The 72,089-nt window shown below is 45.3% G+C and overlaps 1 protein-coding gene across 2 annotated transcripts; it reads left to right on the top strand.

The window, feature by feature from the left end:
- Positions 1-21,402: 21,402 nt before the first annotated feature.
- kcng1 (potassium voltage-gated channel, subfamily G, member 1) lies at positions 21,403-54,003 on the top strand. 2 transcript variants are annotated; one of them, XM_086005306.1, is made up of 3 exons: positions 21,403-21,672; positions 23,785-24,566; positions 48,516-54,003. In XM_086005306.1, exons 2-3 carry the CDS (start codon positions 23,808-23,810, stop codon positions 49,275-49,277), a joined length of 1,521 nt encoding a protein of 506 aa, XP_085861432.1. In that variant the 5' UTR covers positions 21,403-21,672; positions 23,785-23,807; the 3' UTR covers positions 49,278-54,003. The 2 variants fall into 2 exon arrangements, with proteins under 2 accessions (XP_085861432.1, XP_085861433.1); XM_086005307.1 differs by having other exon boundaries at positions 21,403-21,556.
- Positions 54,004-72,089: the final 18,086 nt, after the last annotated feature.

Raw genomic sequence — 72,089 nt, forward strand, 5'->3', positions numbered from 1 at the left:
CCTACAGTAGACCCAATGGAGATGTTCCACTCTACCATAGTGGAATGTCTACCAGTAATAAATTCTGCCATTGAAAGGGAAACGAGAAATGACCCGACTCTTTCACGGGTCTACGATTTAACAGTGAAGGGATGGCCAGCACATGGCGAACCACTGTTGCCAGCATTCTCGCAAAGAAGAGAACAGCTGTCAGTGTGCCGAGGAACCTTGATGTGTGGATCCAGAGTGGTGATTCCACCCAAACTCCAGGATAAAGTGCTAAAGGAGCTTCACGAGGGGCATCTGGGTGGAGTGAAAATGAAGAACCTAGCCAGGGCGTTTGTATGGTGGCCAGGTATCGATGGAGACATCGAAGAAATGACCAAGAGCTGTCTAGGATGCCAGAAGGTCCAAAACGCTCCACCACAAGCCCCTCTACATCCATGGGAGTGGCCCTCATCTCCCTGGCAAAGGGTACACATCGACTTTGCTGGTCCATTTATGGACTCAATGTACTTAATCGCGGTTGATGCACACTCCAAGTGGCCGGAGGTAATAAAGATGTCCTCCACCACCACGGAAAAAACCATCACAGTATTAAGGACCATATTTGCCAGGAATGGGCTGCCGGAACAGATCTGTTCTGATAATGGACCGCAATTTGTGTCCGAAGAATTCAGAAAGTTCTTAAAAAACAATGGGGTTAAGCACTACACGTCCGCCCCATACCATCCCGCCACCAATGGATTGGCTGAAAGGTTTGTCCAGACCTTCAAGAAGGCCATAAAGGCCATGGGTAATGAACACATAAAACTTCAGCACAAGGTGGATAACTTCTTATTCGCATACAGGAATGCAACACATATGGTTACCAACCAAACTCCCGCCATGATGTTCTTCAATAGAAACCTAAGATGCCGGCTGGATTTGGTCAAGCCCAACATCAGAAGGGACGTGGAGAACCGGCAGTTTCAAGGCATGAATGAAAGGCCAACTAGAACCTTCCAGATAGGTCAACAAGTTTTGGCCCGGGACTACCGTACCGAGAAATGGCAGCCTGGAACTATCTGCACATGACTAGGACCACTGATGTATACCGTGGACATCGGAGAAAGCATAATAAGGCGCCATGCTGACCAAATCATTAAGTCATCCGAAAAGGGACAACCTACACCTCCACTCTATACATCTAACGATGAAGTAGAGATACCCATATCTACCTCCGATCCGGTGATACTGGAGCCCGATGAACCCGACACTGGCATTCAAGCCGAATCAGCCTTGCCAGAAGAACCTACTACACCACCAGAAACTACTACACCCCCGAGGCATTATCCGGACCGAGTCAGGAAGCCTCCAGAGAGACTGACTTATAATTAATTAACTACAGCAATGTATATTATTTTGCTTATAACATGTAATTAATAATTGCTTAAAATATGATGTACTGGTTAGCTAAAAGGGGAGGAATTGTAGTGTATGTGCCTTTAAGAGCCCCAGGTGTGCTGTGGTGCCGGTGATTGCCACTCGGGCTATATAAGCCTGTGTATTGTGTGTATCCGTTAGAACCACCCCCCCAGATTTTGCTTAGTAAATACCTATGAACCAACTCCTGTCTTCAGTGTCTTTATCAACACACGGACACTACACATGTCTCCCCCGAGGATTTACTTTTGGTTTATTAAAGAAGCCCTGGTTGGACTGAGTTTGGAATCCAGGGCTCAACAAGATGGCTGCGGTCAGCCTCATGGCCAAAGCCTGTAAGTTTCAGTTTGGACTGACAAGCTTGTATTCTGATGACTGTGAGAAGGAACTATCCAGAACTTGAATGCAGACAGATCTTCTGCATTTATGCATGAGAAACAAACCCAGTGGCATTCAGGCCTCTGATTAAAAGCCATCAAGGTTGTTTGCACAAACAATCAAGAGCAGACGAGGCCTATTCAATATGTAGTGGGACAAGCTCAGCTGCATTCAGGCTTTCGTTTAGAGGATGTCAACATTGTTTACCCAAGTGCTTCAAAACGATCAATGGGGCATTCAGACTGGAATGGCCCCATCACGAAACCAGTTGGACAAAGGGGAACACTGATGAGGCGTTTAAAACCGATTACCGGCCATCCAGGTCGATGGGCCCAGATCGGTACCTTTTGTATGAGTTTCAATACGTCCAGATTAGACAAAAGAAATGAGCTGATCTGACGGGAGATAAGGGCTACTGGGAAGGGTATAACTAGTCCCTCGGGAGGCCATTTCTCTTGCTCTCCTGCCTCGCCTCCAGTGCCCTGCCTTACCATCAACCCAGCAAAAAGGACCGTCGATGAAGAGCCCGTCCAGGGAAGTAGAATGCCTGCAGTTATGTTTAAATTACTGGGGTATCTCTGCTTTGGGGCGGTGAAAACCTAAGACATCGGCAGGCAACAGGGCACGGAGCAGGCGTTTCAACATCCTAGACTGGTGAGCATCAATTTTCTGGCCCATCACAAGATAACCTAGACAGGTGTAAAGGGTGGGAGTTAAGGGGAATTGCTAAAGTGTCATTCTAGTCATTTTCCCTCGATGTGTCTGTTTCTCCTCCCCCGTTAAGTGTAATTGTGCGGCATCCATAGTGATTTTCTCTGTATAGTAATTGTTCTCTATTTTAATAAACATTGGTTTTCTTTGCACCGAACCACTGGTCTCGATTTTCTATGTCGCTACTTGTAAATAAGTCCAGTGGTCAGAACCAAAGGGGAAGCGATTCGAACCGCACGGGGCTGGGGCAGCTCAGGCACATGACTGACTGACCAGACACAAACCCCAAACCAAAACCCCCTACATCTGTTCCAGAGTATAGAAGTGTTTTTGTGACACTAAAACGGCTTTCAGCAATTTGGTGAGGTGTTCTGGCAGAGGGGGAATCTGATAACCGAAATGCGCAACATATTAATCTGGGTCTGCAGCTCAATGTCATCTAAGCTGTTGACGACAGAAGACCCCGTGTTAAAACCAGTTAAAACATCGTTAAAAGCACCCCTTCTTTGTCTCCCAATCCCGTCCAAAAGCTTGTGGGTGTTGTAGTGTCCGCGCCTTAATAATACACGAACTGCAGGAGAACAATAAAACAGGCGTTTACTGAACAGAGAGGGTAACTTAAGACTGAAATACAGAAGCCTGCTATGGCTTTATATACAGGGGTGGTCACTGCCGGTACTGCAGTATAGAATCAGTTCTTCTCTTAAAGGTACATACACAACAATTCCTCCCCTTTTAGATAAACAGTACATAACATTCATTTAACAACTAAATAATAACTAATTACAATTACAATTTTCTCTGTACTCTATACATCAACTGAAATAATCATTTATAAGTTCAATCTTTGAGGAGGCTTCCTGATTCTGACTGGATAGCGCCTTTCTCGAGTATCCTGTTCTTGCGGCGCAGTTGATTCTGGCTCATTGTCATTGGTTGGTTCGTCAGCTTCCAATACCACTGCTTCTGAGGTAGATGCAATCTGTATTTTGGGTTGATTACCAGGTGCACCTGCTCGTGGTATGGGTTTGGCTTGTTCCTGTGACACTAGAATCTGGTCAGCATGGCGTCTCATGATGCTCTCTCCAACGTCCACTGTGTACATTAGTGGTCCCTGCTGTGTGCATATTGTTCCTGGCTGCCATTTTTCTGTTCGGTAGTCGCGGGCCAAGACTGGTTGCCCTATCTTGAAGCTCCTGGTTGGCTTCTCATTTATGTGCTGGAATTGCTTATCCTCAACATCTCGTCTTATGTTTGGTTGGAGCAAATCCAGGCGACATCTTAGCCTTTGGTTGAAGAACATTATGGCTGGAGCTTGGTTGGTGACTGCATGTGTCGCATTCCGGTAAGCAAACAAGAAATTGTCCACCTTGTGTTGTAGTGGTATGTCGTCATTATGCATTGCCTTTATGGCCTTTTTAAAGGTCTGAACAAACCTCTCAGCCAATCCATTTGTGGCTGGATGATATGGGGCAGATGTGTAATGCTTCACCCCATTATTCCTCAGAAACCTCCGGAAATCCTCGAACCCAAACTGTGGCCCATTGTCGGAGCAAATCTGTTCTGGCAAGCCATTCCTGGCGCAGATGGTCCGTAGGACTGCAATAGTTTTCTCCGTGGTAGTGGAGGACATTTTGATGACCTCCGGCCATTTCGAATGGGCGTCCACAGCGATTAGGAACATTGAGTCCATAAATGGACCAGCAAAATCAATGTGTACCCGTTGCCATGGAGATGAGGGCCACTCCCATGGATGTAGCGGGGCCTGTGGTGGAGCGTTTTGGACCTTCTGGCATCCTGTGCATCTCTTGGTCATATCCTCGATTTCTTTATCGATTCCCGGCCACCACACAAACGCCCTGGCTAGGCTCTTCATTTTTACCCCTCCCAGATGACCCTCATGAAGCTCATTGAGCACTCTGTCTCTCAACTTGGGTGGAATTACCACTCGGGATCCACACATCAAGGTCCCCTGGCACACTGACAGCTGTTCTCTCCTTGGTGAGAATGCTGGCAACAGTGAGTCGCCATGTGCTGGCCATCCCTTCACCGTCAAATCATAGACCCGAGAGAGTGTCGGGTCATTTCGGGTTTCCTTCTCTATACTTGAGTTTGTAACAGGTAGACATTCGACTATGGTCGCATGGAATATCTCAACAGGGTCCACTGCAGGTGCTTCCTCTACCGTAGGCAACGGTAGGCGCGACAGCCCATCAGCGTTTCCATGCTGTTTCGTACCCTTGTACTCTATGTCGTACTGATGTGCCCCTAGAAAAAGTGACCATCTTTGCAGCCGTTGCGCCGTCATCACCGGAACGCCCTTCTTTGGGTTAAAAATGGAGACCAGGGGCTGATGATCAGCCAGTAGGGTGAATTTCTGCCCGTGCAGATAGTGATTGAACTTCTTCACCCCCCACACCAGGCTGAGGGCCTCCCTGTCAATCTGGGCGTAGTTACGCTCGGCTGAGGTTAACGAGCGCGACGCAAAGGCTATTGGCCTCTCTGAACCGTCAAGGAATTTGTGTGACAGCACCGCTCCGATGCCGTAGGGAGACGCATCACATGCTAACCGAATCGGTAGTCTTGGATTGTAGTGGGCCAATACTTCTTTTGAAGTGGTTAGGCATTTACATTTCTGAAAGGCACTCTTACACTCAGCACTCCATTTCCATGTTACTCCAGTTTGCAGTAGGGCATTCAGTGGGTGCAGAATTGTAGATAAATTCGGCAAGAACTTATGGTAGTAGTTCACCAATCCAAGGAACGACCTCAGTTGCGACACATTTTCCGGTGCTGGAGCATTGACTACAGCCTCAATCTTGTCCAGCGACTTATGCAACCCTTCCTCATCAATCATGTGGCCACAATACGACATTTGTCTCCTGAAGAACTCGCATTTGGGGCGGTTGGCTCGTAGCCCATATTCCTGTAATCTAGTGAGCACTTGCTCCAGGTTGGCAAGGTGTTCACTGTCATTTTCGCCCGTAACCAGGATGTCGTCCAAATAACACTGGGTCCCCGGGATCCCTTGCAGGACTTGTTCCATCGCCCTCTGCCAAATAGCCAGGGCTGATGCTACCCCGAATACCAGTCGATTTTACTGGTAAAGGCCTTTGTGAGTGTTTATCGTGAGGTATTTCCTAGATACTTCTTCCACCTCCATTTGTAGATAAGCTTGGGCCAGATCAATCTTTGTAAAGCGTTTCCCTCCAGATAGTGAGGTGAAAATATCTTCTATCTGTGGAAGTGGATATTGTACTGTGTGCAGGACTGGGTTCACAGTCACCTTGAAGTCCCCACAGATGTGGACCTTCTTCGGTTCCCCAGGCGTGGTGCTCAATGCTTTCTTCATTACAGGAACGATGGGTGTGGCCCACGCGCTCCAGTCCACCTTGGACAGCACACCCGAATGCTCCAGACTCTCCAGCTCTGCTTCAACGGCTGGGTGGATCGCGTAAGGTACCGGTCTGGCCTTAAAAAATTTTGGGTTTGCGTTATCTTCGATTTTTATCATTGCCGTTACTCCTTTTAGAGTCCCAAGTTCTTGTTGGAACACCTCTTTCGCGTCAGTTAGAATTTTTGACAGTCATCCAGGTGTGACGTCATCATCCTTTTTATCAGTCACAGTTAGCGCCTGAATGGAATGCCAATCCAATTGTATTTTTCGGATCCATTCACATCCCAATAATGGTGGTCGTCCATCTGGTAGTATATATAGATACAGTTTCTGTGTTTCCTTGCCGTTGTATTCAACTGGCACCCTTATTTTTCCTCTGGGGTAGACTTTTTGCCCCATGTATGTCTTCAATACAATGGACGTGTCCTTCAAGGGTATGTGTGAGAATAGCCGCTCATAGTCTCGTCGATTCATGACAGTTAGGGCTGATCCTGTGTCCAATTCCATCTTTACTGGGGACCCTGCTATCATGAGGGTGACCCAAATGGTTCGGTGGTCCTCCTTTGCGATCACGTTGTGTAACTTTAAACAACTTAGTCTCCTGCTCCCGGAGTCCTTATCACTCTCCTGATCTTCCGAACTACTGTCTGTCAATTTCTTTACTTTCTTGTACTTTTCCTTAGTAGTTCTTGTAGTGTTGGTTTTCTTTCCCGACCTGCAGACTCTTGCTATGTGTCCCATTTTCCCACATTGCCTGCATACTTTGTCCTTAAACCAGCAGTCCTTCTGATCATGGGTTGTTCTGCTGCAGCGATAGCACTTTTCTGCTCCATACACCATTTCGTTAGCGTTGTATTCTTGTGGTTTCTGTTGTATTTCCGCAGCTCCCCGTGCTGCTGCTTCGTAGGATACTGCCACGCTGAAAGCCTGTTCTAGCATCAGGTCCTTTTCCGAAAGTAGTCATTTCTGGGTTCCTTCACTCTGGAGCCCGCAGACAAACTTATCCCATAAGGTGTCTGCCAGTCCTGCTCCGAACTGGCAGTGCTTTGAGAACTTGCATAGTTCCTTAAGATAGTCAGCATTGCTCTCATCTTTGTGTTGGTTTCTTTTATGGAAATTGAATCTTTCTGCTATCAGCAGCAGTGTAAGGTTTAGGTGTTCCTGTAAGATATTAACAATCTCTTCAAAATTTTTCTCCATTGGTTTAGCTGGGGTAATTAAATTCCGCAATAGGCCGTACGTTCTCGCACCCATCAAATTTAATAATACCAACGCCTTCTTTCCATCGGCCACCTCATTTGCCTTGCAGTACACTTCAATTCTTTCCACATACGTGGTCCAGTCTTCTACCTCGTTGTCGAAAGCAGTGATACTGCCACTTTTCGGCATCTTGGGTGATTTAAAATGGCGCCTCCCGCACTTTTTTCCTTCTTCCCCAATGGAATAAAATGGCGCCTCCCGCGCATTTCCTTCTTCCCCTTGCTGCCACGCTGCTCCTAGCGTTCTGCAGGGTAATGGCGGCGACCCGCGGCTTCGGCGCGTCTCACTTTTCCTTCCCCTTGTTTTATTTTCGCTACGCTGCCCGGTTCTTGAGCACCGACCGCACCCTGTACGATCCACCCTCTCTCTCTCTCTCTTTTCCTCCCGACTACGCTGCACGGCCCCTTTGCAGAGCCGCTCGATCGAGCCCGAACCCGCCGCAGTCTGGAAGGGTCAGCGCACTACCTGCTACCAGCACGACCCGCTGGAACACCTTGACTGGGGAGCCAAGCCCAGCTCTCCACAGCCTCTCCTGCAACTCTCCGAACTCCGAGGGATCCTTGGGCGGTTGCCCGCGGTCGACGCCCGTTGCTCTGACCTCGACCTCCAAGAAGCTTCTTCTCAGGGAAAGATCCCCGTGAGGTGATGCAGTAATGCAGGTGAGTTCGAACCTGTTCGTCGCCACTGTAGTGTCCGCGCCTTAATAATACACGGACTGCAAGAGAACAATAAAACAGGTATTTACTGAACAGAGAGGGTAACTTAAGACTGAAATACAGAAGCCTGCTATGGCTTTATATACAGGGGTGGTCACTGCCGGTACTGCAGTATAGAATCAGTTCTTCTCTTAAAGGTACATACACAACAGGTGTATAGTCTGGTTCTGTCACCGTCTGAAAAATCAAACGCATAAATTTACGGAACATATCTTTTAAGAGGGCTTGATACAACTGCACGGTCTCTGTGGGGCACCACGATGGTAGGTGTACCTCGGTGAGGTTTAAAATCACGGAGGCTACCGCATAGTGCACCCCTTGATACAGCACCTGGTCTGCAGGTACTAGCACCAAGCCGTTCCCTGGTCCCTTGGTGGTGGCGGGGCATTCCTCTACTCTCGTCCGTGACGTTGCGGTCGTGAGCAGGGGCTGTCGGGGGCGGGTCACTAGTTCAGTGGCATTAACTGAGATTGGGGAGTATGGGATCGCGCATGCGTCCAGGCGAGACTCCCAGTCCATCCCCCTCCCATTATCTTGCCACTGGCTGTGGAAAATGATGGAAATGCCTGTGGGGCAGGCCTTCCCTGATCCCCACATACAGACATAGATCCCCTGATCCGGTTCCCATCATTTATCCCAGCACACACTTAACCCCCCCGTGGGTCCCTGTGATAGACCGATGAGTGTTGTTCCCCAACCGTTCCCACTCAACTCTGGGGTTCCCCATGCCTTTACTTAGTTTCCTGAGCCACCACCACCTATCCAGAGGAACGTGTCCCTTGCATGTTAAACATATCCTTTTGCCCACGGTGACGCTAATCCTGGGAGTAACGATCCGTATCCTGGGGCACAGGAGGGAGGCCTCCCCGTAGGTGAACCCGGTCTGGCTGGAGTACTGGGACGAATTGGATCCCAGCCACCCCGGCCACATTCCCTCGTGGAAGTAAGCGGTGGTCTCCTCCGCCTCCCGTACGCTGCTACCGTCGACCGCCACCGGCGCCCTGTTCCCCGAGTACCCGAAGATGTGGTGGTCCTCAACATCCCCTCTCCTACCGATGCTCAGCCCGAGCAGGGCGAGCAGGATTACGCCTCCGTACATTCCGAAATTTCCCTGTAACAGATATAGAAGCATACAGCCAGGTTCCCTAGAGACTCGCTGGCTCGAGTGGCGTATGGTCGGGCCCCGCGACCTCGACTCACATGGACAATACTCTGAGACGGCTTACTCAAAACTAACCATCACCTTAATTAGAATTAAATTAAATACCCTAAACTTAACACTATATAAACTTAAAACTTAAACTACCTAAAACTATATACATCCGCCGCCCGTCTCCGGGCGGCCAGCCTAATCCCTGTTTGGGCTGTTGCAGGCTGCTCCCTGCGGCGCGGCTGCACTGACCTGCACTTCCGGTCCCTTGCAGTCTGTAGCTGCTAGCTGGGGACCTTTGTCTTTTGGCTTCTCCCTGGCTCGGGAGGCTGTCGTTTTAGGCTGGGGAGTCAGTGACCACACCTTTCTGGGCTGGGGTGTCCGAGGGGACCTTCTAGGGAGGGCTACTGGTGGGGCCACCTTGATGAGTGGACCTTTTGCTCGGACCCTTATCTTTGCGGGCACGGCCTGTGGGTTTCCCACGACCGCTGGCTGAGGGTCCGTTCCCTTGAGTCCCACCCCTCCCAAACCTAAGCTGGGGACAGGTAATCCCTCGCTGCCGGCTGCCGGTGGCTGAGGGTCTCCGCCTTCAGGTTCAAAACTTGTGTTGTAGGTGGGGTTATCTGGCTCGGGCTCCTCCTCCTCCCCACCTGAATCCCAGAAGATGGGGGGAGTGGTCTGAACAGGGGGCTGGGTGACTCCTCCCCTGACACACGCGACTGTGCCTGCTTGCACAGCCTGTGTACTTGAACTTGCTGTGGGTTGGGGATTTTTAACCTCAGACCTTGTCCCAACTGGCTGCTCTTTCTTTTCGGGTTTAAACAACTTACTTTGTTTAATATAACTAGCAGCCTGCCAGTGACCCTATTCTAAATTCTTTCTCCTTACCAGGGTGGCCTTAAAGGCGGGATCTTGGGCTTGGACCTGCTTCTGGTCCGGGGCCAAAGCTACCCTCTGTGTGCCTCCCTTGTCCCGGATTGCTGCTACCAGGCCTGCTCTACAGGGGTCCCAGAACTCTCCTTCTCTGTCCCCCTGCTTGGCCACCTCATCGGTCTTTTGGTTACCCTCCCACGTGGTACGGAGGGATCCTAAATCTATGGCCAAAAGGTTTTGACCTTTCCCCAGCCTGCTCGTTCCCTGTGGATCCCATTAAGCTAAATGGGACCTTGTTAGACCGGGGTGAATTGGTCAGGTCTTCCGAACGGACCGCCGTGCTGGAAGCTCCAGTGTCCACCGAATATCTCCCCTGCACCGTCTTCACCCCCATCTTAACATAGGGCCTGCTCCCCTCAGCATTTTCGCGGGGACACAGGTCGACAGGCTGTGCTGGTTCTAGTCATTGCTGGGAGTTGGATGGGGCAGACGGGGTCAAAGCACCAGTGGTGGCTGCTATTTTCCCCTGGCTGGCCAGGAGGAGAGATCGTAGGGACTGTATCAACTCCAGAAGTGGCTCGAGGGAGGGATACCTGGCCCTGCCTTTTGGGCTGGGGCTGGTGAATTCCTCCCCTTATTCTCCTTCCAGGGATTCTTACAATCCTTTCGCCAGTGGCGGTCCTTCCCGCACCCGTAACAGTTCAGCTTATTCTGGGAGGGACGGTTTCCCTCCTGGTGCCACTCTTCCTTATTCTGGCCCCCCAGCTTTAATCTCATGGACTTTCCCCTTGGGTTGGGGCGTCTCGATACCCCTTATATTTTTAAATGCTCTCGTGAGCTGGCGGATCACCGTTTCCTCGGTGGTCTGGGGGCTACGGGGGTCAAACCAGGCCGCAGCCTGGGCTCGGATTTGGGGCAGGCAGTTTGTCATTAGACAACGGAGCCAGTGGGCCAATTGGTCGTGGTCCATCAACGTTTGTGCCAGTGTTCCCGGGCACGCCCTCCGGTAGACTGGCCACAGCCTGTCTGCGAACGCCTGCGGGGACTCCCCTGGGAGCTGTACCGTTCTTTCTACACGGGCGAATGGGCTGCCGTCATTCATACCCATGGCCTCCAATATCTCATCCCTTAAGTCATCGTATCCCTTCTGCCCCTTCTTACATTCATCTGATAGGGTCTGGAGGAGCTTACCCTCCAGAGAAAACAGCAGCATCTTGGCTTGCTCTGCGTCAGCGCAGTCATTAATGCAAGCTGCCTGTTCTTTCTCTTTAAAATGCAGTGAGGGGTCTCCCTTTTCGGAGAGCTTGGGGATGTGACTAACCATGGCCCTGAGTTGCTGGGTGCCATGTGGTACCACAAACTGGTTTTGGACGGCTTCTTGTTCGTCGTCATCGCCGGGCGGGCCGTACCTCCGTTGTCGGAGGGAGTATACCGGTCCCGGCCCCGGCCTATCTAGCGGGGGCTGCTGTACCTCCCCTACCACTTCATCTTCCACCCCCCTATGCTGCCAGACCTCCTGAAAGCTCGGAGCTATGGGTGGTGGCCGTGAAACCTCTGGTTCCCTTGCTGGCTCATCTCTTTGCACTGCCTGTGGGATCGTTCTGCTTGGGTTGCCGGTAAAGTCCCACTGGCCTGCCTTTGGGCTGATAAGGCATATCATCCCCTTAGCCCTCGCTAAAGCCATACTCAAGGTTTTTATCTCTTCCCTACAGGGACCATGATCTGCTTCCTCAAAGCCTCGGTCGCAAGCCAACCTATATGCTGCCTTTACTTCTTTAACCTTCTCCTCCTGTTCTCTTATCTCTTGAGTTAGGCGGGCAATTGTGTCCTATAACCTTATCTCACTACCTCTTGCCTCTCTGACCTGGAACTCCAAACACTCCACCTTGTACCTTGCGCTACCTTTGACTTTGGCGGTCTGGCATTCCAGGCACTCTATTTTTGCTCTTGTATTATTCTTAACTTCAGCGACCCGGCTCTCCAGGCGCTCTATTTTTGCCTGGTGTTCTTTTGCCGTCTGCACTCTTTCTTGGTTTAGCGCCTGAAGCACCACTATCAATTTCTCCTCTGCTAAAACCTTATCCTGTATCTCTATCTCCTTGTCCTGGATTTCTAGGGCCGATTTCTTAAGCTTGGCAGCCTGTGCTGCTACAACCCCGTCCAACAGTAGGACCTGTTTCTTGTAGCACATAAGCCACACTGCTTTCTCTATTGACCCCTTATGTTGTTTACTGGCCATCCACTGGGCGGCTGCATCTATGGGACGCTCAGCCTGTAATAGGGTGAGTATCCACTTCTTGGTGATATTCACCTTTCTAAACACATAATCGGACAACCTCTCTTCCATTACGGCTACTTCGTCTGCACCACTGTCTGCTATATCGCACAATGCTGCCGGGGTCCCGCCGCGGTCGCCATTCTGTAAGGGTTTTTTTTGCTACTTGCTTTGGCTAGTCAGTTATGTCTCCGGCTGCCTTATATCTGAGCGGTTCGGATCGCTCACCCCTTAGTTCTGATCCCTGGACTTATTGGCAGATAGCGATATAGACAAACGAGCAGACCAGTGGTTTGGTACAAAGAAAACCAAAATTTATTAACAGAGAAAATAAGATAACAATACTATACAAAAGGATGATATGAATGCAGTACACTTACACTTAACAGGGGAGGAGAAATAAACGGCACATCGAGGGAAAATGACTAAAATGACAATTTTAGCAATCCCCTTAACTCCCACCCTCTAAACCTTGCTAGGCTATCTTATGAGGGGTCAGAATTCCATGCTCACCGGTCCGAGTCACTTAAACAGACGAGAATCTTGCTTCTTTGCCCTGCTGCCTTTCGATGCTTCTTTGCCCCTGCTGCCTTTCAATGCCACGTGGTTTCAATGCTGCACAGGGTACCGTCCAGGTGAAAATACCCCAGTAATAAAACAGTCTCTGGCAGGGTATCTCACCTCTCGGGACGGGCTCTTCTTCGTAGGTCCTCTTCCTGGGGTGGTGGCAAGCAGGGCGTGGGAGGCGAGGAGAGAGAAAGAGAGCATGGCTTCCTGAGGGGCTATATTTATACTCCTCTTGGTAGCCCTTATCAGCTCAGAAAATCAGTTCAGTCCTTTGTATGATTTGGGTGAGCTCATTTAAATGTTTAAAAACATTTATAAAAATGACCTGTAGAGTGATAGTCGTTATGTCTAAAGTAGCCTCGAAACCCTAGCTGTTGTTAAAGACAAGTTGTGAATTGCTCCCATTCAGGCTTAATGTCTCTGGTGAGCGGTTCCCGATTTAAAATGCAGAGAGCCTAATGGCTTGATGGAGCCCATTCCCACTTGAGGACTGGAATGTTACAGTCTTTTGTCCATTTCATCAGTCTTTACAAAATCCTTGATTAGTTTAAAACTTGAACTCCTTGACCTGCTTACTTTGCAAAACCTTTGTTTTAAAATCGCATTCGGCCTGGTCACGTGGTTTACCGCAGCCATTTTGGGTGCCCTGGTTTTAAAATCAGTCCAACCAGGGTCTCTTTTAATTAAATAATCTTCGGGGGGGGGGGGGGATCTGCCTGAATTTTGCGAAACTTACAGAACAGTGAGAGGAACAGTGAGAGGAACAGCGAGAGGAACAGTGTGAGGAACAGTGAGAGGAGCAGCGAGAGGAACGAGAGGAACAGCGAGAGGAACAGCGAGAGGAACGGCGAGAGGAACAGTGAGAGGAACGGCGAGAGGAACGGCGAGAGGAACAGTGAGAGGAACGGTGAGAGGAACAGCGAGTGGAACAGCGAGAGGAACAGCGAGAGGCACAGTGAGTTGAGCAAGAGGAACAGTGAGAGGAACGGCGAGAGGAACGGCGAGAGGAGCAGCGAGAGGAATGAGAGGAACAGTGAGAGGAACAGCGAGAGGAACAGTAAGAGGAACAGCGAGAGGCACAGTGAGTTGAACAAGAGGAACAGCAAGAGGAACAGCGAGAGGAACGGTGAGAGGAACAGTGAGAGGAACAGTGAGAGGAACAGTGAGAGGAACAGCGAGAGGAACGGCGAGAGGAGGTACGAGAGGAACAGCGAGAGGAGGTACGAGAGGAACAGCGAGAGGAACAGCGAGAGGAACGGCGAGAGGAACGGTGAGAGGAAGAGCGAAAGGAACAGTGAGAGGAACAGCGAGAGGAACAGCGAGAGGAACAGCAAGAGGAACAGTGAGAGGAACAGCAAGAGGAGGTGTGAGAGGAACAGTGAGAGGAACGGCGAGAGGAATGGCGAGAGGAACAGTGAGAGGAACAGTGAGAGGAACAGTGAGAGGAACAGTGAGAGGAACGGCGAGAGGAACAGTGAGAGGAACGGCGAGAGGAACAGCGAGAGGAACAGCGAGAGGAACAGTGAGAGGAACAGTGAGAGGAACAGGGAGAGGAACAACGAGAGGAACGGCGAGAGTAACAGCGAGAGGAACAGCGAGAGGAATGGCGAGAGGAGCGAGAGGAACGGCGAGAGGAATAGTGAGAGGAACGGCGACAGGAGTGAATTGAACGGCAAGAGGAGCGAGAGGAACAGCGAGAGGAACATCGAGAGGAACAGTGAGAGGAGCAGCGAGAGGAACAGAGAGAGGAACGGCGAGAGGAACGGTGGGAGGAGTGAGAGGATCGGCGAGAGGAACGGTGAGAAGAACAGCGAGAGTAACAGCGAGAGGAACGGTGAGAGGAACAGTGAGAGGAACAGCGAGAGGAACAACAAGAGGAACAGCGAGAGGAACAACGAGAGGAATGGCGAGAGGAACGGTGAGAGGAACAGTGAGAGGAACAGGGAGCGGAACAGCGAGAGGAGCGAGAGAAACAGCGAGAGGAACAGTGAGAGGAACAGCGAGAGGAACGGCAAGAGGAACGGCGAGAGGAGCGAGAGGAACGGCAAAAGGAACAGTGAGAGAAACAGTGAGAGGAACGGCGAGAGGACCGGCGAGAGGAGCGGGATCAGCGGCAAGAGGAGCGGGAGCAGCGGTGAGAAGAGCGGGAGCAGCGGCGAGAAGAGCGGGAACAGTGGCGAGAAGAGCGGGAGCAGCGGCAAGAAGAGCGGGAACAGCGGCGAGAAGATCAGCGGCGAGAGGAGCGGGATCAGCGGTGAGAAGAGCGGGATCAGCGGCGAGAGGATCAGCGGCGAGAGGAGCGGGATCAGCAGTGAGAGGATCAGCGAAGAGAGGAGCGGGATCAGCGGCGACAGGATCAGCAGCGGAGAGAGGAGCGGGATCAGCGGAGAGAGGAGTGGGATCAGCGGCGAGAGGATCAGCGGAGAGAGGAGCGGGATCAACGGAGAGAGGAGCGGGATCAGCGGAGAGGGAAGTGGGATCAGTGGCGAGAGGATCAGCGACACTATAAAGAGCCTTCAAACAGAAACATCAAGGTGTGAGAGCACAGGGCAGCAGGTAGGTGATTGGTTGGTGAGTATTACAGGGTTTTTTTTAGTCTCTAAGCTAGCTAAGAAACTGTACATTGCTATAACTTTACTTTCTTAAATTAGTAACTAAAACTAGATAAACTAGAACACAGGGTCACAGTCTCAGAATAAGGAGTTGGCCATTTAGGACTGAGATGAGGAGAAATTTCTTCATTCAAAGGGTTCTGGATCTTTGGAATTCAATTTCAACAGCTTACTGGCCTCTGTGACTGCCATGGTCGCTCTGACCAGTGAAAGCTGACGGACATCCAGTGGAGGCTTCAAAAGGTAGGTAAAAAACGTTATTTTGTGGGGACTGGAGAAGCGAGGAGTGCTTCTCCAGGCTCCAAATGCAAAGTCTGGGCCTCTGCCGCACCAGGCTCCTCCCCCCACCCCCCCTTCCAACCACGGCACGTTGCTGAAACCCCCACGACTTACCCGAGTGCCGGTGGGCAGTCTCTGGGTCACCTGGTCTTTGTTGCATTGGCTTTGTACTGATGCTAACATTGTGGGGCTGGATTCTCATTTTTGAAGAGCACGGAATACTCAGAACAGCAAGAACAGGGAAGATGTTGGTTAGCACTTACAACTGGCTTTACATCACCTTCTGTGTTTTGTTAAAGTTATCAAAAAAAGAAGAAAATATGGCCCAATATGTCAGCTGTGCTTCTGTAATATATAAAGGAACCATAAGAAAAATGTAAAAGGCTTTCCTAATGGCTCAGCAGGTTTAGACATGTAGACCAGCCAGGCCCCAGGTTCAGTCTCTGTTCCGTGCTGTTATCTGGTCTCAACTGTGGCAACAGTAAGGGTATCACTGGTTTCAGTGCTTCTGCTTTAAGGAGTAGAAAAGTGGGTTCTTATTCCTGATTACTATTCAGTAGCCCATTTTTGGTCAAAAGTGCATGTCTGGGCATCAGCCTCAGTTGTCTGCCAACAGTCACTGTCAAGACTCACTCAAGAGTAATGGTCACTTGGGCAAAGTACCAAAGGATGACTGTGCCCATTGAACCATACTCCAACAAGGAGTCAACTCCTTCGGGAGAGGGCGGGAGGGGAGCACATTAGAAGATAATAGGAGGAGGAAGAAAAAATGTAAAAGAAAAATGTAAAAAAAGTAAATATAAAACAAGACCATTTGGCCAATTGAATCCATACCTTGCAAAAGAACATGTTTAACTTACATTCTTATGGACTATCCTCAACTTTTAAAATCCCTTGAAAGAGGTAAATAACTTCCAAGAAGAGAAAATTTGTGAAATTTCTCCCTGGTTCCTGAAAGTAATTGAGAGGAAACTCCAAGATATTGATCTTGTATAACAGCTGACATCGCTGCTAGCATTCCGCAGGTAAAATTCCCTTGGTCCCAATGCTTAATCCACAAAATGTTCCACAGAATATTTCACCATTTATATCTACACATATCCTTACAAATTTAAATCCTGTTTGTAATCAGATATTTGTGCAGGTTTTTTTTAGATTTTAATCACTACATCATTAATTCTTTTATATGGGCGTGAGTTCCATAAATACTCTGCAAGAAGAAAAATAAATCTTGGAATTTCTAGCCTTGGTTGCAATTTACCAATTTTGTATTCAAATCATGAATTACCCACTGTTTTTCAGTCAAAGCTTTAATACATAGCAGTAAAATTTGTGATTTGAGAGTAGCTTATTTTATTGGTCACTAAAACATTCACTGGTAATGCAGTATTCCTTGAGTAGGGCTTTGGGTCCTCAGTCCTGAGTGGGGGAACTGAGGAAATGAGGTAATCAAGAATTTTTGGATCCAGATACTTTAGACAACAAAATATCTCACAGCAACTGAGGTGAATATTGGGAATATTAAATATTGGGAGGACCAAAGCCATTGTCTTCGGTCCCTGCCACAAACTCTGTTCCGTAGGAACCTACTCCACCCCTCTCCCTGGCCACTGTCTAAAGCTGAACCTGATTGTTCGCAACATGGGAAAATATTTGATGGGGAGCTGAGCTTCCAACCCCATATTCTCTCCATCACCAAGACCGCCTAGTTTCACTTCCATAACATCGTTGTCTCCACCCCTGCCTCAGCTCATCTGCTGCTGAAACCCTTAGCCATGCCTTTGTTACCTCTAGACTCGATTATTCCAATGCTCTTCTAACCAGTCTCCCACTTTGCACCCTCCGTAAACTTGAGCTCATCCAAAGCTCTGCTGTCCGTGTCCTAACTTGCACCAAGTCCCGTTCACCCATCTCCCCTGTGCTCGCTGACCTACATTGGCTCCCAGTCTGGCAACGCTTTGATTTTAAAATTCTCATCCTTGTTTTCAAATCCTTTCATGGCCTCGCCCCTCCCTACCTCTGTAACCTGCTCCAGCCCCACAACTTGCACTCCTCCAATTCTAGCCTCTTGCGCATCCCCAATTTTCATCGCTCCACCATTGGTGGCTGTGCCTTCTGTTGCCGAGGCCCTAAGCTCTGGGATTCCCTCCCTAAGCCTCTCCTCCTCTCTAACTCTCTCTCCTCCTTTAAGACACTCCTTAAAACCTATCTTTTTGACAAAGCTTTTGGTCACCTGTCCTAATATGTGGCTCGGTGTCAAATTTTGTTTGATAATGCTTCTGTTAAACACCATGGGACATTTTACTATGTTAAAGGTGCTTGTTAAATATAAGTTGTTGCTGTAAACACAGCAACCAACTTGCACACATCAAGGTCCCGCAAACAGCAAATGAATGAATGATCAATTAATCTTTTTTTGATGGTGTTGATTGTGGAAGAAATGTTGGCCATGACACAATGAGAAATCCCTGCTCTTTTTCAAATAGTGCCATAAAACTTCTATGTCCACCTGAAGTGGCAGATAGGGTCTGAGTTTAACATCTGCAAAGGGTAGCGCCTCTGACAATGCAGCCTCTGACACTTGACTAAGTGCCAGCATAGATTATGTGCTCAAGTTTTGGAGCAAGATTTAAGACCAGAACCTTCTAACTCAGAGACAAAAGTGCTACCAACTGAGTAAAGCTGACACGAGCCTCAGTGGAAATGAAAAGAAAAACCTGAAAATGGTGGAAATTGAATCGAAAATGCTGGAAATACACAGCAGGTCCCTCAGCATTTCCAAACAGAATTCACAGAATCACAGAATCACAGAAACCCCACAGTGCAGATAGAGGCCATTTCGGCCCATCGAGCCTGCACCGACACATATCCCACCCGATCCCCGTAACCCCTACACCAACACATATCCCACCCTATCCCCGTAACCCCACGTATTTAATCCCCCTAACACTAAGGCCTAGAAATTCAGTGCCCTTAGCACCGATTTTGCGGCGCTAGAGGGCCTAGCGCTGCAATTGGCGCCGGTTCCTAAATTGCCTGGGGCCCTTCCGCGGCGGTAGACCGGTAGCGCTGCGCCGGCACCGATGACGTCATCGGTGTGCGCAGCATCCCGGTTGCCGTGGTAACCCGGCCCCAAGCCGAAATTCAGTTGCGGCCGCCTCGCCAGTGGCAGCCGCAACTAAGACTCCGGCAAACGAGTGTTGCCGGAGTCTGCGCCGGTGCTTTAAGGAGGCGCGGCGGCCGGCCGCTTTCCCGCCGGCCGCCTGCCCGCAGCTCCCTCCCTGGACTTCTCCCCCCCACACCCGGAACAGATGCAAGCCCGGCACTTGTCCGAGGTGCCGGGCTCATTTTTGAAGAGATTTGCGCGGGCCGCGGCCGGGTGCAGGCAGCTCCTCCTTAACGGAAGGAGGAGGCCTGCACTTCCCGAGCCTGCCGCACCGCAGCGGGCGCCGCAGCGCCGGAATAGCGCCGCAATGCGGCGTGTTGCACCAGTTTTCAGGCGCTAAAACCCTTCAGTAGCGCCGGCAGCCGTTTGGGCACGGCGCTACTGAATTTTTGGCGCGCGCAAAGGGACTTAGCGCCGGCGCTAACTTCCAGCGCTAAAGCCCTGGCGCAGCGCAAACTCAATTTCTAGGCCTAAGGGTCCATTTATCATAGCCAATCAACCTAACCCGCACATCTTTGGACTGCAGGCTGCAGGCACTTTCTCAGACTGGACATGTGAGATATTCTGATAAAGGATTGACACCCAAAGCATTAACCCATCCCATCTTTTCTCTTTACAGATATTAATGGGCCTGCTGTGCATTTTCCAACATTTTGGCCTAGAAATTGAGTTTGCGCTGCGCCAGGGCTTTAGCACCGGAAGTTAGCGCCGGCGCTAAGTCCCTTTGCGCGCGCCAAAAATTCAGTAGCGCCGCGCCCAAACGGCTGCCGGTGCTACTGAAGGGTTTTAGCGCCTGAAAACTGGCGCAACGCTCCGCATTGCGGCGCTATTCCGGCGCTGCGGCGCCCGCTGCGGTGCGGCAGGCTCGGGAAGTGCAGGCCTCCTCCTTCCGTTAAGGAGGAGCTTCCTGCACCCGGCCGCGGCCCGCGCAAATCTCTTCAAAAATGAGCCCGGCACCTCGGACAAGTGCCGGGCTTGCATCTGTTCCGGGGAGGGGGGGGGAGAAGTCCGGGGAGGGAGCTGCGAGCAGGCAGCCGGCGGGAAAGCGGCCGGCCGCCGCGCCTCCTTAAAGCACCGGCGCAGACTCCGGCAACACTCGTTTGCCGGAGTCTTAGTTGCGGCTGCCACTGGCGAGGAGGCCGCAACTGAATTTCGGCTTGGGGCCGGGTTACCACGGCAACCGGGACGCTGCGCACACCGATGACGTCATCGGTGCCGGCGCAGCGCTACCGGTCTACCGCCGCGGAAGGGCCCCAGGCAATTTAGGAACCGGCGCCAATTGCAGCGCTAGGCCCTCTAGCGCCGCAAAATCGGTGCTAAGGGCACTGAATTTCTAGGCCTTTCTGTTTTACTGAAGGCTCTTGGTGATAGATTTACCGCATTGTTTTATTGATAGCCATAAGCTTTCTGTGGATGACTGTTACAAATTATTGTTAAAAATGAATTCCGACATCAGCCATTTATATAGGGAAATAACAAAAAAAGGGATTTTCTAAAATGAATAAAAAGATCAATTGTCATTACTGGCTATTCTTGCTCATAATTATGTAAATCTTAATGTTATTGCATGTTCAATCAGAGATTGATACTCCAGCCTGCTAACCATAGGTTGCTAAGACTTTCCAGTTCTGCTCCAGATGGTTAGATCAAATAAACATATGCAAAGAACAAATAGCAGGTTTTCTGTCCCAGGCTCTCACCTCACTGATGGGTCTTTGCTGCTGGCTGATCCAGAGCCTAAGGGCTACATCCAAGTGCAGTAAATTGCAAGAAGAGTAACTAAAAATACAACAGTGTTTTGAGGGAAATCATCTATATACAATATTGGATGCACTTAGTGCGACTCTGCTACAAATAAACAGTAATTTGATGCAATAAGTTCATGTTTACTTGCAAATCAATCTGTTGTAAACATCATTTAGGGTAATTTTAGATTTAACCAAACAAGCAATGAACAAAAATAAGGAAATGCCAAAAGCTTGACAGATATAAATAAAACTGAACTAAAATTAATAAAGATATAAAACTAAATACATTAAAAATACAGACTTAAAAAAGAGCAGCAAGATCAAATGTTTTATTAGTAATGATGAGTGTATGACTAGGGTAAATTTGTGATTTATTTTTTTATATTCCATTATTTGAAATTCCTTTGTAATTCTCTGCTTATCATTGCCCACCAAGCCATTGGCAATCCTGTGTTTTAGTTTGACATAAAAAATATTTTAAAATAAAAGGAATGAAAAGGGATGTACCTGGATGAAAAGTAGTTCTTTCAGGGTAACACAGCTTCAGACTGTGGAGGCTGTAGCTCAGATAATGAACTGTTATGCAGATGTTTTTTGCAACACATCTCATGACGATTCTGACATAAATCATATACAGTACAGTTAAACAACGCTCACGTTTCACATCTTTTGAGACCCAAAGAGCCCTATATATATATATAATTTGCCATATACTGGGATTATTCTATCTTTAGAAGATGCGGGAGAGCTGCCTCTTTTATTAGAGTGTATGTGCGGTGTGAATTATCGTTTCCCCTCAGCTTGATCATTTCCATTTTAAGGGGGGAAATCCTCCATTCTGAAAGCGCCGGTTGCCATGGATTTCACTCAAACCTTCTCAACGAGCGAGCACGTCCTCCTGGTGGCGTCAGAACAGCCTGCTGGAGACGATTAGCCGGCAGCCTGTTGGCTCTGATCCTCTTATACTTTACATACCATTTCCACTCTTTATACTTTATATGGACAGGCGCTGGGCGCAAGGTGTGAGTTGCTGCGAGTTGTCGAGTCACAAAAACCGCGGTGTAAAGTAACTTTAATCCAAACCAAACAGAAACCCGAGGAACTTTCTCCGCGTGAAATTATTTTCGTGGTACCGCGTAAGTGTTAAATATTAATAGTGAGTTACAATTTGTATCCACGCTGTGGCTACAAGTGTTTCAGGATGAATTAAAACCTTTTTTTAAATTTTCCTGGATGATGGGACGTTAAGGAGGAAATTAGAAAGTAAACGATGTTATTATCCCGGGTTTAGAGGAGAACGCAGAACCTTTTTGAAACTTTAAATCGGTCTCAACATTAGGGCAAGAGAAGCACCTCCACATTCAGAGTAATCATTGCGTACAGCCATTTATTTCCAGCTAAATAAGTCTTTCTTTAAATGTCTAGCATGCGATTCTCTAGTATGGTTCAGACTTGATTAATTAGCAATTCTTTCGTTCAGTTTCTAGTAAGTAACAAACGCTCCACATCAGGAAGTTAACTGAACATCTGTCTTGTTATCTGATTTTTTATATATTATAGTTGTGATTTGGAGTATGCGGTTCGTTTTATCCTGTTTCTCTAAGATGTTAAAGCTTGTTATCCTAATCACAGAATCAGCAGAACCACGGCTAGTTCATGATAGGGTGGCGATGCTTGTTTTGAATGTTACTGCGTAGCAGCTTGTGGTGACAGATGATAATGAATAGTGTTTAACGAGTCCAGTGTTTATAAAAACACAAATGTCTGCAGCAATCTGCAAGTGCAACAGGTGGATATGCGTTTTGGCAAATAAAAACAAATCGCTCGAAATAAAAACACAAGCATTAAAAAACTGATGTGATTTCAAATTTAATTCAAGAGTCAACAAACGAGGATCTGTCTGGGTTGGATTTTAAATTAATTATTTTTCTTTTCATTGATACACCGTGAATTCACTGAGTTCAGTCAGCAATTTGACAAGATGATGCTTTTGAAAAGCTCAATGGTACACAATGCTGTCTTCTGGATATACTGTAATGTGACAGTAATCATCTGGATATACTGTAATGTTTGTTTAAAGGAGGCTCTATACTTCGGGATCTACAAGCTGCCATTTGTATTCATTTAGAACTAGAAATCAACAGCTAGAAACTAACTCGGGGTTTTTCATTTGAGCAGTTTACAACACTTTGTGATTTATTAATTTCTCAGAAGTTGTTTCAAACTGAAGGTCCACACCAGCTGGATATTGCATCCAGATAGCAGTGTCAGTGATATTCTGCTATATTACATATAGCTCCAAAATGGAAAGGGTTTCAGAGTACAGTGTAATACCACCAAAAGGTTCAGTGAGAGGCAATTGCTGTAGTTTATAAAACCTACTGCTGACAGAGACAAATTTTAAATGAAACAGACTTGGATTTTTTTGTACTCTGGTTTCCTCAAGATTGTACAAAACCTCTTGGAAAGTGTCTGTACAGATTTCAGAGTAGTTCGCTGCTACCTGCTCTATCATCTGGACAAATTATTGCAATTGATGCCAGGTACAGTGAAAAAAACCACTAATCTTTTGGACCTAACGTCATGCAGATTATTGTAACGTGCAAAAGTAAAACTACAGAAGCCTCTGAATGGAACACTTCTGCAAATGTTTCCTTTCTCTAAGTTTTTATTATACACATAAATGTACATGGAATGGGGCCATAGAAATATACTACCTTCATTAATGTAGTGTTCATTAATATGCATTAATAACAGTGCCCCCATTTTTTATATTAATAGTTCCACAAATCAATGCAAAAAAGAATTCCCTAAACATATACAAGACTTCTATTTATGTAATCATTTGGAATGAAAATGTCATAATCTGATGGAACCCACAAGGATTTAGCTGACATGATAGTTCATATTGGGTTTGCATTAAAATAGTTAAAGTTTAAACTGCAATTTTTAAATTGGAACTAAGTTGTGTGGATGGTGGAGACACATGATAAGGACCATTGGAATATGATTTATATTCTCCACTGGTGATGACTGTAATTTGTGAGTTATCAGATAAGCCCATTTGTGTTATAAATCATATTCAACGGCTCTTTAAGACACAATAAGGACAGCTTTTAGTTAGTAATGTATACTGTATAGTGGCCTCACATGCTAAATATTAATGTTCCTGAGTGATTAGCTGGCATTTTCGGATTCTATCTAATTTCTTATAGTTTGCTGTGCTTTCTACATGTGTCTGGCTACAGTGATGTGAGGAGCTGCATTCAGGATGACTCTGCTGGCAGGAGACAGTTCGGACTATGATTACAGCGCCCTCAGCTGTGCCTCTGACAACTCCTTTAATCAAACCATCTATAATGAAACGCAGACTCTGAAAGGTGTGTTTTACAATCGAGCCCACCTCCTTCACCCTCAAGAAGACTTGTTTGGCAGTGCATTCCCAGAGGATCGCAAACACCATGTTATAATAAATGTTGGGGGGATAAAATACTTATTGCCATGGACTATGCTGGATGACTTTCCTTTAACACGTCTGGGGCAGCTCCGATTTTGCCACAACTTTGACGAAATAATGAAAATTTGTGATGATTATGACGTGACATGCAATGAGTTTTTCTTTGATCGGAACCCAGGTGCCTTTAGGACGATTTTGACTTTCCTGAGGGCTGGGAAGTTGAGACTTTTGAGGGAAATGTGTGCCCTTTCCTTCCAAGAGGAATTGCTGTACTGGGGCATTGAAGATGACAATCTGGAACGTTGCTGTCGTCGCCGATACCTGCAGAAAATCGAAGAATTTGCAGAAATGAATGCTATTGAGGAAGATCTGGCAGAGGGCGAAAAGCTGAGCGATTTTGTCGAGCCATCGAGATGTAATCGCTTCATGACAAAACTCAGGGATATGGTGGAAAACCCTCAGTCAGGACTCCCAGGGAAAATCTTTGCCTGCCTCTCCGTTATATTTGTGACCATTACTGTAGTTAATCTATCCATCAGTACCATGCCTGACCTCAGAGCAGAAGAGGATAAAGTAAGTTTTTACACTTCACAATTAGTTAAACTTGCCATAAAGGTTTACAGTTATGCTATGGTACATCTTCAAATGTCACCTTCAAAATGTAAGATGCATTTTAGTTTCAACACTCAATAGTACTATTCTATCCAGTAATTTAGGAATTTACAAATGAAAACTTAACTCAGCTAAATATTTGATAACATTTATAATTATTGCATACTGCTAAAGTCAAATACTTAGTTATAGCTTATTTTTCATAAAATATTCTGCATTTATATAGTAATAGGTTTATCTACATATAAGGGAAAGAAACAGTGCAGGAACAGGTTGTAGTGTGACTAACATGCTCCCTCATCATTCTAACAGTCATATGATCATACGAACAATGACTGGCAGGAATAGCCCCACTGATCCAGCCTGTCCGACAATGATCTTTGTACTGCCATCTTGGTTAGAACTGCAGATTGTTTTGGGCTTGTTTTATATTTTTGGAAGGATGCAATTGTCACTAACTCACCAGGGATCAAATCTGTATGCTCCACAAGACACCTGGGAACGTGCATGCCTCCCCCTCACTAAATTGCCAACAATATGAGGGATAGCAGGGACAACACTGACCCACAGAGACTCGGATGGGTACACACAAGGGATTGGAAACTAGACACCAGGTATTAGGCATAAACTGCCATCATTTGATGATCTGGGACTGGGCATTACCCAATCCACACACGTACGCACACTCTCACTGAATATTTTGTGCTCGTGCACATGCACGCTGCCTTCTTAAATAAGTGTGCATCAGAAGCCAAACTGCTGCAAATTTGAATATTTGCATTGGAATATATAGTAATCCAATTCAGGTCATTTGAGATTGCAAATTTGATTTATTTCATATGCTTGGTTAGAATTCAATATATCCTTTGCTCACACTTCAGTTAAGAATAATTTTGTAAAATGTTTATTTTTTTGTTTTCTAATGAAAATAACAACAATCTCCCTTAAAGAAAAAAGGTAGTCTGAAGGAAATCCTTCTCAATTAAAGATCTCCCCCATCTTACATTAAGAAAACTCTCCAAAATTTTATTTGTTGATTTTAAGTATCAATTTTATTACCCAGGTGGAGAACCTTGATTTGGATATCCCTACCTGCTAGGCTGCTCCAGTGACGTCACCAATAAGGAGTGTACGTGAGCAGACCTGTAGGAAATGGCAGACCTGCAACTTCAAACCACCTTCAGAGACAATCTGGAGCCATGTGATCCTGGGAAACTACACTGTAAGGTGGGGATACATAGTCTGGAGCAACTCTCAGGTTTTTCTGAAGTTGTGGCCCCCGCGGTTTCTTTCTGCACCACACTGACACATTTTTTGTAAGTGACATCCTAGAGTGGGCTAACATGGATGGAGACCCAAGACTTGAATGTCTCTATGTGGATAGGAAAGTGGACACTTTTACACAAGCATCACAGAAAAGCCTGGCGGGTGTATTTTTAATTTATAAAATGGGGGGAGTATTTTAAACATAGGAATACAGGAATACATTCAACCACTCAAACCTGTTCCGCCATTCTATTAGATTATGGCTGATCTGTACCTCAACTCCTTTTACTAGCCTTTGCTCCATATTCCTTGATACCCTTAGCCAACAAAAATATATCTATCTCGGTCTTGAAAATTTTAATTAACCCAGCATCTTTTGGGGAGAGAGTTCCAGATTCCCACTATCCTTTGTGTGGAAAAAGTGCTTCCTGATTTCACTCCTAGATGGCCAAGCTCTAATTTTAAGGTTATTCCCCCTTGTTCTACATGCCTCCACTAGATGAAATACTTTCTCTATATTTACCCTATCAAATCCATTTATAATTTTAAACACCTTGATTAGATCACTCCCAAACCTTCTAAACTCAAGGGAATACAAGCCAACTTTCTGCAACCTGTCCTCGTAATTTAACCCTTTAAGTATCATTTTGGTGATTTTATGCTGTATCCCCCTCCAAGGCCAATATACCTTTCCTGAAGTGCGGTGTGCAAAGCTGAACACTATACTCCAGATGGGTTCTGACAACTGAAGCATAACTTCCTAATTTTTGTATTTTGTATTTAAGTTGGTGTGAGTAAGGATGTGCAGGGGTAGGGTAGGGAAGGCAGAGTGATGAGGATGTGATGAGAGGCACAGCAAGATGAAGGTGAGTGTGGCTTTGTACTAACGTTTCGTGATCTACTGAGATCATTGAAAGGTTTGCGCCACTGCACCCAGGTCCTCCTGATGACATCCCTGCTTGTGCCTTCCTGTACAATGTGGAACCAGGCTATCTTGGTCTCCTGGGGAGGTCTCTTCCACCCATCGGAAGGGAAGAAGACCTCCCTGCGTGCTCTGAATTCCTCCATAAGCATATGGAGGGAGTCATGGGAGAACCTGGGTGCAGCCCAGGCTATGTTAATAAAGGAAGGAATCACTATAATACAGAGAAATGATATTGGGTCAAAGGAGCAGGATAGTGAAACAGTTTGGGTGGAGATAAGGAATAATAAGGGGAAAAAAAACACTAGTGGGTGTAGTCTATAGGCCTCCGAACAGTTGCAACTCTGTTGGACGGAGTATTAATCAGGAAATAGTTGAGGCCTGTAATAAGGGAACAGCTATAATTATGGGGGATTTTAATTATCATATTAACTGGACAAATCAAATTGGGCAGAGCAGCCTTGAGGATGAGTTCATTGAGTGTATTAAGGATGGGTTTCTTGAGCAGTATGTAACTGAACCAACCAGGGGGCAAGCAACCTTAGATTTGGTCCTGTGTAATGAGACAGGATTAATTAAAAATGTCCTAGTAAAGGATCCCCTTGGAATGAGTGACCATAACATGGTTGAGTTCCATATTCAATTAGAGGGTGAGAAGGTTGGATCTCAAACAAGCGTGCTGAGCTTGAATAAAGGAGACTATGATGGTATGAGAGCAGAATTAATTAGAGTGGACTGGGAAAATAGATTAAAGGGTAAGACGGTACATGATCAGTGGTGTACATTTAAGGAGTTATTTTACAACTTCCAAAAAATATATATTCCACTGAGGAAAAAAGGGTGTAAAAGAAAAGATAGCCATCCGTGGCTAAGTAAAGTAATTAAGGATAGTATCCGACTAAAAACAAGGGCATATAAGGTAGCCAAATCTAGTGGGAGGATGGAAGATTGGGAAGTCTTTAAAAGACAGGAAAACATAAGTAAAAGATTGATTAAGAAAGGGAAGATAGATTATGAAAGTAAATTAGCAAAAAATATAAAAACAGACAGTAAAAGTTTCTATAGTTATATAAAAAGAAAAAGGGTGGCTAAAGTAAATGTTGGTCCCTTAGAGGATGAGACCGGGAAATTAATGGTGGGAAACATGGAGATGGCAAAAACACTGAACAATTATTTTGTATCAGTCTTTACAGTAGAGGACACTAAGAATATCCCAACACTGGACAAACAGGGGGCTCTAGTGGGGGAGGAACTAAATACGATTAAAATCACTAAGGAAGTGGTACTTGGTAAAATAATGGGACTCAAGGCGGATAAATCCCCTGGACCTGATGGCTTGCATCCTAGGGTCTTGAGGGAAGTAGCGGTAGGGATTGTGGATGCATTGGTAATAATTTTCCAAAACTCACTGGACTCAACAAAGGTCCCGGCAGATTGGAAAACTGCTAATGTAACACCCTTATTTAAAAAGGGTAGTAGGCAGAAGGCTGGAAACTATAGACCTGTTAGCCTAACATCTGTGGTTGGTAAAATGTTAGAGTCCATTATTAAGGAGACAGTAACAGGACATTTGGATAAACATAATTTAATAGGACAAACTCAGCATGGTTTCATGAAGGGGAAGTCATGTTTGACAAATTTACTTGAGTTTTTTGAGGAAGTAACATACAGGGTGGATAAAGGGGAACCAGTGGATGTAGTGTATTTAGACTTCCAAAAGGCATTTGACAAGGTGCCACACAAAAGATTATTGCTCAAGATAAAAAATCACGGGATTGGGGGTAATATTCTGGCGTGGGTGGAGGATTGGCTCTCTAACAGAAAGCAGAGAGTTGGGATAAATGGTTCGTTCTCAGATTGGCAACCAGTAACTAGTGGTGTTCCGCAGGGGTCAGTGCTGGGTCCCCAACTCTTTACAATCTATATTAACGATTTGGAGGAGGGGACCGAGTGTAACATATCAAAGTTTGCAGATGATACAAAGATGGGACGGAAAGTAGTGAGTGAGGGGGACATAAAAAACCTGCAAAGGGACATAGACAGGCTAAGTAAGTGGGCAGAGATTTGGCAGATGGAATACAATACTGGAAAGTGTGAGGTTATGCACTTTGGCAGGAAAAATCATAGAGCAAGTTATTATCTTAATGGCAAGAAACTGGAAGGTACTGTAGTACAAAGGGATCTGGGGGTCCTGGTGCACGAAACTCAAAAAGTTAGTATGCAGGTGCAGCAAGTGATTAAGAAGGCCAATGGAATGTTAGCTTTTATTGCTAGGGGGATGGAATATAAAAACAGGGAGGTATTGCTGCAGTTGTACAAGGTATTGGTGAGACCGCACCTGGAATACTGCATACAGTTTTGGTGTCCATACTTAAGAAAAGACATACTTGCTCTTGAGTCAGTACAAAGAAGGTTCACTCGGTTAATCCCGGGGATGAGGGGGTGGTCATATGAGGAGAGGTTGAGTAGATTGGGACTCTACTCATTGGAGTTCAGAAGAATGAGAGGCGATCTTATTGAAACATATAAGATTGTGAAGGGGCTTGATCGGGTGGATGCGGTGAGGATGTTCCCAATGATGGGTGAAACTAGAACTAGGGGGCATAATCTTAAAATAAGGGGCTGCTCATTCAAAACTGAGATGAGGAGAAACTTCTTCACTCGGAGGGTGGTAGGTTTGTGGAATTTGCTGCCCCAGAAAGCTGTGGAAGTTACATCATTAAATAAATTTAAACCAGAAATAGATAGTTTCCTAGAAGTAAAGCGAATTAAGGGTTACGGGGAGCGGGCAGGAAATTGGACATGAGTCTAGGTTCGGAATGGTCATGGCCCTGTGGGTAATGGAGTGGGCCCAGGGGCCGTGTAGCCTGGTTCTGCTCCTACTGTGTTCTAATTCTGTGTTAGATTTCAGGAGATGGTTTTATTCCTGTTCCTGGCTGGGGTGGAGATCGCCTTTACAGAAGGTAAGTACTGTAGAAAATATAGGGACAGAGTGATCTCCTGGAAGAATTTCGATCGCCTAGATGGGTCGGAGAGGAATTTCCCAGATTCTTTTCTCCCAAATTGGCCATTGGGTCTTTATCTGGTTTTTCACCTCTCCCGGGAGATCACATGGGTTCGGGTGGATGCAGAGTGATAGAAGATTTGAGGTTAGGATCAGATCAGCCATGATCTTATTGAATGGTGGAGCAGGCTCGAGGGGCCGATTGGCCTACTCCTGCTCCTATTTCTTATGTTCTTATGTTCTGTGCAGTGATTGTCAGTGTTTGCTGCACTTCAGTGCTGTAGAACACTGACAGCACAAATGCCAAAATCAATTTGGACATGGTCCCTTTAAGGAAACCAGCTGATGATGCGTCATGAAATGACATCACCAGACCCGCTTCCTCTAATTGGCCCAGAAAACGCGTTGGGTGGGCTTAACAAGCCCTATCAAGGGAAAATCATTTCATAGAGTGGGATGGAGCCAGCAGAGGGGTCAGGACCCGCCACCGACATTGCCTGCCACGGACACGCTGAGGTAAGTAAAATCGTGGCCTAGGTTTCTCCCTCTCTCCCTTCTTAAATAATGGATTGACATTTGCAATTAGCCAATCCAAAGACATAATTCCTGAATCTAGACAACTTTGAAATATTAGGACTAACACTCCTACAATTTCCTCACCTATTTCTTTGAATACCCTGGGTTGAAAACCACTAGATCCTGGAGTTTTGTCTCTCTTAAGTCCCATTATTTTATCCATTACCATTTGCTAACTCATTTTAGTCCCAATATCACCCTGTATTTAGGTGCAAATGGGGCAGTATATGTAAATTTGTAATTATTATTATTATTAATAAATAAAAAATGTGATGTGTGAATTTTATCCAGGGTTTGTGCCACAATATACAGTGAATTCACAATAATCCCCACATGCCATCAGGGAAGTACCAAGTGCAGGTTAGGTGCCACCCCATAAAATGTGGTGAAAATCAGAGATCAAGTTACCTTGGGCCACTTTTGCTTCCCTCCTATTCATCAGTTTAAGTGTTGCATTGGCAGAGGCCAGGAATCGGATCACTAGTTGGAATTAAAATTGGGAGAAAAAGTATTATATGGGCATCATGCATTTTTCGAAAAACTCTTTCATTACTTTGATTCTGCTGTGTGTGTTATTAAGTAAGCTATAACTGAATAAGCTGCAGTCCTCAGTGACTATTTTATACCAATATTTACATACTGTTAGCTACAGGCATTTAAGTCCATTGATACATTCCCATTTGCCAGCACCAAAGCCCCATCAGAATTATTTTTCAGATGCCTAGCTCTATTCTGGTTTCTGCTCCTTTTCTCAAGATTGCAGCTCTACTTCAGTCTTTCTTCAGTTTATTGTCAACTGTATAAAGTAGAGCAATAATTCATTTTGAAATTACAGGACAAAATTTTACTGATCCAGATCTTTTATGAGATAGATTTAAACATGAACAGAATTCCCAATATTCAATTCATGCTCACAGACAGCGGTTAAAGTAGAAAAGCCAGACGATCATAAGATGATTTGAAGGCAGCTGATGAAAGCATTAGTTTCAGTAAAAGTGACTGTGGAACATGGGGAAAGTTGTAAGGATGAATTGAATCCTATTTAAATTTCCATAATTCATTCACACACTCAATCCTTTAGCAAGTAATCTGCACTACCAGTGATGTCTGTAGTTTATGCCAGGACAGCTACAAAATAAATCTGAGAGACTGATGGAAGCTGGTTTAATACTCACTGGGTCCAAGAGCCCCTGCAGCAATGACTGCAGCTTCGAGTCCTGTCCTCGCTGTGTGGCAGGACTCCAGATGTGCACAGAGAAAACATTGCTGACAAACAAGCTTTAAACTGGATCTGCTTACAGAACATCTTGGCTGCCTATTGCTTACTGCCAACTATTGGCCTAGGGCATAAAATATGATCGGCAGATATGAGAATATTGCCAAATGTCCTCAAGCAGAATTTTTCTCCTCTCCTGATATAGCTATCAATAAGTTCATGACCACCTATCATGACCACCTAATTCCTCCCAATTGCTGCTGTGTTCAGCGGTAAGTTAGACATTAATTGTTTTGGCTCCCAGTGCAGCATTAATGAATTTATTGGAGAAAATGCAAGCACATTGGATATATACTTTAAAAGAAATAATTTGTAGGGCTATGGGGAAAGAGCTGGGGAGTGGGATTAATTGGTAGGTCTTTCAGAGAGCCTACACAGGCTTGATGGGCCAGGTGGCCTCCTTCTGGGCTGTATGATTCTATGAAATCCAAGGGAAGAGAATTGTGAGGTGGCACAAAAAAGGGGAAAGCAATCAAGGGCCCCAAAGGGGCAAAATCTGCAGGACAAAGCTTAACCTTTAACAGATAAAAATGTTTCATGACGTATCATCAGTTATTTTATTTTCTCTGCTCTCTTTAGGATGTCTGGTGAGGATTATGTATCATTTTGATTTGCTAAGATCAGAGCTTTCTTGTCGATATTTCTCCTCACCAGGTTGCTAGAAGATGTACAAGAGTTGCTGCAGATGTCTTTCTCTCCAAAACCACTCACTCTTCATTCAACCCCCACGATCCCATTCCCCCCAACGAAGCAGCTGGCCTGCGTCCTTGGCACAGGAACTTGACACATGAGGCCTGGACCTTTTGTCTTACCATTCTATAGCACAAGTTAGAGTACATAGGAACATAGGAACAGTAGGCCATTCAGCCCCTGGAGTAGGCCATTCAATGAGATCATGGCTGACCTGTATCCTAACTCCATCCACCTGCCTTAGCTATAAATCCCTTAATACTAGTACCATTGCAACATCCATGCATTTGGAACTTCAATGAAAATTGTGCCTGATATTTTATATAATTTGCTTTATTCAAAATACAGTAGCCCTACAGTTGTGAGACTCAGCACCTTTCTCAATGAGAGTGTAGATTGGAGGATCAGGTACGCCGTCCTCAACACTTAATTCTTCAATCTGCGCTCTCGCCAAGCAAGCCACGTCCTGGAAGAGAAATCTTATCATTTCAGGCCTAATTTTCCTTGCTAGAATTTAACATGAACTCATTGGGGGCGATTTTCCCAGCCCCGAGGAGGCGGATTTGAAGGTAGGCGCAGGCAGGTAGTGCAGGGGTGCCCTGAGGCCATCCCCCTCTCAAACAGATATACCGCTTTGGATACTGATGGGGGGCATGGCTTACCAGGGGAAGGCAGCAGCTGCCAACTTCCTGGCACCAGGGGTGGTTCTGCTGCACAGAACGGGAGGAAAAGGACTGGGAGAGCTATAGTGATAGGGGACTCTATTGTAAGGGGAATAGATAGGCGTTTCTGCGGCCGCAAACAAGACTCCAGGATGGTGTGTTGCCTCCCTGGTGCAAGGGTCAAGGATGTCTCGGAGAAGCTGCAGAAAATTTTGGAAAGGGAGGGTGAACACCCAGTTGTCGTGGTGCATATAGGCACCAACGATATAGGTAAAGAAAGGGATGAGGTCCGAAAAGCTGAATATAGGGAGTTAGGAGGTAAATTAAAAAATAGGACCTCAAAGATAGTAATCTAAGGTTTGCTACCAGTGCCACATGTTAGAGTAGAAATAGAAGGATACTTCAAATGAATATGTGGCTAGAGGAATGGTGCAAGGGGGAGGGATTCAAATTCCTGGGACATTTGGAACCGGTTCTGGGGGAGGTGGGACCAGTACAAACCGGACGGTCTGCACCTGGGCAGGACCGGAACAGATGTACTTGGGGGAGTGTTTGCTAGTGCTGTGGGGGAGGGTTTAAACTAAAATGGCAGGGGGTTGGGAACCTGAGCAGGAAGACAAAGGAAAGGGAAACAAGGATAGAAGCAAAAGACAGGAAGGAGAATAACAAAGGTGGCAATCTGAGAAATCAAGGGTTTAAAACAAACATGGTCACAGTAAATAATAATTCTAAAAGGTCTAAGAGCGTTAAAAAACAAGCCTGAAGGCTTTGTGTCTTAATGGAAGGAGCATTTGCAATAAGGTGGATGAATTAGCAGCGCAAATAGAGGTAAATGAATATGATATGATTGGAATTACGGAAACATGGCTCCAGGGGGACCAAGGCTGGGAACTCAACATAAGAACATAAGAAATAGGAGCAGGAGTAGGCCAATCGGCCCCTCGAGCCTGCTCTGCCATTCAATAAGATCATGGCTGATCTGATCCTAACCGCCAATCCACTATCACAGAACCATCTCCTGAATCTAACAGAATTAGACACACGAAATAGGAGCAGGATCAGGCTACACGGCCCCTGGGCCCGCTCCGCTACCCACAGGGCCATGACCGATCCGAACCTAGACTCATGTCCAAATTCCTGCCCGCTCCCCGTAACCCTTAATTCCCCTTACTTCTAGGAAACTGTCTATTTCTGTTTTAAATTTATGTAATGATGTAGCTTCTACAGCTTTTTGGGGCAGCATATTCCATGGACCTACCACCCTCTGAGTGAAGTAATTCCTCCTCATCTCAGTTTTGAAAGAGCAGCCCCTTATTCTAAGACTATGCCCCCTAGTTCTAGTTTCACCCATCATCGGGAACATCTTCCCCGCATCCACCCGATCCAACCCCTTCACAATCTTATATGTTTCAATAAGATCGCCTCTCATTCTTCTGAACTCCAATGAGTAGAGTCCCAATCTACTCAACCTCTCCTCATATGTCCATCCCCTCATCCCCGGGATTAACCGAGTGAACCTTCTTTGTACTGACTCAAGAGCAAGTATGTCCTTTCTTAAGTATGGACACCAAAACTGTACGCAGTATTCCTGGTACGGTCTCACCTTGTACAACTGAAGCAATACCTCCCTATTTTTATATTCTATCCCCCTAGCAATGAAAGCCAACATTCCATTGGCCTTCTTAATCACTTGCTGCACCTGCATACTAACCTTTTGAGTTTCGTGCACCAGGACCCCCAGATCCCTTTGTACTTCAGTACTTTCCAGTTTCTTGCCATTAAGATAATAACTTGCTCTACGATTATTCCTGCCAAAGTGCATAACCTCATACTTTCCAGTGTTGTATTCCATCTGCCAAATCTCTGCCCACTTACTTAGCCTGTCGATGTCCCCTTGCAGGTTTTTTATGTCCTCCTCACTCACTACGTTCCCTCCCATCTTAGTATCATCTGCAAACTTTGATATGTTACACTCGGTCCCCTCCTCCAAATCGTTAATATAGATTGTAAAGAGTTGGGGACCCAGCACTGACCCCTGCGGAACACCACTAGTTACTGATTGCCAGTCTGAGAATGAACCATTTATCCCAACTCTCTGCCTTCTGTTAGATAGCCAATCCTCTATCCATGCCAGAATATTACCCCAATCCCGTGATTTTTTATCTTAAGCAATAATGTTTTGTGTGGCACCTTGTCAAATGCCTTTTGGAAGTCTAAATACACTACGTCCACTGGTTCCCCTTTATCCACCCTATACGTTACTTCCTCAAAGAACTCCAGCAAATTTGTCAAACATGACTTCCCCTTCATAAAACCATGCTGACTTTGTCCTATTAAATTATGATTATCCAAATGTCCTGTTACTGTCTCCTTAATAATGGACTCCAAAATTTTACCTACCACAGATGTTAAGCTAACCGGTCTATAGTTTCCAGCCTTCTGTCTACTGCCCTTTTTAAAGAAGGGTGTTACATTAGCAGTTTTCCAGTCTGCCGGGACGTTTGCCGAGTCCAGGGAGTTTTGGAAAATTATTACCAATGCATCCACAATCCCTACCGCCACTTCCCTCAAGACCCTAGGATGTATGCCATCAGGTCCAGGTGATTTATCCGCCTTGAGTCCCATTATTTTACCGAGTACCACTTCCTTAGTGATTTTGATCGTGTTTAGCTCCTCCCCCCCTTTAGCCCCCTGTTTGTCCAGTGTTGGGATATTCTTAGTGTCTTCTACTGTAAAGACTGATACAAAATATTCATTCAGTGTTTTTGCCATCTCCATATTTCCCACCATTAATTTCCTGGTCTCATCCTCTAAGGGACCAACATTTACTTTAGCCACCCTTTTTCTTTTTATATAACTATAAAAACTCTTACTATCTGTTTTTATATTTTTTGCTAATTTACTTTCATAATCTATCTTCCCTTTCTTAATCAATCTTTTTGTTATTTTTTGCTGTCTTTTAAAGTTTTCCCAATCCTCTATCCTCCCACTAGATTTGGCTACCTTATATGCCCTTGTTTTTAGTCGAATACTATCCTTAATTTCTTTACTTAGCCACGGATGGCTGTCTTTTCTTTTACACCCTTTTCTTCTCAGTGGAATATATTTTTTTTGGAAGTTGTAAAATAACTCCTTAAATGTACACCACTGATCATGTATTGTCTTACCCTTTAATCTATTTTCCCAATCCACTCTACTCAATTACGCTCTCATACCTTCATAGTCTCCTTTATTCAAGCTTAGCACGCTTGTTTGAGATCCAACCTTCTCACCCTCTAATTGAATATGGAATTCAACCATGTTATGGTCACTCATTCCAAGGGGATCCTTTACTAGGACATTTTTAATTAATCCCATCTCGTTACACAGGACCAGATCTAAGGTTGCTTGCCCCCTGGTCGGTTCAGTTACATACTGCTCAAGAAACCCATCCCTAATACACTCAATGAACTCATCCTCAAGGCAGCCCTGCCCAATTTGATCAACATCCAGGGGTATTCAATATTCAGGAAAGATAGGCAAAAAGGAAAAGGAGGTGGGGTAGCATTGCTGATTAAAGAGGGGATTAACACAATTGTAAGAAAAGATATTAGCTCTGATGATGTGGAATCTGTATGGGTAGAACTGAGAAATACCAAAGGGCAGAAAACATTAGTGGGAGTGGTGTATAGACCCCCAAACAGTAATGCAGAGGTTGGGGATGGCATTAAAAGGGAAATTAGAGAAGCGTGCAATAAGGGCACAGCAGTCATCATGGGTGACTTTACTAATCTACATATAGATTGGGCTAACCAAATTAGTAATAATACTGTGGAGGAGGAATTCCTGGAGTGTATACGGGATGGTTTCCTGGACCAATATGTCGAGGAACCAACTAGGGATCAGGCCATCTTAGACTGGGTATTATGCAATGAGAAAGGATTAATTAGCAATCTTGTTGTGCGAGGCCCCTTGGGTCAGAGCGATCATAATATGATCGAATTCTTCATTAAGATGGAGAGGGAAGCAGTTGACTCAGAGACTAAGGTCCTGAATTTAAATAAAGGGAACTATGATGGTATGAGACGCGAGTTGGGTAGGATTGATTGGGTAATGTCACTCAAAGGGTTGACGGTGGATAGGCAATGGCAAACATTCAAAGATCACATGGATGAACTACAGAATTTGTTTATCCCAGTTTGGCATAAAAATAAATCAGTAAAGGTGACTCAACTGTGGCTAACGAGGGAAATTAGGGATAACATAAGATCCAAAGAGAGGGCATATAAATTGGCCAAAAAAAGCAGCAAACCTGAGGATTGGGAGCAGTTTAGGATTCAGCAAAGGAGGACAAAGGGATTAATTAAGAGGGGGAAAATAGATTATGAAAGTAAGCTTTCAGGGAACATAAAAACTGACTGTAAAAGCTTTTATAGATATGTGAAGAGAAAAAGATTGATGAAGTCAAGCGTAGGTCCCTTGCAGTCAGAATCAGGGGAATTTATAATGGGGAACAAAGAAATGGCAGACCAATTAAATACATACTTTGGTTCTGTCTTCACAAAGGAGGACACAAATAACCTCCCAGAGATGTCGGGGAACATAGAGACTAATGAGGGGAGGAACTGAAAGAAATCAGTATTTGTAGGGAAATGGTGTTGGGGAAGTTGACGGGATTGAAGGCCAATAAATCCCCAGGGCCTGATAATCTACATCCTAGGGTACTTAAGGAAGTGGCCCTGGAGATAGTAGATGCATTGCTGGTCATCTTCCAGAATTCGATAGACTCTGGAACAGTACCCATGGATTGGAGGGTAGCTAATGTTACCCCACTATTCAAAAAAGGTGGTAGAAAGAAAGCGGGGAATTATAGACCGGTAAGCCTGACATTGGTAGTGGGGAAAATGCTAGAGTCCATTATAAAAGATGTAATAGCAGAGCACTTGGAAAGCAGTGACAGGATCGGACAAAGTCAACATGGATTTACAAAAGGTAAATCGTGCTTGACTAATCTACTGGAATTTTTTGAGGATGTAACTGGTAAAATAGATAAGGGAGAACCAGTGGATGTGGTGTATTTGGACTTTCAGAAGGCTTTCGATAAGGTCCCGCATAAGAGATTAGCTTGTAAAATTAAGGCACATGGGATTGGGGGCAAGGTATTGACTTGGATAGAGAACTGGTTGGCAGATAGAAAGCAAAGAGTTGGAATAAACGGGTCGCTTTCCGAGTGGCAGGCAGTGACTAATGGGGTACCGCAAGGATCGGTCCTAGGACCCCAGCTGTTCACAATATATATTAATGATCTGGATGAGGGAATTGGATTTAGTATCTCCAAATTTGCAGATGACACAAAGCTGGGTGGGAGGGTATGCTGTGAGGAGGATGTTGTGAAACTCCAGTACGATTTGGACAGGTTGGGTGATTGGGCAGAAACATGGCAAATGTACTATAATGTGGATAAATGTGAGGTTATCCACTTTGGTGGCAAAAACAGGAAGGCAGATTATTATTTGAATGGCAATAGATTGGGAGAAGGGGAAGTGCAAAGAGACCTGGGTGTTCTTGTGCACCAGTCGCTGAAGGTAAGCATGCAGGTGCAGCAGGTGGTTAAGAAGGCAAATGGTATGTTGGCCTTCGTAGCAAGAGGGTTCGAGTACAGGAACAAGGATGTCTTGCTGCAGTTGTACAGGGCCTTGGTGAGACCGCACCTTGAGTATTGTGTGCAGTTTTGGTCGCCCTATCTGAGGAAGGATGTTCTTGCCATGGAAGGAGTGCAGCGAAGATTCACCAGGCTAATACCTGGGATGGCAGGAATGACGTATGAGGAGAGATTGGGTCGATTGGGCTTGTACTCACTGGAGTTTAGAAGATTGAGAGGGGATCTCATCGAAACCTATAAAATTCTGTCAGGCCTGGACAGACTAGATGCAGGAAGGATGTTCCCGATGGCCAGGGAGTCCAGAACTAGGGGTCATAGTCTAAGGATAATGGGTAAGCCATTTAGGACTGAGATGAGGAGGAATTTCTTCACCCAGAGAGTGGTGAACCTGTGGAATTCTCTACCACAGAAGGCAGTGGAGGCCAATTCATTAAATATATTCAAGAAGGAGTTGGATATATTTCTTAAGGCTAAAGGGATCAAGGGATATGGGGAAAAGGCAGGAACAGGGTACTGAATTTGGATGATCAGCCATGATCTCATTGAATGGCGGAGGAGGCTCGAGGGGCCGAATGGCCTACTCCTGCTCCTATCTTCTATGTTTCTATGTTTCTATGGGACAGTTGGTAAAATAGCAAAAATTTTGCCGGAGGCAGGTTTGATGAGTGCAATTCGGTCCCGCCTCCATCAGTCGGGAGAGGTAGTTAAGGCCCTTAAATAGTAGTTAAGGGCCTCTATAATCCTATTTTGACAGGCCTTTGTTATTTTACCACATTTTCAGCGTGTTGCACAACCCTCCTAAACCACACCAGCTAATCCTGGTGGGTTGACAAGTGGGTGGCCTCCTCACAACTGCAGCTCCACCATTAAAATGGAGCTTTCAGCAGTTGCAGGTGGCAGAACTTTTGTTCCAAAGGCCCTTCAGCACTTTTAGCAGGCCTACCGAAGTCAGAGGTGATGCAACTTCTATCTCTCAACTGTGGGACCTCCTTGGAAGACCCTCTCCCCGCTTGGACTGAGCGCTTCCCCAATGGAGGTATCTGCCAGCAGCATGGGGACCATTTACTTCCTTTCACCATGGACCTTAGATTCGGATGAGCAGCAGCCACGGCAGCAGCAGAACCAGGCAGCTCAGCAGCAATAGCAGAAGGAGCGTCAACCTCCTGCTCACCCACCTGATGCTGCACAGGGCAGAAGGCGCCAGCACATGAAAGCATGTCGTGCAAGGAATGCACTCATCCTGGCCAGATTTGCATAGGTTGCCCATTGTGGCACATGTGCTTGGTTCCTTCTTAACACATGATAGACAATGGACATGATTTTCTGGCCTCCTTTCACTCTGACCACCAACCTGACCACATAAGTGTCGCGGAGCCCGCAATGTGGAGCTGCCTAAGCCGAAATAACAGATGCCATCACACCAACAGTTTGCCATCACCTAATTTTAATACATTCCCACAGGAATGGCATTTCATCAATAAACAGAAACAATCACCCAATCTGCACACAGATCTGGAGGTTATATCCCTTGCCAGCTGGACCCACATAGCCTTGGTTTCTTTGGGAGGCCTCTTCCTCCCAGATGAGGGGAACAGCACCTCCCTGCTAGCTCTCGCCCCCTCAACCAGCATACCCAGTGCCTTATCTGAGAACCTCGGGGAGGCCCTTGCCTTGGAGCTGGCCATTCTTCAAGGAGATAACAGCTTGGAGGTGGTGCAGCATCGACCAAAAACCAGTGGAATGAGCCAAGGCAGCAAGCAGCCGTTAAATGAAGCTGGATAAGTGACATCAGCAGAGGCGAGTTTCAGTCCCAAAACACTAATTGGCCCAGGGGAACCCGCACCTCTGAAATCAACTGGCCAATTAGGGGAAAATCACAAATTTTTCCCACCTCTCAATGGAGGTGTGTTTGGAATGCACCCAAACCGAAACCCGCCTCCATTGGGAAAATCACACCCATTGTGCTCAACTACTACCCACAGGGCACTGAGGCGGAAGTGCACTGCCCGCCAAATTGGTGCAGGCATCATAAGAGACGTCCACGGCCCAAGCCTGAAACTAGCGTAAGGTCTATTGCAAATGCAAATAAGGAGCCTAACACCTGCTTGATGCCCTTTTACCTAATTGGTTTGTCCTGAATGCAGCCGGGATGGGAGTGGGGGGGGGTCACCACTTCACTCCTGATGGACGGGAGTATCCCACTGGATGTCAACCCAGTATTAAGAGACCAGAGCTCTGATCTCCTGCTTGCCCTCTGGAGTGGGGCTTGAACCCATAACCTGGGGCAGCCAACTGGCTCCAATCCTCTGCAATATTGGGTAGCCTGGCCAGTCTTCAGTATGTGGGAGGGGGGCGGGGGGGTGCGGCGCGATGGCCCAATCTCAGGAGGGGGAACCTGGAGTGGCAGCAATCAGGAGAGAGAAGCAGAGGGGTAGCGATTGGGAGGGGGGCAAGCGGTGACCAGCATTGGCCATTGGTTTTAATGCGGAACCAGGAGAAGCATTCCATATTTTTTTTAAAGCTTACTTTTATGGTGGCTTTAAGGACTGCCGGTTAGGCCTCATGTACACTTGGTTTTCTGTCTGCAGCCCATGGCAAAATGGACCGGACCTTCTGCTGGGATTATCGGGCAGCCAATTGGCTGGCTGCCTGAAATCTGCACTGGTGGAACCTCTAATGTGGATAAATGTGAGGTTATCCACTTTGGTGGCAAAAAACAGGAAGACAGATTATTATCTGAACGGCAATAGATTTGGAAAAGGGGAAGTGCAACGAGACCTAGGTGTCCTTGTGCACCAGTCGCTGAAGGTAAGCATGCAGGTGCAGCAGGCGGTTAAGAAGGCAAATGGTATGCTGGCCTTCATAGCGCGAGGATTCGAGTACAGGAGCAAGGATGTCTTGCTGCAGTTGTACAGGGCCTTGGTGAGACCACACCTTGAGTATTGTGTGCAGTTTTGGTCGCCTTATCTGAGGAAGGATGTTCTTGCCATGGAGAGAGTGCAGCAAAGATTCACCAGACTGATACCTGGGATGGCAGGAATGACGTATGAAGAGCGATTGGGCTTGCATTCGCTAGAGTTTAGAAGAATGAGAGGGAATCTCATTGAAACATAAAATTCTAACAGGACTAGACAGACTAGATGCAGGAAGGATGTTCCCGATGGCAGGGGAATCCAAAACTAGGGGTCACAGTCTAAGGATAAGGGGTAAGCCATTTAGGACTGAGATGAGGAGGAATTTCTTCACCCAGAGAGTGGTGAACCTGTGGAATTCTCTACCACAGAAGGCAGTTGAGGCCAATTCGTTAAATATATTGAAGAAGGAGTTAGATATATTTCTTAAGGCTAAAGGGATCAAGGGATATGGGGAGAAAGCAGGAACAGGGTACTGAATTTAGATGATCAGCCATGATCTCATTAAATGGCGGAACAGGCATGAGGGGCCGAATGGCCTACTCCTGCTCCTATCTTCTATGTTTCTATGTTTCCACAGGCATTGATCCGCAGATAATAAGTACTTTTTTCATTAGCAGCCTTTAAATTAGAGTTGGTTCACTGAAATCAATAGATGTTGCTGGCAGTGTATGTGCCTATGTTAGCACTATATTATAATAAAAGTGTCAAATGTAAGAAGTCACACAACACCAGGTTATAGTCCAACAGCTTTATTTGAAATAAAAGTGTCGTTTATATTAAAATGCAATCATAAATAGGTTCCAGCACTTTTGAAGTTTTCTCTCTTTTTGGCTCCTGCAGTGATGCAGTGATGCAGTTTCTTCTTTGGTTAAAACAAACTTTTTGAATCTGAGCTTCAGATGCAAAGCTTTGTGGGAAAGTGCAGATGTATCTGCAGCTCTCTGCTGCTGCCGGCACGTTACCAGGGGGCCCGGAGGCTGACTTGACTGGCAGGCAGGCAGGATCGGTGGTGGTGGTGGTGGCGGGGGGTGGGGGGTGGTCAGAGGGGGCTATCAGGGGGGCGGGCGATCATGGTGTTGGGGGGGTGCCAATTGCGGAGCGGGGGGGACCCCAGAGCAGATGAGGCCCATATTATTCTTGTGAAGCCTGGAAGAACACTCCTGCTCCTCCTGACCCCATACAAATAATTATTTACTTACGTTTTTGGGTATCTTTCTCTTCACCACTTGCATCCAGTTATGAGGCTCCTGGCTGGTCCGCCCAGCGGAATACCCCAGTAACTATGGCGGCGGAGCGGTAAGTGGTGCACAGTGAATTTAACTCTGTTACCGCCCGCTTGCATCAGACAGGCCTTTTATTTCTGAGGGGATTTTCTTCTTAAAATACAAACAATTAAATTCTGAAAACTTTTCAATTAAGATGAGCAACCTTATTATGTCAACTGAGTTTATATTTAGCCTTGGACTTTGAAAAGTTAATTACTTCACCTGTCTTGTCTGATTTGTAGACAACTCCTACCAGAGTCTTGCATCCGTTGCTGTTCCTTAACTTAGTGTTTCTACTGCCCGTTCACCCTTACTGAAATCCCTTATTTCTACTGCGATAATTGTGTCTTTTATCAATACCACTCCCCTTGCATTCCAAATTTCCCTGTCCTTTCTAAAGATCCTATAGCCTGGAATATTTAGCTCCCAATCATGCCAGGTCTACTACATCGTACCCTTTAAGCTGAATTTGTGCTTCTACCTTACTTGTTTTATTTTGTATGCTATGTGGATTCGTGTACAGAATTCTTAGCTGGGTCACTGTCCCCGCCCAGCCCATATATATCCTGCTGGTCTTTTTCTCATACATTTTGACTTGTAATGTGGATTTTCCTCTCCCGTCTATGCTTAGGAGTTAATAATTTGGCTCGCTGAACTGTCATGCATCAACCAGTTTGAATTATAGTAGCATTTACATTACCGTGCTCCCATCAGGATCCTTAAAAGTTGCTGAGTGAATTAATTAACCCTTTCTTGCCAATTATCAAAGAAGTCAAACAACAAAGTCATAAACTAAGAATCGATTATTAAATTAGAATCAAAGTTAGCAGCACTTAAACTGAGTTGGCAAATAATTAGTAGATAGGGTTAATTGATGAAATAAATAAGAGGTTACAAAGGCAGTTCAGTTATGTCACAGTAACGTAGCATTAACTGCTTGCTGACTATAAATTTACAGTTAAGATCATTGTCCGAGATTGATATAAATTGGTAAGATTAAAGCATATTGCAAGAAGTAGAGGGGCTTAAATTCCTTGGTGCCCCAAACGTGGCACAATTCAAGCGGCGCTCAGCGATAGTGCACCAGAATGGAGACGCCCTGAGGACTGAAGTAAATTCCTCCTCGGGTCTCATCAGAATAAATCAGGCGCCAATGAGCTAAGTCCAGAGCGGAGGAAGGTGATTGGGATGGGGGCAAAGGTGGGCCTTGAGTTATCTTCCCAAGTCCTCTAATCCTGCCTGATATGAAAAATGCCCTTAATCTTGACTTCCCACATGCAACGCCACAAGAGATTGCCGAGAATTTTTATATATTCGCATGAGTGATATTTTTATATTTTTGTTATTGGTTCTTTAAATATGATGGGGATGTAACATTTTTCTACTTGTTGTTGGCTCGTTACATCTTGCATACCATCTCCCTTTATTGTGGTGCTTGACCTCGTGACCTCTCCCTCACTCCCTATTGCTGGAAACTGTGCTTGGTCTTGGTCATGTCCAACACCACGCAAGATCAGTTTGTATATTAAAAATTCTTGAGACTTCCCATTGGAACACCTATTTCCTGTTGTCACGATTTAATAATGTTTCTGTGACATTAATAACACTTGACTCCTGCTTCAATCAATAACATAACACATTGCATGGCACCACTGTAACAGCTAAGGCCTGCAACACATATTTTGTCCATAAGTGTCACAGGCGCAGCACTCCTGTTTTCATTACAATACTCAACCTGTCTCAGCCCTTCTACAGAAAGGTGAAACTTAATGGTATTACTGCCCAGATAGCAAAGGTGAAAGTTTACCCCATAAGCTTTATGCGTGGGGAAGCCTAGAACATAAGAACATAAGAAATAGGAGCAGGAATAGGCCATTCAAACCCTCGAGCCTGCCCTGCCATTCAATAAGATCATGGCTGATCTGATCTTGGCCTCAACGCCACTTTCCCACCCGCTCCCCATAACCCTTGACTCCCCTGTAGCTCAAATATATGTCTATCTCCGCCTTAAATATATTCAATGACTCCACCTCCACAGCTCTCTGGGGAAGAGAATTCCAAAGATTCATGACCCTCTGAGAGAAGAAATTCCTTCTCACCTCTGTTTTAAATGGGCGACCCCTTATCCTGAAACTAAGCCCCTTAGTTCTAGATTCCCCCACGAGGGGAAACATCCTCCCTGCATCTACCCTGTCAAGCCCCCTCAGAATCTTGTATGTTTCCTAGAACTACAGTTCAAATTTCTGGACAGTTTCAGGTCAGTTTCAAATCATGTGTTGACATTTTGCTGTACCTGCACTGAGTTACACAGATTAATATACTTAAAGACTGCTAAGAAGTTTTAACTTTTTCTGAATTTATTCAGCTTAGAATTTTGAATGATAGCAATGATCATAAGTTTCACTATATCCAAAAATTTAGCAGCATTTCAGTTAAAATGCTACGTTTATTATTTGTGAAAGTCTGGCAGAAATTATTTGGTGATATATTTGAAACAATTTGTTTAGTTTTCTCAATTATCAGTAGCATTTTAAAAGTTGTGTGAAGTACCTCTATGATTAATATTGTACCAACCAATACAGCTTTAAAACAATTTCTAAATATTGTACAGGACAAGTAGAAAACTTACTGAATGAACAGCAGATTGCACAGAGGGTATACAATGCTTACTGTACAAGTTAAGCACCAGGATTTAAATGGAGAAGTCGCCTAAACAGAATCCCATTGGATTGAATTGAGAAATAGCAAGGGATCAGTCACATTATCAGGAGCATATTATAGACTGCCGTACTACGGTGGAAAGGAAATTGAGGATAGCATTTGTAGACCATTTAGAGAACCATTTATTAGCCTAGAGTTATAATTGAAGGAGATTTTAATTATTGAAAAATAGATAAGGATAATGTGGTAAAAAAGGGGATTTTTTTTTGTAGTGTGTTCAAGACTTTCTTAATCAATGTGTTGCTATTAACTCAAGGAAGAAAATTGAAAGCATACAATTCAAATATATTCTAGTAAGGCCTAAAGTATATGAAAAGCTGGGGTTCAATGGGTGAATAGGGTGATTAGATAAATTTGAAACTAAAAATGAAGTATTTAATGCTTACAAGGCAGATAATAAAAATGAAAGCTAGGGCATATCTAAAGAACATATAGAAAAACTATAAAAAGTGAAATTAGCAAGACTAAGAGGGAGTATGAGAAGAAATGAACAAAAACATATAAAGAGCAATATAGAGGCTTTCTATAGGCTCATTCACGTCCATCAATGAGTCTAGAATAGATACTTAGCCCTGCCCCTTCCTCATCTGCAAGCAACCCCTCAGTGACATCATCCACAGACACTGGGTCAACTTTCACATCTCACCCTACATTTCCACCACTTCTCTTGACCCCCCATCCAACTCTGTGCTGCCAGCGTATCCATCTGACATCAAGTCACGGGTGAGCTAAAACTTCCTCCAACTTACTATTGGAAAGACTGAAGCCATCATTTTCAGCCCCCACCATAAACTCCCTTCTCTTGCCAGTGACTCCATTCCCCCCCACCCAACTGTTCAAGATGAACCAAATTGTGTGAAAACTTGCCATCCCATTCAATCCAGAGCTAAGCTGCAAACCCCACATCCTATCCATTAACAAGAACACTTACTTCCCCCACCTCACCCCCACTGCAACTGAAATTCTTATTCACGATTTTGTCACTTTTATATTCGACTATTCTAACGCTCTCCTTCCAACTTGTTCAAGACTCACCTGCAGGTCTTCAAATCCCTCTATGGCCTCACCCCCACACTATCTCAGCAATCTCCTCCAGCCTTACATCCCCTGACTCTGGCCTTTTGTGTGGCCCCCCTATCCTTTAATCCTGCCGTTGGTGGCAGAACCTTCAGCTACCATAGGCCCACTTTCTGGAATTCCCTGCACAAACCTTTTAAAAATCTTCTCAAAACATATCTATTTAACCAAGCTTCCGGTCACCTCTCCTAACTCTCGTGTCCATTCCTTTATGCCGTTTATCTACTTTTTCTCCTCCCCCTTTCATAAATGGCATTAAGACATTCTCTATATTAATATGCATTCAAATGGCACTGTTGGATTATAGGAGCAGTAAGAGTCCAGGTAATGAATGGGCCACCAAGACAGCAAAGAGTCCATCCCTCTCCCTAACATTTGTCTGAGGCTGAACCACACTGTTCGCAGCCTTGATGTCATATTTGATCCTGAAATGAACTTCCGACCACATATCCGTGGCATAACTAAGACTGCCTATTTCCACCTCCATAACATCGTCTGTCTCCGCCCCTGGCTCAGCTCATCTGCTGCTAAAACCTTCATCCATGCCTTTGCTACCTCTATATTTGACTATTCCAACACACTCCTGGCTGGCCTCCCACATTCTACCCTATGTAAACTTGAGGTCATCCAAAACTCAGCTGCCCATGTCCTAACTCGCACCAAGTCACATTCACCCAGCACCCCTGTGCTCGCTGATCTACATTGGCTCCCGGTTAAGCAATGCCTCGATTTCAAAATTCTCATCCTTGTTTTCAAATCCCTCCATGGCCTCGCTCCTCCCTATCTCTGTAATCTCCTCCAGCCCCACAACCCACCAAGATATCTGTGCTCCTCTAATTCTACCCTCTTGAGCATCCCTGATTATAATCGCTCAACCATTGGTGGCCGTGCCTTCTGTTGCCTAGGCCCTAAGCTCTGGAATTCCCTGCCTAAACCTCTCTGCCTCTCTTTCCTCCTTTAAGACGCTCCTTTAAACCTACCTCTTTGACCAAGCTTTTGGTCACCTGCCCTAATTTCTCCTTATGTGGCTCGATGTCAAATTTTTTTGTCTTATAATACTCCTGTGAAGCGCCTTGGGACATTTTGCTACATTAAAGGTGCTATATAAACACAAGTTGTTGTTGTTGTTGAGTCAAGAAAATGGCTTAGTTACTAGTTAAGTATTTTGCCTCGGTATTCACAGAGGAGATGGATATTGGAATTGTAGAACTACTATCATGGAAGATATTATCCAAAGAGAAATTTACTAAAGAAGAGAGAGAGAAAGAATATGTAGTTTTTCCACCTCTATTTTGATGGATACTGTTGCACTTGATGTTCACAGTTTCACCAATGCTAAGGAGCTTGGGGAAGAATTGCTTCCATTTTGATTTAACATGCTTGATTTTGGAGTACAGTGGTTACATTTTACCACCTCTCACACACACACACACACCTACCTTGTCAATCTGAATGGGATAAAAATTGAAATAATTTATTTGGGAAGTGTACCTGTGTAGATATTAAGTGAGGACAGGACTGGGTTTAGCTGTGATGCCCCCTCTTACCACAACCAAATAGTCTGTTAACATTCACACTTGAAAAACAGCCAATATGACAAAGAGCGACCAGTGCCTGTAGGCAGTATATCCCAGGAGGAGTCAGCACTTTCAGAAAAGGAGGAGAGGACAAAAGATTAGAAAATGAGCACCAGAAAGAAATAGTATATTATTTCAACCAATAGTGGAATAAAAAAGTATATTTATATTTATCCAGTGAAAAAACACCCATGGTTCCTTAAGTATTTAGCCAAAAAAAAGCTTAAGATTGTGCAGTTATACATCTAAAAAGTGTTAAAATACTTTTGAAAACAGTAGTCATTTATTTATTGTTCTTCAATATTTTTCTGTCTGCAGGGTGAATGCTCACAGAAGTGTTACAACATTTTCATCGTGGAAACTGTCTGTGTAGGTTGGTTTTCTCTAGAGTTTGCGTTGCGTTTCATACAGGCTCGCAGCAAATTTGTTTTCCTGAGGACCCCGCTAAATATCATTGACATCATCGCCATCTTGCCCTATTACATTACCCTGCTGGTGGACACCACCTCAGTGGAAAATGGAAAACCTGGAGGAAGCAGTTACCTCGACAAGGTGGGCCTGGTTCTGCGAGTCCTCCGTGCCTTGAGGATTTTGTATGTCATGCGCCTTGCCAGGCACTCCTTGGGACTACAGACGCTGGGGCTAACGGCTCGCAGATGCACACGGGAATTTGGTCTCCTTCTTTTATTCTTGTGTGTGGCCATTGCACTCTTCGCCCCGTTGCTCTATCTTACCGAGAACGAAATGACTAGCTCGCATGAGTTCACAAGCATACCAGCATGTTACTGGTGGGCAGTTATCACCATGACAACAGTGGGCTACGGAGACATGGTGCCACGAAGTATCCCAGGCCAAATGGTAGCACTAAGCAGCATTTTAAGTGGCATTCTTCTCATGGCCTTTCCTGTAACCTCCATCTTTCACACTTTCTCCCGCTCATATGTGGAGTTAAAGCAAGAACAGCAAAGAGAACAGAGAAGATTACAGTTCATGGCTAAATCTAAATCACAGATGAACAATGTATCACAAGATAGTAAGAACTTATTTCCAAGTCTCTCTTCAGAACCCAGAGAGAACTGAACTATATTGTTTTGAGTTGTACAGCAGATATGTGAGACAATTTTCATTTGTAAAGCATTGTGGATTTTTTTTTGCAGAAGGAGGGATTTCAGTAGCAATCTGATATTTAAAACTAATGGCCCTGAAATTGCAGTGTCTGCAATGGCATACTCTCAGAGTATGCTGTCGTATTCCCTTTGAAAGGCCCCACAAGTTCCGTCTTTCCGCTTGCGCATGTGTGAAATCTGGAACTTGCGATCTGGCAAGGTACGCCTTGGCAGATCAGCCGAACTGCCTGAAAACTGAGTATTTGTCCAACAACAGCCCAGCAATTGCCCACGCAACTCTTACGATTGGTAAAAGCAGGCGTGGGGCCTGCTTGCTTCAGCGTAAGGGTATATATAAGGCTTAAATAAAACATTTAAAAATCCAAAATTATGCACATACTCTTTAAATGAGTTTATGCAAATATTGGCCTGGATTACAGTCTTAATGATGTTTAAAATTACTTATAAAAAATTAAATTTTTATTGAGGTTGGTGCAATGAAGGAACTTATGAAAAAAATTGTAATTCTGTAATTATTAGAATTCTGTACATTGTATAATTATTTGGGGAGTCCATTGCATATCATTAGGGGATTCCCTTCGTAAATGATTGCAATGGAATCCTCCTTGATTATTGGAGGACCGGGCCCAGGTGATCTCAGGGATGCTTCCGAACTGCCTGTGTCCCTGGGATCCATGGGCCTTTACGCTGCCGTATGCCTGGAGGTCCAAGACAGCAACTCTTCGCAGCCTGGACGCCAGAAGGTAAATTTGTAAATGTTTTGCGGGTCGGAGGCGTACTCCAGCGGTACGCCTCCAACCGCAATTTCTAGGCCATTACTTCTGAATGTGAAATGTTTTTTTTGTAGCAACTAACAACCGTCTGGAGAATACACCAAGTATTCCAAGTATTTAAGTGTGATTTCTAAGTATATTTTAATCTACCCAATAAGGGACTAGTCGGAGAAATTTACAAATAGTGTTGATCGTATACAAGTCAGGAATTTGAAAGAATTCAGGCAAGTTTTAGAGTGAAGAAGCTGAACAGTTGTTTCAGTATTGGCTGTCCCACTGAGCAACCCAGAAATCATTATGGATAATTATACAATAACTAATGTGTGTAATAACCTACAATGTATCACACCAAGTGCTGTCAAAGGTAACAAGTAACCACCTACCACCATTGTACCATAAATGTGACATTAATGAGGATTGCCTGAAATATCTAAGGAAGCAGTAGCCATTTGACAGGCCTTTTTAAGAGGTTTATTCCAGATTTGAAGTCCTTTAACTTCCCAAGCATATTTAATTTATCTGACCTGCAACCTAATTGATAGGGGAAAAAAATTGGATGTAGTCCAAAGACTAAAATAAAATGAAACTCAGTGCTTCAAAAATTCTGCATGGAATATGTATTATCAGCAGGCAGGGAATGTACAATGAGTGCCTGTGCTATAAACAGTTTATATAAGATCAAGCTTTAAAAACGAGATCTGAAGGATATTTAAATCCTGAACGCATATATACAATCAATTTTTCAAAAGTCGTGCGATATGGCTGGCAAACTGTGGCTAAATAGTTTAAATGACAAATACCTTTCTTTTGACCATGGGAACATTTTATGTTGACACATTTGGCTAGTTGTAAGGCATTTTGCGATTCCTAAGGAATCTCTTCAGGGCGGGCCATGTACTTAACTCTTCACTAGGATGATTCCTTTTGCTGAACCACATAAAAATAAAAAATGAAGTTGGAGAATTGTAAACTTGCAATTTGTTGTCCTGACATGATGTCAGCCTTAAGATGGCGGTGGGGAGGGATAATCCTGTAAAGGTCACCTTCTTGTGATTCTTGCTTCATTGTTACCTGTGTTAAATTTGAATATACTTTTGCCATTTTAGGCAGAAGTTACAAGTGTTGTAAAAATAGCACTTGGGATTCAACTTTTGTGAGGAGTGAGCAATTTACATAGAATTACATAGAATGTATAGGACAGAAACAGGCCAATTGGCCCAACTGATCTATGCTGGTGTTTATGCTCCACACAAGCCTTCTCCCACCCCTCTTCATCTAACCCTACCAGCATAACCTTCTATTCCTTTCTCCATCATATGTATATCTAGCTTCCCCTTAAATGCATCTATGATATTCGCCCCAACTACTCCTTGTGTTGGCGAGTTCCACATTCTAACCACTCTCTAGGTAAAGAATCTTTTCTTGAATTCCCTATTGGCTTTATTAGTGACTATCTTATATTTATGGCCCCTAGTTTTGGTCTCTCCCAGAAGTGGAAATATCTTCTCTATGTCTACCCCATAAAACCTTTTCATAATCTTATAGACCTCTATCAGGTCACCCCTCAGCCTTCTCTTTTTTAGAGAAAAGAGCCCCAGCCTGTTCAATCTATCCTGATAGGCATTACCTCTCAGTTCTGGTATCATCCTTATAAATGAATTTGAAACCCATTTAATCCAATCTGCTGTAAAGTTGGTGTGAACCCCACCCAGACTACACATGAAACTGGTATAAAACAATGCCTGGTGAGCCAAAGCTTCATACAGGGCTACACAAAACTGGCATTGCTTTTCCAAATTGTATTTGAACTCATGTGCTGTACATTGCAACTATATAATCTGCCCTAGTGTGCACTCATTACAGAAGAAGGATTCCACAGTGACACAGTAAGCAAACAGAACAAGCTCTGGTGATCACTTTAGTGCATAGTGTAAAGAATCAATAGTAAACCAGACAGTATAAACATGGCTTATGATGCATGTATAATACAATAGTGATTCTCGCATACATGTGTTACATTCTGTGCTCCAAATTCTAGTTTAAGTTAAATGATGTCTTAGCTTAGTAAAAGGATTTGCTTTATTTTGCTCCCTTGAGAGGTCAATGTCAATAGGCTTCCTAGGTTATATTTAGAACCATATAAGTTTACAGCACTGAAGGAAGCCATTTGGCCCATCGTGTCTTTGCTGGCTCTTTGGTAGGGCAATCCAAAACTAATCCCAGTGTCCCACTTTCCTCATACTCCTGTATCTGCCTCTGCTTCAAATATTTATCCAGTTTTCCTTTAAAAGATGCAATGGTCTCTGCAGCTAGTACCCTCTATGACAAAACAGTCCATGCTCCAATAACCCTCTGTATAAAGACGCTTCTCCTAACATTTCTCCTCACTCTCTTAATGACAATTTTAAGTTGATGACACCTTGTCACCAGGTCCCCAGCCAGAGCAAATAGTCTTTCCCTATTCACTCAATCAAAACCTTCATTAAATCTCCTCTTAGCCTTCTCTGTTCCACTGGAAATAATCGCAGTATCTCAAGACTTTCCTCCTAACTATAATTTCCTATCCCTGTCATGAACCTGACATTTATGCACTCTATGGATTTAATGTCTTTCTATAATGGGATGTTCAAAAGTGCATACAGTACTATATTTACATAAGTCTTGATCCTGGTTCAGTATGTGGACTGAGTTAGTGGAGATGCCCTGTTTAAACAATCTGAGGAGCAACTCTAATGATGCCGGTTTGTCTGGCACGCTATGTACATGCACTGACAATTTTTTTTATTTACCTAGTGAATGACAGGCATTATTGGATGGGTGGAGTAAATGCTACAATGGGAATATGTAAAGTGGTCGAGGAGAATGAAGCCATGAATCAATTAAGCATTCAGACTATTCTGCCTCTGAACTGATCTCAGCATGACATGCACCCTGGAGGTTGCGTGAAACTAGAATTTGGAGCACAGAATGTAACACATGTATGCTACAAGATGGAGATTCGACGCCAGCAGTTTCTAGGTCCATGTGGCTCACCACTTTCCTATATATACAATGCTGTCACTTTTTCTATTATGATTTTACACATACCCTGAAGCAACATGGTTAAACTTAAAACAGTACCACAGTATTTATTTTCAACTTCCCAGAAAGGAGGACTTCACTGGAAATAAAATATTCCTCCTAACATTAACACTGTCAGCCAGTAATACTGTTACCAACATAACACAGTTAATAAAAACATGCTGATCCTTTTAAAGGCACACCAAATCTAAATCTTACACTATTTCTATATTTTATCATGTACATGGTGTAGTTCAGTTTTCGCACATATAAAATGGCAGCTGATTATTTTTCTTTCCTTTGCCTGTACTGTTCTTTGATCAAATGTTGTAAAGCCTTTTTATATTTTCAGCAAAAGGGATATTGCCTCTTTAATCAGCGATGTTGGTGTTAGAGTGAATATTCTTGAACTGAATAGCATAACTGCTGAGCAACCATTGCATTTGCACATTGTATGCTTGAATATAAACAGGTAATTTAAAATATAAAAGCTTTAATCTGAATCATTCATTTATATATTCGGTGAGTACAGATTTACAGTACTTGTAGTTAGTTGAGAAGCAAAATAATCTATCACACAAATGCTAAACTTATTTTTTATGTGAACAGTGGATCAAGTGGAAATCACAATCATTCAAGAATGACTAATCAACTGTAGAATCAATATACAAGAATGAAATGTATCAGTTTTTGCACACAATCCTTTTTTGCTGATGGAAAATCTATTACAAAGCTGTAAATGATGCTTGCATTAGAATCAGTTGCTTGAATAAGCTGTGTACCTACTCTACTAAATGATCAGTTATTGTAATTGTTCCACCTGAGCTTAAAATAAATCAAATTAAAATGAACAGTCCTTTAGTATTGTGCTTTCTATATACTCTTTTAAAAGAATGGTTGCACAGTCCATAACTTCATAACTGTTATAACAGAACTAACTTTGATGCTAACCCTTAGGATCTCTTGAATAAGGCTTGCTCCTAAGGAAAAGGAGTCAAGAGTGGGAGTCAGTTAATTGCTGAACATTTTTACATTAAATGTTAAGTTGCAGTTAGTATGTGAGTGGCTCCATGTGAAGTACCCTTACCCTTTCACTGGAAGGCTGTAGGTTCCGGTTCTGCCTGCAGCCTGACTCATGCATCAAGTAGCAGTTTATCCATGATGTGAAAATGAAATGGAGTGGAAAAAACATCCCAGTCAGTATCAGTGTAACACTAATACTGAATTGAATAAGTACATTTATTTTTAGGTTGCTGCTGGTTGCCAGCATTTGAAAGATGAACATTTTATTTCCATTTACTTCCTGTATATTTCTGCCATTTTCAAAGTTAATTTTTGGAAACTGATAGCTATGCAGAGTTAAGTAAATCCACAGCAATTTAAAACAACAATAACTTACTCTTGTACGAGAGCTTTAACATAGAAAATGTCCCAAGGAATTTCACAGAGACATAATCAGACAAAAATGGATGCCGAGCCCAAGAAGGAGATACTGGGGGGGGGGGGGGGGGGGGGCTCAAAGAGGTGGGTTTTAAGGAGGATCTTAAAGGAGGTGGTGGAGGGGTCAAAGTGATAGTGGGTCTAAGGGAGGGGAGATGCTCAAGAGGCCAGTGTCAAGAGGAATGGAGAGTTCTGTGGGGCTGGAAAAGGTTACAGAGATAGGGAGGGGCAAGTCCATGGAGGAATGTAACATGACAAGGCAAATTTTAAATTGGAGGTGTTAGGGGACAGGGAGACAATGTAAGTCAGCATAGACAGGAGTGATGAATGAGCGGTACTTGTTGCAGGATAGGATATGGGCAACAGAGTGTTGGATGAGCTGAAGTTTACACAGCGTCGGCGGGAATCCTGAGCGGCAGAGCGGGGCTATAAAAGTCCCAGAGACCAGGTAAGGCCTCACAGCGTCGGCGGGAATCCTGAGCAGCAGAGCGGGGCTATAAAAGTCCCAGAGACCAGGTAAGGCCTCACAGCATCGGCGGGAACTCAGCGGCAGAGCGGGGCTATAAAAGTCCCAGAGACCAGGTAAGGCCTCACAGCGTCGGCGGGAATCCTGAGCGGCAGAGCGGGGCTATAAAAGTCCCAGAGACCAGGTAAGGCCTCACAGCGTCGGCGGGAATCCTGAGCGGCAGAGCGGGGCTATAAAAGTCCCAGAGTCCCAGATAAGGCCTCACAGCGTCGGCGGGAATCCTGAGCGGCAGAGCGGGGCTATAAAAGTCCCAGAGACCAGGTAAGGCCTCACAGCGTCGGCGGGAATCCTGAGCAGCAGAGCGGGGCTATAAAAGCCCCAGAGACCAGGTAAGGCCTCACAGCGTCGGCGGGAATCTCGAGCGGCAGAGCGGGGCTATAAAAGCCCCAGAGACCAGGTAAGGCCTCACAGCGTCGGCGGGAATCCTGAGCGGCAGAGCGGGGCTATAAAAGTCCCAGAGACCAGGTAAGGCCTCACAGCGTCGGCGGGAATCCTGAGCGGCAGAGCGGGGCTATAAAAGTCCCAGAGACCAGGTAAGGCCTCACAGCGTCGGCGGGAATCCTGAGCGGCAGAGCGGGGCTATAAAAGTCCCAGAGACCCAGATAAGGCCTCACAGCGTCGGCGGGAATCCTGAGCGGCAGAGCGGGGCTATAAAAGTCCCAGAGATCAGGTAAGGCCTCACAGCATCGGCGGGAATCTCGAGCGGCAGAGCGGGGCTATAAAAGTCCCAGAGACCCAGATAAGGCCTCACAGCGTCGGCGGGAATCCTGAGCGGCAGAGCGGGGCTATAAAAGTCCCAGAGATCAGGTAAGGCCTCACAGCGTCGGCGGGAATCTCGAGCGGCAGAGCGGGGCTATAAAAGTCCCAGAGACCAGGTAAGGCCTCACAGCGTCGGCGGGAAACCTGAGCGGCAGAGCGGGGCTGTAAAAGTCCCAGAGACCAGGTAAGGCCTACCAGTCTCCAGTCTGGGAAGGAGAGAGGGAAGGAGAGAGGTAAAAAGTAATCCAAGTGTGACGTCACCAGAAAGCGGGTAAGTGATTGGTTGGTGAGTATTTCTCCCTTTTGAAGCTTAAATCTCTTTGGTTTATAGTTTCTAAGGTGTGATATTCACCACCTAGAATCGGGGCAGAGGGTATTTAAGAATAATAATAAATTTAATTAATTACATAGAATGGGAGATCAGGTGATGTGTTGCTGCTGCAATGTGTGGGAGCTGGTGGACACCATTGATGCTCACGGTGATCACATTTGCAGTAAGTGTTGGCTGCTCGAGGAATTCCGGCTCCGTGTTGAAGGGCTGGAGTCCGAGCTTCAAACACTGAGACACATCAGGGAGGGGGAGAGTTACCTGGACTCTGTGTATCACGAGGTATTCACACCAATTAGATTAATTAATTCAGATGCAGTCCGTGGCCAGGGTCAGGATGGTGTGACTAGAAGTGAGGGAGGTACGGGGATCCAGGAGGTAGTGTTGGAGGAGCCGCAGCCCTTGCACTTGTCCAACAGGTTCGAGGCTCTTACTCCCTGTGAGGTTGGGAACAGGGACTGCGGGGAGGATGAGCAACCTGGCCACAGCACCGTGGAGCGGGGGGCCATTCAAGTGGGGGGAGATAAAAGAAATGTTGTAGTGGTAGGGGATAGTATCGTTAGGGGGATAGATAGAGTTCTTTGCAGCCGAGAGCGAGAGTCCCGAAGGCTGTGTTGCCTGCCCGGTGCCAGGGTTAAGGACATCTCCTCTGGACTGGAGAGAAACTTGGAGTGGGAGGGGGAGGATCCAGTTGTCGTGGTCCATGTTGGTACCAGCGACATAGATAGGACAAGGAAGGAGGTTCTGCTGAGGGAGTTTGAGCAGCTAGGGGCCAAATTAAAAAGCAGAACCACAAGGGTAATAATCTCTGGGTTATTACCTGAGCCACGAGCGAATTTGGCTAGGACAAATAAAATTAGAGAGTTAAATGCGTGGCTCAAAGACTGGTGTGGGAGAAATGGGTTTTGCTTCCTGGGACACTGGCACCAGTACTGGGGCAGGAGGGAGCTGTTCCATTGGGAGGGGCTTCACTTGGCCAGTGCTGGGACTAGACTCCTGGCGGATCATATAACTAGGGCTGTAGAGAGGGCTTTAAATTAACTAGTGGGGGGGAGGTTCCTAGAGAGCAAATAATAAAAATGACAACAGAGAAGGTCATAGACTTAGGTAGCAGTGGGGAAATTGAAAACCAGATCGTGTCAGGAAGGGGCAGAAGGTAAGAAGTAAAAGGTAAAGTAATAAAAAGGGCAAAAGCAGGAACTAAGTGTCACAAAACATCTTTGAAAGTTCTCTATCTGAATGCACGTAGCATTCGTAACAAAATAGACAAGTTAATAGCACAAATAATTACATATGGGTATGATCTTGTGGCCATTACAGAAACATGGCTGCAGGGTGACAATGCCTGGGAATTAAACATACCAGGTTATTTAACGATCAGGAAGGACAGGCAGGAAGGAAGGGGAGGTGGGGTGGCTATGTTAATAAAGGAAGGAATCACTGTAATACAGAGAAATGATATTGGGTCAAAAGGTCAGGATAATGAAACAGTTTGGGTGGAGGTAAAGAATAATAAGGGAAAAAAACACTAGTGGGCGTAGTCTATAGGCCTCCGAACAGTTGCAACTCTGTTGGACGGAGTATCAATCAGGAAATAGTTGAGGCTTGTAATAAGGGAACATCTATAATTATGGGGGATTTTAACTATCATATTAATTGGACAAATCAAATTGGGCAGGGCTGCCTTGAGGATGAGTTCATTGACTGTATTAGGGATGGGTTTCTTGAGCAGTATGTAACTGAACCGACCAGGGGGCAAGCAACCTTTGATCTGGTCCTGTGTCACGAGACAGGATTAATTAAAAATGTCCTAGTAAAGGATCCCCTTGGAATGAGTGACCATAACATGGTTGAATTCCATATTCAATTAGAGGGTGAGAAGGTTGGATCTCAAACAAGCATGCTAAGCTTGAATAAAGGAGACTATGAAGGTATGAGAGCGGAATTGAGTAGGCTGGATTGGGAAAATAGATTAAAGAGTAAGACGATACATGATCAGTGGTGTACATTTAAGGAGTTATTTTACAACTTCCAAAAAATATATATTCCACTGAGAAGAAAAGGGTGTAAAAGAAAAGACAGCCATCCGTGGCTAAGTAAAGAAATTAAGGATAGTATTCGACTAAAAACAAGGGCATATAAGGGAGCCAAATCTAGTGGGAGGATAGAGGATTGGGAAAACTTTAAAAGACAGCAAAAAATAACAAAAAGATTGATTAAGAAAGGGAAGATAGATTATGAAAGTAAATTAGCAAAAAATATAAAAACAGATAGTAGGAGTTTTTATAGTTATATAAAAAGAAAAAGGGTGGCTAAAGTAAATGTTGGTCCCTTAGAGGATGAGGCCGGGAAATTAATGGTGGGAAATATGGAGATGGCAAAAACACTGAATGAATATTTTGTATCAGTCTTTATAGTAGAAGACACTAAGAATATCCCAACACTGGACAAACAGGGGGCTAAAGGGGGGGAGGAGCTAAACACGATCAAAATCACTAAGGAAGTGGTACTCGGTAAAATAATGGGACGCAAGGCGGATAAATCACCTGGACCTGATGGCTTACATCCTAGGGTCTTGAGGGAAGTGGCGGTAGGGATTGTGGATGCATTGGTAATAATTTTCCAAAACTCCCTGGACTCAGCAAAGGTCCCGGCAGACTGGAAAACTGCTAATGTAACACCCTTCTTTAAAAAGGGCAGTAGACAGAAGGCTGGAAACTATAGACCGGTTAGCCTAACATCTGTGGTAGGTAAAATTTTGGAGTCCATTATTAAGGAGACAGTAACAGGACATTTGGATAATTATAATTTAGTAGGACAAAGTCAGCATGGTTTTATGAAGGGGAAGTCATGTTTGACAAATTTGCTGGAGTTCTTTGAGGAAGTAACATATAGGGTGGATAAAGGGGAACCAGTGGACGTAGTGTATTTAGACTTCCAAAAGGCATTTGACAAGGTGCCACACAAAAGATTATTGCTTAAGATAAAAAATCATGGGATTGGGGGTAATATTCTGGCATGGATAGAGGATTGGCTATCCAACAGAAGGCAGAGAGTTGGGATAAATGGTTCATTCTCAGACTGGCAATCAGTAACTAGTGGTGTTCCGCAGGGGTCAGTGCTGGGTCCCCAACTCTTTACAATCTATATTAACGATTTGGAGGAGGGGACCGAGTGTAACATATCAAAGTTTGCAGATGATACTAAGATGGGAGGGAAAGTAGTGAGTGAGGAGGACATAAAAAACCTGCAAGGGGACATAGACAGGCTAAGTAAGTGGGCAGAGATTTGGCAGATGGAATACAATACTGGAAAGTGTGAGGTTATGCACTTTGGCAGGAAAAATCGTAGAGCAAGTTATTATCTTAATGGCAAGAAACTGGAAAGTACTGAAATGCAAAGGGATCTGGGGGTCCTGGTGCACGAAACTCAAAAGGTTAGTATGCAGGTGCAGCAAGTGATTAAGAAGGCCAATGGAATGTTGGCTTTCATTGCTAGGGGGATAGAATATAAAAATAGGGAGGTATTGCTTCAGTTGTACAAGGTATTGGTGAGACCGCACCTGGAATACTGCGTACAGTTTTGGTGTCCATACTTAAGAAAGGACATACTTGCTCTCGAGTCAGTACAAAGAAGGTTCAGTCGGTTAATCCCGGGGATGAGGGGATGGACATATGAGGAGAGGTTGAGTAGATTGGGACTCTACTCATTGGAATTCAGAAGAATGAGAGGCGATCTTATTGAAACATATAAGATTGTGAAGGGGTTGGATCGGGTGGATGCGGGGAGGATGTTCCCGATGATGGGTGAAACTAGAACTAGGGGGCATAGTCTTAGAATAAGGGGCTGCTCTTTCAAAACTGAGATGAGGAGGAATTACTTCACTCAGAGGGTGGTAGGTCCATGGAATATGCTGCCCCAAAAAGCTGTAGAAGCTACATCATTACATAAATTTAAAACAGAAATAGACAGTTTCCTAGAAGTAAAGGGAATTAAGGGTTATGGGGAGCAGGCAGGAATTTGGACATGAGTCTAGGTTTGGATCGGTCATGGCCCTGTGGGTAGCGGAGCGAGCCCAGGGGCCGTGTAGCCTGATCCTGCTCCTATTTCGTGTGTCTAATTCTGTTAGATTCAGGAGATGGTTCGGTGATAGTGGATTGGCGGTTAGGATCAGATCAGCCATGATCTTATTGAATGGCGGAGCAGGCTCGAGGGGCCGATTGGCCTACTCCTGCTCCTATTTCTTATGTTCTTATGAGCGTGGAGGATGGGAGGCCAGTCAAGACAGCATTGGATTAGTCAAGTCTGGAGGTAACAAAAGCACAGATGAGAGTTTCAGCTGCAGATAGGGTGAGGCTGGGCAGAGGTGGGCGATGTTTCAGAGATAGAAGTAGAAGGTTGTCATGATGGAGAGGATATTGGGTTGGAAGCTCAGCTCAAGATCAAATGAGATGTTCTGGTTGTGTGCAGTCTGGTTCAACCCAAGATTGTGGCTTGGGAGGTAGATGAAGTCAGTGGCAGGAGTAAGTAGTTTGTGGCTGGACTGAAGATGATGGGCCAGATTTTGCTGTAGCAGGGCATCTAACGATGTCTGGCATTAGTTAGACTTGCCCCTGACCTACCGGCTCAAAACATTTTTGCCCACTAAGTTGCTGAAAGTGCAAACTGATAATGACTCAGTGAGGGAAACAGGGCATGTGGGACCCAAGCGAACAGGGCAAGCAACTGTGCATCTCCTTAACCAATCAGATTGAAGGATTGAGAAATAAACAGTGGAAGGACTGAGAAGGAAGTATAAAATAGAGTGGGTGAATTCAATGTCAAGTCAGGTATTGAAAGAGAAATTAAGAGGGGGAAAGAAAGATTAAGAGGGAAAAAAAGAGACAGGAAAGAAAAGTTTAAAATTTGACATTTTAAAAATCTCCAACTGCAATTAATACCTGAAGGAATGAGGCTCCACACTTGTAATAGTTAACTTTCAGTTCCAGAGAGGTTGATTGGCAGTAATTAACACTCAACACGTTGTTAAACGGGTACTTAGACTTGAAATGACAAGACTTAACTTTCTGTGGTGAGTTTAGTTCATATCTACCCTGCAAATACAGCAACTTCACAACATTCAATGATGAAACAGACAGTGAAATGCTGTTTTTGCAAAGCTAACAGTGGAACGACACAACTCGGATAACAACTTTTGGATATTGGCATCTGCTCCTCGCTTGAAATTGCTGTACCATTTATGTATAAATAACAGCGAGCACCGTTAGCCTCACTGCTTCCATGACACCAAATTTGGGCTGATGACTTCAGTCTTCCCAATGTTTAACTGGAGAAAATTGCAACTCTTCCAAAATTAGATGTCGGACAAGCAATCTGGCAGCACAAGAGCAGCAGAGAGATCAAGAGAGATGACAGAGAGGGAAATCTGGGTGTTGTCAGCGTATATGTGGAAACTGACCCCAAGGGCTGGATTTTCATTCAGGAGTCGGGTTGGAGGCAGGACTACAACTTTCGGGGTTGTAGTCCCGCCTCCATCGAGATGCGGCCAATCCATGCGATTTTAACTTGATTGACGTTGTTGAGCCCGCCCAGCACGCTCAGCAGGCCAATTAAGGGCCACCCGGCAACAGGTGATGTCACAGACTGAAATTTCATCTGTCAAGACGTTTTGAAAATGAACTATCAGTGTTTCACAGCTGTTTGAAGCTGTCAAACACTGACAGTCTTACTTCTAACATGAGTCCTTCTCCACAGACTCAGTTAGAAATCTCTCCGGCACAGAAAGCTGCAGGCTGTCACTTTTGACAGATCGCAGCCATTCTGCTTACTGTGCCGGTGAGATGAGGGACTCCCCGAACCTTAAGGAAGGAAGGCTGAAAAGGTAAGAAAAGGTAATTTACACTCCTTTAATCACTTTAGACACACCAAATACACTTACCTTTGCACTCATGCACACATCACTCACCTGAACACCGACATCTCGACCCCTCCAAGCCCTTCAACCTGACGGCCTGACTCCTTCAACTTGGCGTGGTTTGGAGCCGTCGGGAATCCCACAGTTCAAGCTTAAAAATAGGGATTAGGCTAAAAACTGCCTGTTAACTACCTGTTAACAGGCAGTTAATTGGCACTAATCCCTTCCCACCTCGGGGAGGCGGGTCCCAGTGCGGGGCGGGTACCCGCCTCCTTTGAAACTGGCATGGAGGCAGGTTGTGGGTGGGACACCCGATTTCGGGAATTGAACCCCCCGCACGCCTCCAATCCCGACTCCACAGCACACTGAAAATCAAGCCCCATGTCTTTGGATGATGTCGCCAAAGGGTAGTATGTAGATGAGGAATAAGACAGGGCCAAGGATAGATCGTTGGGGGACTCCAGAGGCAATGGTGTGGGGGGCACAAAGAGAAGCCAGTGCTGGAGATGCTCTGACTATGATTGGATAGATAAGAGTAGAACCAAATGAGGGGAGTCCCACTGAGTTGGACAACCAAGCAGATGTGGTGGAGGATGATGGTGTGGTCAACTATGTCACAAACTGCAGAGAGTTCTAGGAGAATTAGGAGAGAAAATGCACCATGGTTAGAGTTATTTGTGACTGTAGTGCCTTTTCAGTGCTGTGGCAGGGGCAGAAACCTATTGGAGAGATTCAAACATGGAGTGGAGGGAATGATGGGCACAGATTTAGGAAATCACAACACTTCAAAGACTTTGGACAGGCAAGAGAGGTTAGTGATCGAGCAGTAGTTTGCAAGGAGAAAGGGGTCAAGGGTGGGATTTTTGAGGAGGGATTGATGGCATTTTTGAAATGGAGGGGCACAGTACCTGAAGAGAGGGAACCATTTAAAACATCAGCTAGCATGGGGCAGGAAGTGAAGTTGCATGGTCAGTAGCTTGATGGGAATCGGGTCAAGGGGAAGAAGGTGAATCTCAAGGACAAGATGAGCTTGGAAAGAATGAGGGAAGATAGGAGAGAAACTAGAGAAGGATGTGGGATCAGTGCTAGGTAGGGGTGAGATTGGGGAAGGTTTGACTTTGTGGGCAAGGGGAATGGTGAGATGTAGTAGAGGCAGCTGAAAGGATGATCTCAATCTTATTGAGTTGTTGTTGGAGGTGAAGATGGAGTGGACTGGGGAATGGGGTTTATGGAGACGGTTAGTAGTGGAGAACAGAAGCTGGGGGTTATCACTGCTCTCCAGGATGATCCAGAAGTAATGGATTGTTTTGGAAGAGGAGTGTGAGGCCCAATAGTGCTTGATGTGGCCCAACCAGATCTGATGATGGATGGCTAAACCAGTTATATGCTCAAGTCTGTGCCACTGGAGTTGAGGGAGAAAAGATACTCAATTGTCCTTTTAAATTTTCCATAAAAAAGCTCTTAATGGGCCCTTGGAGACAAAAGACTTTTTTCTGTATTCTTTCATATTTTGTAACACAGGGAGTTTGTCACAATGCCTGAATTGAACCAATTATAAACATGTGAATGGTAACATTCTATTTTTAAATATGAATTGAAGCAATTGAAGCGCCTCTAAAGGAAAATGAATATCGATCAATCTTTCACCGTGCAGCACCACTGCAACAAAGTACTTATCATTGTTAATTATGTAACATTGTTTAACGTTGTCTATTATGTAAAATGATACCTTTCTGGTGTGTTGCTTTGTATAAACAAGAGAGTTTGGAATTCAGAGGAAAAGAAAGTTAATGATGGATCAGAAGTTTTAACTAAGTTGTTAAGAATGTGTAATTAGAATATTAAAAAGTTGGCCGACTGGGTGTAAGATTCTCAAAATTCACAGATCCCCCAAAATTCAGAGAAAAACCCTAAAGAAAAGGACTTTGGACTTTTTTCTAACCATTTCAGGATGATAAAATGTATTGGGCCTAACAGAGGGAGATTCAAGGTCAAAAACCAAGATTTGGGCCTAGAAATTCATTGGCGCCCCATTTGGGGCACCAGTCTCGCCAGGGCGCCGGAAGTACCGCCCCGGAAGGAGTCGCGAGCGTCCGCCGGAAATTCAGTTTCAGCGCCCCAAACGGAAGCGCGGCGCTACTGGAGGCGCCCCGCATCTCTCTTGGGGCGCTGCAACTGAAAATCGCAGTGCAACGCGCCGCAGCGCCACACGCTGTGGCACGGCTCGCTGCGGTACTACAGGCCTTCCTCCCCTTCTTAAAGGGGAGGGGCCTGCTGCAGCGCGATCAGCGATCGCAAGTGCCGGCAAAAGAGCCCGGCACCGAGGAGAAGTGCCGGGCTCTTGGGACACAGCCGGCACAACGTGGGGGGGGGCTCAGGAGGCCGGGGACGGCGGTGCGAAGAGGTGCTGGCAGGCAGCCAGCAAAAAAAATGGCCGCCCCGCACCTCAGCGCCTCTACCGCCGCAGGTAGGCCCCCCTGAACCAGTCGCAAATTGCGACCAGCGTTAAAGCAGGGGGTGCTACCAAATTTGACGATCGGGGCGGTAGCAGGGCGCTGCGCACACCAATGATGTCATCGGTGGCGGCGCAGTGCTAATGGCTAGCGCCGCCATTAGCGCCCCGCTAAATTTAGTGGGAGGCATGGCCAGTGGCGCAAAACCCACTAAGTGCCCTATTTGGGCGCTAACTGGTGGCGCAGCCCACTGAATTTCTAGGCCTTGGTATTTTAAAAAGGCATGTTTGAGCTTGTAAAGGAAAAAGGCTGCAACAGGAGATGGGATCAACCTCTGTAATAGACAGTTTGAGTATTGGAGTTAATCAAACTGTCTGGGGAACTGTCTAACGTCACTCAGCCCCTATCAGACAATTTACATTCTAACAATAGACCCATGGAAGAGCAGTCCCCACCCAAATTACAGGACCCATCCAAAACATGCATAAAACAAATCACCTTGCCCAACTCCATAGAAATCTCAGGCCCAGTCAGGAAACTCGAAACCTGAGCACAATGACTACAATCAAGTAAGAGCTCAACAGCTCATGGAACCATCCCGAAACCACTTCACACATTCATAAACAAGTTACTATTAACGAGCCCGCCAAAATCTTACAATAAACCGGGACTGATTTGGCACGCAGATTAGGAGGCCCCAATTAGTATAATTGAAGGCCTGTTTTCTCAAGTACAGTTCAGCAGTTGTTCTCTCAGGAGTTCATCGAGTTCGAAGAAGTTCACAGTTCTGGAAGCAGGTCAACACACAAGAAGAAACCAGAGCAACTGTTCCAGTGACCATCAGACACCTCGCGGCAACAAGGGCCTTATGAAACAACCAACCGAATATTACCACCAACCAACCGGGTAATATTGGGCCACTGCGACCAAAGAAAACCAACTCGAGAGAAAACCGAAGATTCGCAAGTTTTCCACTCTGCAATCTATTCCTGACTTACCCCTGGGTAAGATTTTTACCTAAAAAGACTCTAAACCCTATCTCTAACAGAAGAAAAGTGGGTTCTCACCCAATAAATCCAATACGCACCCTACCACATCAGACTCGTGAAGACTGACCAGACACGCAGTCGAAGTCCTATACCGCATCCGGGGTACGGCAGGCACCAACCAACACATCCAGTGAACCCCGAAACCCCGAACCAGCTCAACTGTCAAGGATTCGTTTGGTGAGCATTATCCCTGGTCCTCTAGAGCCCAACTTAGCTAGTAAAGCGGGATTAGGAGGGGTGAGGTATTTTACTACTGTAATTTCCCTCGTGTGTATCGAAGTGTTCCCCATTTTATTAGAGTGTTAAGATTGTTGTGTTATATTTTCTCTCTTGAATAATCATCAAAGTTTCTTGCACCGAAACCAGTTGTCTGCTGCACTTTCATCACAATCCCCAAATAAGTCCAACGTCTAGAACCAAGGGAGTGGGAACGATTCGAACCGCTCATAAGTCAGAGGTGAAGCTGACACACACCACCACCCCCTACAGGGTAAATACATGATTTGGTGTGGTACCAATCCATACAGACTGGAAAGATCTCAAATTCAATGTATTGTCAGTGTTGAGTTAGCTAATCCCAGTAAGGGCAACAAGGGCCCTACCATTGTGTTAAGACTAGGAGGGGAATAAAAATCGGTAATGAATTTTGGTCACTATTCAGTGACTCCCTCCAGAAAGTGGCCGCTATGTGGAAGGTGGGAGCAGGCCCTGGGGAGGGTCGGTATATTGCCCCAAGTTTTCCCAATAGACGGAGAGGGCCTTGTAGCGTTCTCTCCCTTCAAGTTCGCCCCAGCACTTAACTGTCAAGACCAAGGCACTTCCATCCCTTAAGTTTGCATGCCGCCACGTTCAGTGCTGCAGCAGCATCCCCACTGCAACACTGCCAGAGTTTCCTCACTGGCACTGCCTCTTGATGGCAGGAATCCTGTGAGGTGCCCACTGTGCGGACAGAATGAACCCCAAACCAGGAAAATGGGTCAGGGTTGGGTCAGAATCAGGAGCCGGAATTCCACCCTGAAGGGGAGAATTTCCCCCTCATAATCTACTGCTCTTAATTTGAAGTGGCTAAATTCAAATGATGTGACAATTCAGCATTTTACAGTACCAAATTCCGACTTTGCTGTGTTAATTGCATTGCTTCAAATTATTGGATAATTCCATTTTTTATGCAAAAAGTGACTTTGAACTAGCAGGAGTAGACGATAATGGTGAAACGATAAACCTCTGAGGTGGAATGGACTGGACAGGCAGCAATCAGGGTCAGAGAAATAGAGGGTGGCAGCTGGGAATGCCATGATGGAGAATATTTCCCCTGGTAGGGTGGGTCAAGCTGGTGGAGAATTTAAAAACAGGATGTGGATCATAAAATCAATTTTCTGGGGTACAGGGATTATGGGATTGCCAGACTCATATGATGCTTAACAGCGAGTGTTGCAGGCTATTGGTCTATAGGAGGCATAACTGGATCCAGCACTCAAGGGATGTCTACATACATGCAGATCCAAAAACGGTCATTGGCTAGTGATTGGGAATGGGAACCATGGCCACTTTTCCTTCTATTAACCCAGGGGCACTTAGATCCTATTACTTCCGAGAACATTCAAATGTGGATCATTTTCCACTACTTAAATAATACCAGCTATGCTTTCAGTAGGCAGTTAGTCTTTGTGTAATAAATTATGGAACAAGTTTAATGAGGAAAAGTAAAAAAGGCACAACAGAAATAAATATTTTGTAATCTTTTAAACATGAATGCTCAGTGTTCTTTATGGGATCATAAATCCGAAAAGCACAATAACAACTGTCATATTGTTTGATGAATTGTACTTAAAATATTCTGATCCTTATAAAAAAAATTGGCAGGAAAATGTAAAACAGAATGTCATTCAGATCTCATTTTCTGTAATTTATACTTTTTTGCTTTCATTGTTTAAAAAAGGAATATTGCCACTGACATAAAGGAGCTGTTTTCCTGAAGTTTGCTTTATTAGCGGTATAAATTGCTAATATTGTGATTTTTAAAATATTGGTCAAATAAAATAAAAAGCTTTAAAAGTATACAATATATTTTTACAATTTTTTTTAAAGTTCTTTGGGTTGTGGGCATCGCTGGCAAGGCCGGCCATCTCTAGTTGCCCTTGAGAAAGTGGTGGTGATCTTTCTTCTTGAACTGCTGCAGTTCATGTGGTGAAGGTATACCCACAATGCTGTTAGGCAGACAGTTCCAGGATTTTGACCCAACGATGATTAAAGAACAGCGATACATGTCCAAGTCAGGATGGTGTGTGACTTGGAGGGGAACTTGGAGGTGATGGTGTTCCATGTATCTGCTGCCCTTGTCCTTCTAGGTGGTGGAGATCACAGGTTTGGGAGGCGTTGTAGAAAAAGTAATGGCAATTTACTGCAATGCACCCCATAGCTAGTATATGCTGCAGCCATGGTATGACGGTGTTGGAGTGAGTGGATGTTGGAGCTGTTGGATGGGGTGCCGATCAAGTGGGCTGCTTTGTCCTGGATGTTGTCAAGCTTCTTGAGTACTGTTATAGCTGAACCCAACCAGGGAAGTGGAGAGTATTCTATCACACTCCAGCTGAACTCAACCAGGGAAGTGGAGAGTATTCTATCACACTCCTGACTTATGCCTTATAGGTGGCTGAGAGGCTTTGGGGAGTCAGGAGGTGAGTCTCTGGCTACAGAATTCCAAGTTTCTGAACTGCTCTAGTAGCCACAGCATATATGTGGCTATTTCAGTTGAGTTTCTGGTCAATGGTGACCTCCTGCATGATTTTGATGGGGGGAGTTGATGATGGTAGTGCCATTGAATGGTATTATGGAGGTGGTTAGGTTCTCTCTTGTTGGAGTTGGTAATTTCCTGGGACATACGTGGCATAAATATTACTTGCCATTCATTAGCCCAAGCCTGGATATTGTCCAGGTTTTGCTGCATGTGGGCATGGACTGCTTCATCATTTAAAGAATTCTCAATGGACCTGGACATTGTTAACTCATCAGCAAACAATGCCAATTCTGACTTTATGATGGAGGGAAGATTGTAATGTATGTACCTTTAAGGGGGAGGACTACTTTTTACAGCTCCTGTATCCTGTAGTACCGGCAGTGACCACACCTGTATATAAACCCTGAGTAGTGATCTGTACAGTCAGTTGCAGTTTGAACCCTCATTCAGTAAACACCTGTTGATCGTTCCCTGCAGTCTTTTGTCTGATTATTGAAGGACACAACATTAAGATACACGGATCTAACATTGACGACGACGCAGATTCGAACCTACCTGCAACTCTGCATCACCTCCCAGGGATTCGCTCCTAGAGAACAGTGGAAGGAGGTCGAGTCCAGAAGCACGGGCGTCGACCACGGGCAACCGCCCAGTCATCGAGCGGAGATTTGAGCATCGCAGGGGAGGCTGTCGAGAGCCAGGCTTGGCTTTTCAGTAACGGTGGTCCAGCGAAACGGGCTGGCAACAGGTACTGCGCAGACCCTTCCCGGACAGCGGCGGCTGGAGCTGACCGAGCGGCACAGAAAAAGGCCGAGCAGCGTCGACGGGGGAGAGAGGGCAGAGCGCACAGGGCGCAGCCAGTGTTCAGGACCGAGCGGCGTTGACGGAGAGAGAGACGAGAGAGAGCAGAGCGCAGCCGGTGTTCAAGGGCCGAGCAGCGTCAATGGGGGAGAGAGGCGCGCAGGAAAATGTGAGGCGCTGCCATTGCCATGAGGACCGCAGAGAGCGGCATTGGCAGCAGCGCAGGAACAGCGCACGAAACCCACAGGGCGTCGCCATTTGCCACGAGGACCACCGAGAGCGGCGTTGGCAGCAGCACGGGAGACGCCATTTTAAGCCGCAGCGGGGAAGAAAGGAAAGCGCGGGAGACGCCATTTTAAGCCGCAGCGGGGAAGAAAGGAAAGCGCGGGAGACGCCATTTTAAGCCAGTCTAACCACACCCAAAAATGCCAAAGAGTGGCAGTATCACAGCGTTTGACAATGAAGTCGAAGATTGGACGACATATGTCGAACGCATAGAAGTATACTTCAAGGCGAATGAAGTGCCAGATGACAAGAAAGCGCTGGTATTGTTGAATTCAATGGGTGCAAAAACATATGGCTTACTACGAAACCTAGTAACCCCAGAGAAGCCAGTAGAAAAGGATTTTGAAAACATAGTGTCAATCCTACAGGACCACTTAAACCCCACACCGCAGCTGATAGCAGAAAGATTTAAGTTTCACAAAAGGAACCAGCATAAAGATGAAAGTAATGCTGAGTATTTAACGGAACTGCGCAAGCTATTGAAACACTGCCAGTTTGGAACGGGACTAGCAGATACTTTAAGGGACAAGTTTGTGTGTGGGCTTCAAAGTGAAGGAACCCAGAAACGGCTTCTATCAGAAAAGGATCTTACGCTGGACAAGGCTTTCAGCATTGCAGTATCACACAAAGCAGCAGCACGGGGTGCTGCAGAGATACAACGAAGACCGCAAGAATATGGCACAAATGAAATGTCATACGGAACAGTGAAGTGCTATCGCTGCAGCAGAACAACACACGACCATAATGATTGCTGGTTCAAGGACAAAGTGTGCAGACAGTGTGGAAAAGTAGGACACATAGCAAGAGTCTGCAGGTCAGGAAAGAAAACCAGCAGCAAGAAATCTCCACAGGAGAAGTACAAGAAGGTACATAAGGTGAGGGAGAGTAGTTCAGATGAACAGAAGAGTGATACAGACTCCGGAAGCAAGGAGCTGGGTTGTCTGAAACTACATAATGTGATCAAAATGGAGGATCACCAAACTATCTGGGTCACGCTCAAGATAGCAGGAGTCCAAGTGAAAATGGAATTGGACACAGGATCAGCCCTAACAGTCATAAACCGAAGGGACTACAAGCGGCTATTCTCACATATACTCTTGAGAGATACAAAGATTGTCTTGAAGACGTACACGGGGCAAAAAGTCTACCCCAAAGGAAAAATAAGGGTGAACGTTATATATAACGGCAAGGAAACACCAAAAATGGACCTATATGTATTGCCAGATGGAGGACCACCACTACTAGGACGTGAATGGATCCGGAAGATACAGCTAGATTGGCATTCCATACAAGCACTGACTGTAGATGCCAAAAAGGATGACGACGTCACACCTGGACGACTGTCAAAAATGCTAACTGACGCACAAGAAGTGTTCCAGCAGGGACTCGGAACACTAAAAGGCATAACAGCGACGATCAAAATAGAGGAAAATGCAAGCCCAAAGTTTTTTAAGGCCAGACTGGTACCATATGCGATCCGCCCAGCCACCGAAGCAGAGCTGGAAGGTTTGGAACATTCAGGAGTACTGTCCAAAGTGGACTGGAGCGAGTGGACTACACCCATCGTTCCTGTAATGAAGAGGTCATTGAGTAATACGCCTGGGGAACCAAAGAAGGTTCGCATCTGTGGGGACTTTAAGGTGACAGTGAACCCAGTCCTTCACACTGTACAATATCCACTTCCGCGGATTGAAGATATTTTCGCCTCGCTATCTGGAGGGAAACACTTCACTAAGCTTGATCTGGCCCAGGTGTACCTGCAAATGGAGGTAGAAGAAGCCTCGAAACAGTACCTCATGATCAACACTCATAAAGGTCTCTACCAATACAACCGGATGGTATTCGGGGTAGCATCAGCTCCGGCTATTTGGCAAAGGGCAATGGAACAAGTCCTACAAGGGATTCCAGGGACCCAGTGTTATTTGGACGACATCCTGGTCACGGGCGAAAATGACAGTGATCACCTCGCCAACCTGGAGCAGGTGCTCACTAGATTGAAGGAATATGGGCTCTGAGCTAATCGCCACAAATGCGAGTTTTTCCAGAAGCAGATCTCGTATTGTGGCCACGTTATTGATAAAGAGGGGTTACATAAGTCCCCTGAAAAGATTGAGGCAGTAGTCAAGGCTCCAGCACCGGAAAATGTGTCACAACTGAGGTCGTTCCTCGGGCTGGTGAACTACTACCATAAGTTCTTGCCGAATTTGTCTACAGTCCTACACCCACTGAACACCCTACTGCAAACGGGGGTACCATGGAAGTGGAGTGACGAATGTAAACGAGCTTTCCAGAAGAGCAAAGCATTGATCACATCAAAAGAGGTGTTGGCTCATTTCAACCCAGCACTACCAATTCGGTTGACGTGTGATGCATCACCCTATGGCATTGGAGCGGTGCTGTCGCACAAATTCCCAGACGGCTCGGAGAGGCCAGTAGCCTTTGCGTCTCGGTCACTAACCTCAGCCGAGCGTAACTACGCCCAGATTGACAGGGAGGCCCTTAGCCTAGTGTGGGGAATGAAAAAGTTCAATCACTATCTGCACGGGCAGAAGTTCACCTTGCTGACTGACAACCAACCACTTGTCTCCATCTTTAATCCAAAGAAGGGCATTCCGGTGATGACTGCGCAACGGCTACAAA

Source organism: Somniosus microcephalus, chromosome 13 (genome assembly GCF_052327205.1).
Source record: "Somniosus microcephalus isolate GS21.2 chromosome 13, FLI_Smic_1.0, whole genome shotgun sequence".
Classification (NCBI taxonomy): domain Eukaryota; kingdom Metazoa; phylum Chordata; class Chondrichthyes; order Squaliformes; family Somniosidae; genus Somniosus; species Somniosus microcephalus.

Excerpts from the sequence above, each read along its gene's own strand:
- kcng1 (XM_086005306.1), top strand. The coding sequence starts at position 23,808 with ATGACTCTGCTGGCAGGAGACAGTTCGGACTATGATTACAGCGCCCTC. Across the intron at positions 24,567-48,515 it reads TCAGAGCAGAAGAGGATAAA|GGTGAATGCTCACAGAAGTG; the intron begins GTAAGTTTTTAC and ends TTCTGTCTGCAG.